The 53,260-nt window shown below is 61.4% G+C and overlaps 1 protein-coding gene across 1 annotated transcript; it reads left to right on the top strand.

The window, feature by feature from the left end:
* The first annotated feature begins 3,493 nt into the window (after positions 1-3,493).
* On the top strand, positions 3,494-29,022 carry Cplx1 (complexin 1). Its single transcript, XM_047565788.1, has 4 exons — positions 3,494-3,620; positions 4,760-4,856; positions 23,476-23,651; positions 27,338-29,022. The coding sequence occupies exons 2-4, from the start codon at positions 4,826-4,828 to the stop codon at positions 27,533-27,535; spliced, it is 405 nt and encodes a 134-aa protein (XP_047421744.1). The 5' UTR covers positions 3,494-3,620; positions 4,760-4,825; the 3' UTR covers positions 27,536-29,022.
* The last annotated feature ends 24,238 nt before the right edge of the window (positions 29,023-53,260 follow it).

A 53,260-nucleotide genomic window follows, 5' to 3' on the forward strand; every position in this document is an offset into this window, starting at 1 on the left:
CCAACCCCTGTGGCCCAGGACAGTCCAACCACTGTGTCAACCACTCAGCCTGGAGCTCCCCGTCCACAGTGGACATGAGACCCTGGCTGCTCGCCGGGGCCCTGAGTATATCTCAGGCCCTGGTACCCCCTGGGGGTCCCCCTGGAAGCCCACATGTCGAGGGCTCACTCCTGTGTCTATTTCAGTCCAGGGTCTGCCTGGGGTCAGTGTCCAGGGTCTCAGGGACCAGAGAGGAACAGGGGTGGGCTGGGGGCCATGCTGAACCATATGGCCATGCTCCAACCACCTGGGCAACAGAAAGGAGGGGCTGTACAGGCTCAGCTGACCTCAGACCACCTCAGTGAGGTCCTCGCAGCCACTTGGCCAAACCCCTGACCTCTGTCGCCTGGGTCAGCCTGGAAGCAACTCTTGTGTGGAATGAATGTGTTTGTGGTGGGGGTCGTGATCAGGGCATCCCTGTGCTCCCGCCTGGCCCAGCCTCTGAGACAGTGGCGGGGAAGCACGGGGGACAGGGGTCAGGGCTGGCCTCTGGGATTGGTAGGAAGCGGAGTTGGGGGCCTGGGGCAGCCCTGACTCTGGCCCGTTCCTGGGGCAGGGCCCTCTGCTCTGCAGCCCAGGGGGCTTTTCACCAGGAGCCTGGAGGAAGGACCGCTGGTATTGAAAGCCAGCCTGACCAAGCCCCTGGGGGCACCCACGCTGCCCGGGCCACAGCCTGGCAGATGCCTTGCTGTTTTCTGGGACGAGCCTCACCCCTGTCAGCCGTGGGGAGCAGGCCTTTCTGACCAGGTTCTGGGTCTGGAGTGAGGCAGGCCAAGGCCTTGATGGTGGTCACTGCACTGCCCACCAGCGGATACCTTGGAGCCCCAGACCCAGAACAGGGTCCAAGGCACAAGGGGCCACTGCAGGCAGGGCAGCACCTCTAGCACTGGTGTGGGGCCACAGGAGGCGGCCTGGCCCGCGCTCAGGACCGCGCACTCCTGCCTCCAGCTTCACGCGCCCTTCTTCCCGGAGGGCAGCGAGTTGCAGAGGCAGCATGGTGAACGTGACCAAGCCGGGCTGAAGTCTCCGTGCGTCCTAAGGCTGTGTCTGAAGTCCTGGGAATGCCTTGGATCAGGTGATGAAGACCCAGCCCTGCCACCCTTCCTAGCCAGACGCCCTGCCAGGGCTGTAGGTGGACGCCAGAGGCCTGGAGGTGCTGCCAGGGGCCTTCCGGCACACGGGGGCTGCCACAGCAGGCCTGTGGTGCAGCCTTTCTTGGGGGCTCTGAAGGACCTCCAGAGGGGCTGGGGTCAGGTGGGCAGGGTGGCCCTCTGCTGCCCTCTGGAGGGACCCTGGGTGGAGGGCTCTGGTCAGCCCCAGGCATCCTCAGAGAGCCCTCTGTGTTTGTGTGGCCTTGCTTGGCCATTCTCTGGAGGGTGGAGTCTTTGAAGCCATTTGAGGGCCAGTGGAGGAAGGACCCTGCAGGGCCCACACCAGGTGTGCCTGGCTCCAGCTCCTGGGCTGTGCTGTGCCGCTCCTCCCAGTCTCCTGGCCTCCCCCATCTTCCATGTGTGTGGAGTGGCCTCTGCTTTGTGGACAGCTGGAAGCTTGGGGTTTCATCAGTACCCATATCCAGCTCTCAGGTCCAGTGCCACCTCCCTGGCCCCAGGAGCAGATGTGGGGGGCTCTTTCCACCCATCTGTGGCCCCTGCTTCACTGGGCAGCCAGGGTGGGCAGCTCAGCCCCAGCAGCTTTCTTGCCCAGGCCCAGGGCTGGCACCTGGATCTCACCATGCTCTTCTGTCCCCAGGACCCTCCTGGCTGGGACCTCTCCCCGAGATCAGGACCTGGATGAGCAAGAGCAGGAAAAGGTGGCTGTGTGTGGACAGACGTCAAAGGAGATGGAAGAGACAGAGAGGCGAGGACGGACAGACAGACGGAGGGAGGCGGGGAGAGAGAGACAGACACGGGGGAGGGGAGAGAAACAGAGAGAGACGGAGATGGGGACAGAGAAAACAGGAGATAGAGACAGGACAAGAGGGACCCTGAGGGAGGATTCAGAGCCTAGCGGAGATGGTTCGGGTGTGTGTGGAGCTCCCTCAGGCCTGGGCCGTGCAGCGGATGCAGTTGATCCTGAAGTCCAGCACGGACACCCCGGCCTTCTCACTAGAGAAGCCTGTCCTCCCTAACCCTGAGTGGACCGCCCTCAGATGCTAGGTCAGCTCCCTGCAGGTGTCTTATAAAGGTTGCTGAGGTCAGCTGTGGGACCTACTCTGGGCTCAGGAGGTCACCCTGGAGTCCTCTGTGGGGTGGGATCCACCTGATGGAGGGTGGACAGAAGAGGTGCCTGCAGAGAGAAGTGACCCTCTCCGACTGGACTAATCCTTCTCCTACACCAGTCCTCCACCCCCAGATTCTGAGTACCCTGGATGACCAGGCCAGCACACTGGAACAGGGGCCTCCATTCCACAGAGCACTAACCTGGAGTAGATGGGGTCTGTGCACCCACCCCCTAATGTGCAGGGTGAGGTGAGACTGAGGTAAGAGGGACAGTGCCTTTACGGTCCTGGGGTCAGCCAGGATGCAGGGGTGGGGTCGCTGTGAGACCGTGCCCCCTGGAGTGCTGAGTCCTGTGGATGCCCCCTCCCCTTGGTCCAGGCCCAGTGCAGGAGACTTAGCAGAGTTTCCACAGTGCAGAGGGGCTTCTGGGGTCCTGGGTATGGGGCCCCTGGGAGCTGTCTCTCCCCTGGATCAGACGGTGCTCTGGGATGACTCAGGCAGGAGGGACAAGTTAATGCAGTGTTCACCACCACCTGCTGGCCTGGAGCCAGGCTTGCCAGGACCCTGAGCAGCGCTGGGCCCCTCTGAGCCATGCCAGGGGGCGGGGTGTGTGTGTGTGTGCAGGGATTGCAGGTCCTGGGGTCGCTGCCAGCGACCTTGCAGCGACCCACCAGCCTGCAGTGCAGTGTTTGGGAGGAATCAGGGCAGGGGAAGGGGCTGCCAGCAGGCGGGGCTGTGGCGACTGTCCCGCGGCGTGTGCGCCCAGTGCTGCCGCTGTGACCTTCAGGTGTCCCCAGCCGCGGTCCCCACGCCCCTCTCGGCGCCCAGTCGCGGCTTCCAGAGGCTTGGGAGTGGGGCAGCTGGGTCTCTCTGCCGCTGTCCCACCGAAGCCAACCTCCGCAGCTGCGCTTCGCAGGTCACAGCTCCCGGGTGAGCCCCTCCCGGAAGGGTCTCCGCGGGTCTGGGGTCTGAGGCACCCTCCACCCACCCTGCCTCCGCGAGGCCGGGCTGCTCGCCCGGAACCCGGTCCTGGGCGGCGAGCTGGGCGGAGGCCGTGACCCCAGCCCCGCCCTTGACCTCCGGGGGTCTCGGCGCCCCGCGCTCGGACAGACCGGGTGGGATCCGGGCCAGGAGCCCGGGCGGGGAGCCCGAGGCCGCGGGGCGCCGCGCAGCCCCCGCCCCGCCGCGGAGCCGCCGCGCCCCGCCCTCCTCGTCATGCGGGACGCGGGCGGGGCGGGGGCGCCTTGGCGTGACGCGCCCTCCTCGCGGTGCCCTTCAGCCGCCGCCGCAGCGCCCGGCGCCACATGGACCCGGCCGGCCCGAGCGCGCGCTGCCGCTGACCGCCGCCGCCCGCCCGGGAAGGTAACCGGCCCGCGCCGCCCGGCCCCGCGCCGCGCCCCGCTCCGCGCCCCGCTCCGCTTTCCCCGCGCCCGGCTGCCCTGCGCCCCGGCCCCGGGCTCCCGAGTCCCTCCGCCCGGCCCCTCGGGGCCGAGCGGGCGCTGTCCGCCACGCGGTGCTGAAGCGGCCCCGGGTCCCTCGCTCCTCCGGCGGGTCTGCGCCCTCTCGGTCCCTGGCCGTGCTCTTCTCTCCCCGCGCCGCCCGAGGCCGCTGCGAAGCCGAGGGTGCGGCGGCCGGAGCCCCGAGCGCCTCTGGGTCTCGCCGCAGCTCCCGCAGCGTCCGCTCCTCTCTGCGGCTGGGCCCGCGGTCCCCTCCCCCAGGAGCAAGGGGAGAAGTTTGGAAGAGACCCCGCTTTGCGGCGGAGGCGCCCCTGTGCGCGGGGCTGGTAGGGTAGATCCCAGCCCTCCACCGCCCAGTCCCCGGCGGGGCTCCCTGGTCTGCAGAGGGAAAACCTCCAAACAATGGAGCCCCAGGGACCCGGGCTCCCGGAGAGGAGAGAGCCCACAAGGGGGGCACCGCAGAGCTGTGGCTTTGCAGGAAGGTCTCCCCGCAGAATCCACCCAGCCGGGCATGCACTCCTGGCCACTGACCCCCTGCGTACACAGGTGGGGGTCATCTGCCCCACTCCTCTTAACCCGTCCCCTGCTGCAGTCCCTCCTCGGGCCAGAACCACACGCACCTTCCTCAAAGGGCACCACTCAAGGGCCTGCCCACCCTCACCCTGTGGATGGACCCCTGCCCCACAGGTCCAGGACCAGCAAGGAGGTTGAGCAGCCCCATCCTGTGCGGGAAGCAGAGCCGTGACCTTCAAACGCCCCTGGGCCCTGCCCCCACACAGTGCAGGCTGGCGCCAGACTCTGAGCAGTGCCCCCAGGCTGGGAGCGGTCTCCTCCCCGCAGGAGCTGCTGAGGCTGGCTTCAGAGCCTGGTCCACTGCAGTCCTGGACCTGCCCATCTTGGTCTGGGTGTGAGGACAGAAGCTCTCTCACACCCACCCTCCCAGGCACCCCCCTGGGTGGGTCAGCCCCACAGGGTACTGGGAAAGGTGACCATGGTCTCAGGAAGGCCTGGCCAGGGCGCCGGTGACCCCGCACTCTCCCCTAGGCAGAGGACGCCTGCCCCACTTGAATGTGAGATCTAGGAGTGGTCGCCAGGAGTCAAGCCAGCGCCATGGAGTTTGTGATGAAGCAGGCCCTGGGAGGTAAGAGGCGGGACAGGTGGGGAGAGGGCCATGGCTGAGCCACAGGGAGGGGCCGGCAGGCAGTGACACCAGAGATGTCTCCCAACTGCAGAGGCAGCAGGGCCACACGCCAGCTCTGACTTTACCCAGCCCAAGGCAGCACCCTGGGTCAGCCCTCTGAGCCTCCTGGGCAGCCTTGGGGACAGGAGGACAGGAGACGGAGGAGGCCCTGGCTTGGGTGGAACAGAGCTTCTCAAGGGCTGAGCTGCTGACCCCCACTTGGGGAGAGGGGCACCAAGGGCAGGCTTGGAGCTGAGCCCTGGAGCCCAGAGAGAGGTGTGGGGCTGCCAGCTGTGGGCTGGGCCAGGGCCCGTGGTTTCATGCGGGTGGGGGAGCAGCGCTGACCCCAGGGATCCATGGTTAACTGGACACAGGGACAGAAGAGGACGGCTGTGTGGCCTCCTTTGCATGTGTTGGGGAGGGCAGGCTCTTGCAGCCTGCTGAGCGCTGTTTGAAGGAGCCCTGTCCTCATTGGCCCAGGGCCATCACTGGCCAGAGACTGCCCAGACTTGATGCCGGTAGAGAAGAGGACCTGAGTCCCCAGCCAGGGTGCCGGGGCACAGATGTTCTTGGGCAGGATTGTCGGGTCAGCTCAGGTCCACAGAGCCTTGGGACTGTCCTAGGTGGGTCTCAGGTCTACCCAGGCTGGGTACCTCCCCTGTGAGGGGAGCCTGTGGCCAGCGCCCAGTCCTCCCGCTGGAGGGGTGCCCTTGGTGGCCAGAGGAGGGGGCTGGGGCAGGCGGTGCCACACAGGGGACTCCTGGAGGCAAGAGACGCCCAGACAGTGGATGACGGTCTGGCCTGAGCCGGGGGTTCACGGCTGAGGCAGGCCGAGGTCGAGCCTGAGTGTAACCATCATGTCACCAGACTGATTCAGGGACAGGCTGGCATCCTGCACTGGGAGGGACCCGGGCTCTACCCAGCGCATCCCGGGCTGTCACAGATAATTAATTAGGTGGCTAATTTAGGCCTGAGGTGGGCTTTTGAGGAAACTGAAATATCTGATTTCGCTGTCTACACGGCTGGAATTAGCTGGGTAATTACCAGCCTGGACCCCTTTGTTCATGTCAGCCAAGTTCCTCCTGCGTGGTGCCAGGGCAGGCTGCGCCAGCACGGTGGGAGCCGGGGTGCCAGCGGTGGGTGCCGGCTGCACAGGTCCCCGCAGAGACTGCAGTGTGGTGCCGGCTTTCTGGCTCCGTGCCCTTCTCTCCCTGGGCATCACTGGGCTCGGGCTGCGTGTGAGCAAGAGTGAGACAGACTGGGACGGGCGGAGGCAGGGGGACGGGTCCACCCTGAAGGTCAGGGTTCGGCAGAGACCCCAAGGGACAGACCAAACCCCAGACATGGAGGAACCACAGGCCGGGGAGCAGGAGGGCCCAGGAAGCCACCAGAGAGCCAGGCGCAGGAAAGAAGAGAGCAGCCCAGAAACAGAGACCCAGGAACAGAGCGAGAAGCGCACCCGGGTGCCCAGGGACAGGCAGGAACAGGCAGCGCTGAGAGGCGGGCTGGGCAGTCAGGCTGGGCACCACGCAGCCTGGTGGGGGCAGGCCTCGCTGCCGCGTGGCTTCCTTAAACCCACTCCTCTTCCTCCAGACTGTGTCCTCTGCGAGGAGGGAGCGGCCAGGGGGACACGTGTCCCAGAGTCTTGTCTGACCTGCCCTGAGTCTCAGGCAAGGCTCTTGTGGGGACAGAAGGTGGGGTGGCAGCTGCAGGTCTCAGACCACAGGCTCCGAGTGTGCGTGGCCCTCTCTGCTGGACCTCCTCTGGGGCTGCAGGTCCAGCATAGCATGTCCCGTTGCCACAGGGCCCTAGCTGGGGGGGAACGATCCTGGACATGGCTGGGCCGTGGATGCAGCGCCTCTGCCTGCCCCTGCTTCTCTGGCCCCCTGTCCAGGGAGACCCAGCCCTTGCACACACACTGCTGGGTGGACCCAGCCCTTGCACACACACTGCTGGGTGGACCCAGCCCTTGCACATGCCGCTGGGTGGGCCCGGCCCTTGCACACACACTGCTGGGTGGACCCAGCCCTTGCACATGCCGCTGGGTGGGCCCGGCCCTTGCACACACACTGCTGGGTGGACCCAGCCCTTGCACATGCCGCTGGGTGGGCCCGGCCCTTGCACACGCCGCTGGGTGGGCGGATGCCCAGGGCAGTTGCGCAGCCACCCCAGCAGTGGGCCTGCAGGGTGGGGAAGCGGCCTGGCCAGCCCTGGCCCCCAGCCCCAGGCCTGGTGGTCTGCTGCTGCTGCCATGCCTCCTGGCTCAGCCCACTGGCCCTCTCCCCCTCCTTCTCTGGCCCTCCCACGTCCTGAGACACTGCCACCAACGTGCCTCCAGCACGGCATCCCATGGCCTGTCACCACCAAGGTGCCTGTTGATGGGGAGCTGGCTCCCTTGCCCCTGGTCTGTGTCCTCAGGGCTCCCTGCTACCCAGCACAGCCTCGGCTCCCAGTGCGACGTGTGGGGGTGACACCTGCCACCTTGAGGCCACAGCTTGGCCGCGGTGCTGCCTGTCCAACCAACCCGGTGTGTGTGTTGAGCCGGCCATCGCGGCCACCCTGGGGTCCTATGCCCACGGTCAGGCAGGGCTGTGGAGGGGAGTTCTCCTGGGGCCACACTGGGGCACTGGGCGTCCAGCTGGTGGCTGCCTCCCCCCAGGAGACCACCCTCACGGCTTTGGCATGTGGGACCCCCTCAGGGTGCGTCATGGCCACTGGAAGAGGAGATGGTGGTTCTGGCCTCTGCCATCCTCTGTGGCCACCTTCCGTGGCCAGGTGCTTCGGCCACATCAGCACGGGCCTGGGACTCGCAAGCCACAGGGCGCACTGTCACCTGGAGGAGGCCCGCGGCCCTGGGCTGTGTAAGGGGTGGGCCGCCCACGGGCGTGAGCTCTTCTCGGGCCGAGGGAGGCGGCAGGGGTGACGTTGGCCCAGACGATTTTGTCCCGCCGTCCGGCCTTGGTGTGACCCTGTGTCCACAGCACGCTTGGGTCCTTGGGAACGTGCGTAGCTTGTGGTTTCCTGAGGACCACAGAGGAGACGGGGCGTGAACCTGGCAGACGTGGGGCCACGGGGTCAGCCCAGGCTGCCCAGCAGCTCCAGGCCCGCAGCGTGGTCAGTGTGGACAGGGTGCTGTGGTGCGTCTGCCCGGGGCCTGTGTCGAGGGCGGGGTGCGTCCCCATCCTTCCCACCCCCAGGGCCTGGGCCAGCTGATCTGTGGCCCCTGCCCTCCCTGCTCTTGCCTGAGTGGGTCTCAGCGGCTGTGTCTGGGCTCCCCCGGGTGGTCCCTGAGCAGGGTGGCCGAGGGATGCTGCCCAGGCCCAGGTTCTGGGCGTCCGGGAGGACAGCAGAGCTGTGTGCTGAGCTGGGCTGCAGGTGAGTAGCCAATCCGGAAGGGTAGCTCCGGATTCACCGGGAGAGGATGCTTTTGGAGTCAGTAACAGAATCGGAGGGAGAGCAGCTTGTGCGGGTGACAGGTGTGCCCTGAGTGTAGCTGTCCTCCGCCTGCTCCTCACGGTCTCAAGGTGACTGCTGCTGCGCCCACATCACATCACCAATCAGGGAGGGCTGAGGTACAGCCCCTTTGCCTGTTCAGCACCGTGTTAGTGGAGGCTCTTGGTTTCCATGAGGCATCCCTGACTAGAAGTGGCGTGGAAGGCGAGGGCTGAGATGGGCGTGTGGCTCTCCAGGCAAAAGGCGCACCTGGCTCACCCAAGAGGGGAAGTCCTGCATTCCGGGACCGCCCACCGTGAGCACCCGCAGGCCGAAGCGTCCTCTCTGCTCATCTGAGGAGCAGGTGACTGGCAAATACTTGAGGTGAAATACCCACACGCCTCGGGGACGCTGTGCACTTGACTGGCAGACGCGGCTCTTGCCCCAGATCCCGGTGGCCTGAAGGACACTCGAGGCAAGAGCCTCCCCCGCAGCCCAGCAGAGCACCCTCCCTCCCCGGCAGCCCAGCAGAGCACCCTCCCTCCCCGGCAGCCCAGCAGAGCAACCTCCCTCCCCGGGCAGCCCAGCAGAGCACCTCTCTCTCCCCGGGCAGCCCAGCAGAGCACCTCTGTCCCCGGGCAGCCCAGCAGAGCACCTCTCTCCCCGGGCAGCCCAGCAGAGCACCCTCCTTCCCTGGGCAGCCCAGCAGAGCACCTCCCTCCCCAGGCAGCCCAGCAGAGCACCTCTCTCCCCGGGCAGCCCAGCAGAGCACCTCTCTCCCCGGGCAGCCCAGCAGAGCACCTCTGTCCCCGGGCAGCCCAGCAGAGCACCTCTGTCCCCGGGCAGCCCAGCAGAGCACCCTCCTTCCCTGGGCAGCCCAGCAGAGCACCCTCCTTCCCTGGGCAGCCCAGCAGAGCACCCTCCTTCCCTGGGCAGCCCAGCAGAGCACCTCTGTCCCCGGGCAGCCCAGCAGAGCACCTCTCTCCCCGGGCAGCCCAGCAGAGCACCTCTCTCCCCGGGCAGCCCAGCAGAGCACCCTCCTTCCCTGGGCAGCCCAGCAGAGCACCCTCCTTCCCTGGGCAGCCCAGCAGAGCACCCTCCTTCCCTGGGCAGCCCAGCAGAGCACCCTCCTTCCCTGGGCAGCCCAGCAGAGCACCCTCCTTCCCTGGGCAGCCCAGCAGAGCACCTCCGTCCCCGGGCAGCCCAGCAGAGCACCTCTCTCCCCGGGCAGCCCAGCAGAGCACCCTCCTTCCCTGGGCAGCCCAGCAGAGCACCTCCCTCCCCAGGCAGCCCAGCAGAGCACCTCTCTCCCCGGGCAGCCCAGCAGAGCACCTCTCTCCCCGGGCAGCCCAGCAGAGCACCTCTGTCCCCAGGCAGCCCAGCAGAGCACCCTCCTTCCCTGGGCAGCCCAGCAGAGCACCTCTGTCCCCGGGCAGCCCAGCAGAGCACCTCTCTCCCCGGGCAGCCCAGCAGAGCACCCTCCTTCCCTGGGCAGCCCAGCAGAGCACCTCCCTCCCCAGGCAGCCCAGCAGAGCACCTCTCTCCCCGGGCAGCCCAGCAGAGCACCTCTGTCCCCGGGCAGCCCAGCAGAGCACCCTCCTTCCCTGGGCAGCCCAGCAGAGCACCCTCCTTCCCCGGGCAGCCCAGCAGAGCACCTCTCTCCCCGGGCAGCCCAGCAGAGCACCTCCCTCCCCGGGCAGCCCAGCAGAGCACCTCCCTCCCCGGGCAGCCCAGCAGAGCACCTCTCTCCCCGGGCAGCCCAGCAGAGCACCTCTGTCCCCGGGCAGCCCAGCAGAGCACCGCTCTCCCCGGGGAGCCCAGCAGAGCACCTCTGTCCCCGGGCAGCCCAGCAGAGCACCTCTCTCTCCCCGGGCAGCCCAGCAGAGCACCTCTCTCCCCGGGCAGCCCAGCAGAGCACCTCTCTCCCCGGGCAGCCCAGCAGAGCACCTCTGTCCCCGGGCAGCCCAGCAGAGCACCTCTCTCCCCGGGGAGCCCAGCAGAGCACCTCTGTCCCCGGGGAGCCCAGCAGAGCACCTCTCTCCCCGGGCAGCCCAGCAGAGCACCTCTCTCCCCGGGGAGCCCAGCAGAGCACCTCTGTCCCCGGGCAGTCCAGCAGAGCACCTCTGTCCCCGGGCAGCCCAGCAGAGCACCTCTCTCCCCGGGCAGCCCAGCAGAGCACCCTCCCTCCCGGGCAGCCCAGCAGAGCACCCTCCTTCCCTGGGCAGCCCAGCAGAGCACCTCTGTCCCCGGGCAGCCCAGCAGAGCACCCTCCTTCCCTGGGCAGCCCAGCAGAGCACCTCTCTCCCCGGGCAGCCCAGCAGAGCACCCTCCCTTCCCGGGCAGCCCAGCAGAGCACCTCTCTCCCCGGGCAGCCCAGCAGAGCACCTCTGTCCCCGGGCAGCCCAGCAGAGCACCCTCCCTTCCCTGGGCAGCCCAGCAGAGCACCCTCCCTTCCTTGGCAGCCCAGCAGAGCACCTCTCTCTCCCCGGGCAGCCCAGCAGAGCACCCTCCCTTCCCGGGCAGCCCAGCAGAGCACCTCCCTCCCCGGGCTGCCCAGCAGAGCACCCTCCCTCCCCGGGCAGCCCAGCAGAGCACCTCTCTCCCCGGGCAGCCCAGCAGAGCACCTCTGTCCCCGGGCAGCCCAGCAGAGCACCTCTCTCCCCGGGGAGCCCAGCAGAGCACCTCTGTCCCCGGGCAGCCCAGCAGAGCACCTCTCTCTCCCCGGGCAGCCCAGCAGAGCACCTCTCTCCCCGGGCAGCCCAGCAGAGCACCTCTCTCCCCGGGCAGCCCAGCAGAGCACCTCTGTCCCCGGGCAGCCCAGCAGAGCACCTCTCTCCCCGGGGAGCCCAGCAGAGCACCTCTGTCCCCGGGGAGCCCAGCAGAGCACCTCTCTCCCCGGGCAGCCCAGCAGAGCACCTCTCTCCCCGGGGAGCCCAGCAGAGCACCTCTCTCCCCGGGCAGTCCAGCAGAGCACCTCTGTCCCCGGGCAGCCCAGCAGAGCACCTCTCTCCCCGGGCAGCCCAGCAGAGCACCCTCCCTCCCGGGCAGCCCAGCAGAGCACCCTCCTTCCCTGGGCAGCCCAGCAGAGCACCTCTGTCCCCGGGCAGCCCAGCAGAGCACCCTCCTTCCCTGGGCAGCCCAGCAGAGCACCTCTCTCCCCGGGCAGCCCAGCAGAGCACCCTCCCTTCCCGGGCAGCCCAGCAGAGCACCTCTCTCCCCGGGCAGCCCAGCAGAGCACCTCTGTCCCCGGGCAGCCCAGCAGAGCACCCTCCCTTCCCTGGGCAGCCCAGCAGAGCACCCTCCCTTCCTTGGCAGCCCAGCAGAGCACCTCTCTCTCCCCGGGCAGCCCAGCAGAGCACCCTCCCTTCCCGGGCAGCCCAGCAGAGCACCTCCCTCCCCGGGCTGCCCAGCAGAGCACCCTCCCTCCCCGGGCAGCCCAGCAGAGCACCCTCCCTTCCCTGGGCAGCCCAGCAGAGCACCTCTCTCTCCCCGGGCAGCCCAGCAGAGCACCTCTCTCTCCCCGGGCAGCCCAGCAGAGCACCTCTCTCTCCCCGGGCAGCCCAGCAGAGCACCCTCCCTCCCCGGGCAGCCCAGCAGAGCACCTCCCTCCCCGGGCCTCGGGAGGCGGCAGCTGGGCACACAGGCTGCGGCCGGGAGGAAGGTGCCCTGCTGCAGCAGGCTGCGTGCTGCTCTGCTGGGCGGAGCTCCTGTGTTGGCAGTGCCCGCGGGGCTCCGGGCAGTGTCTGCCAGCGCCGCCGCTGGGGATCCCTGATGCCTCCGAGCAGCCGGAGCACGGTCCCCACCTGTGGCCCCGCCCAGGGCCAGGAGAGGCCGGCCCGCTCTCGTCCGGGGCCTGCCCCGAGGTGCTGCCTGCAGGGCGGCGGGGAAGGGACGGGAAGACCCCTCAGACCCCGTCCCTCCTGCCCGTCTACGGTCCCCGTTTCCCGGTGTGGCCTGGGGATGTCCAGTGGCACTGCTGAGCCACACTGCCTCACCTCCTCACCGGGCAAACCTGGCATGCAGGGCCAGGCAGGGCCTCTGCAGAGCGGGTGACCTAGCAGGGTATGTTTAGTTGCTCCTGTGTGAGGGTCTGGGTGATGTTCCCATGGAAGGGCTGGGCTCTGAGACCGGGGTGCTGTGTGCAGATGATGGGTGCTTGGCCCTGGTGCTGTGTGCTAGTTCTGGGTGCTGAGCACTGGCACTAGGTAAGGTGCTAGTGTTGGGTGTCAATGCTGAGTGCTGGGTATAGGTCCTGCTACTTGGTGCTGGGCACAGGTGTTGGGTGCTGGGTGCTTATGCTGTGTTCTGGCACTGAGTGCTAAACACTGGTGCTGAGTGCAGATGCTGGTGCTGGGTAGTGCTGAGCCCTGGGTGCAGGTCCTGACACTGGTGCTGGGTGCTAATGCTGGGTACTGGTGCTGGTGCTGGGTGCAGACTGAGGTCCAGGCGGTGGAGGACTGGTGGTCTGCAGCACCTGCTCCTGGCCGCGTCCGTGTTCTGACGTCCCCCGGGGAGGAGAACCTGCGGTCGGTCCTCGTCCCCGTCAGCGGAGGAGGTGTCGGGGTTGCTCTGCCGTTTCTCCCGGGAGGCCGGCGCCCACCCGCGAGCCGTGTGAGTGGAGGGCCGAGGCTGTCCCGCGGCTGGCACTCTGCGTCTGCTGCCACGCCTGGCTGTCTGGGTTCGCTCACAGGCGGCTTCATCTCGCCTCTGTCCCTGCTTGTCCTCGCCCAAAAGCCGAGATCAGACTCGGCCTTGTCCGTGGGCGAGGACGCAGTGCTGGCGGGGCAGGCCTCCTTCCCGGGCCTCCCAGGAGCATGCCGCGGGCAAGAGCTCAGGTTTGCAGACCAGGGAGCCAGAGCGGAGGGAGGAGACTCCCGGTGTGTGGCTGTGAGGTCCAGGGCGGCGGTGTGGAGACCAGGCTCTGGCCTTCCTCCCCACTCCCAGGACAGCCAGGACTGGGCAGCTCCAGGGGCAGACCCTCAGCATCCTGGGCAGTCCTCACAGGGCAAGGCAGGGGAACCAGCAGGGTCAGGGCCCAGCAAGTGACCAGGACGGGCAGCCTCCCCACCTGAGGGTGTCTCGGGAGGGAGCCTGGCCAGCTTCCTCAGTGCCGAACACTGCAGGTTGTCTTCTGGCCTTAACAGGTGGGCCAGGAAGGGGACGGGGAGGGGCTTGCTGGACGGCGGCCCCCTGCCTGCCCAGCGTGCCATCTCCTCGACCTGGGCATCTCTCCCCTGCCCTCCTGGCCACGGGGTTGACTTGTTGGACCTGCACTCAGTGTGGCAGATGGGCATCTGACCAGGGGACGTTCCCAGAGAGAAAAGGCGGCTGGGTCTGTGGGGCTCAGCAGGAGGGGCTCCCACCACGTTCAGGATCCCCCAGAGCCTGGTCCGTGGTCGCTGTGGCCCCCGTGAGCCCAGGAGTGGGGCTGGCCCTGCCTGTAAGCCCAGAGCAGAGCCTCCTAGCTGGCCAGGATCCCCCTGCACGTGGCTCCCGCCCGCACTCTGCGGACCACGGACCCTCAGGCTGACTTCACACGCCCTGGGTGCCCAACTTGGCGTCCGGTTGCCCTGGGCTGGCCTCCTTCAGAGCGGCGGGCCTCGGCCCACCCGGCCCACCAGCCTGCGCTCAGCAACGGTGCTGCAGCCCACTCGGTCCACCCTCGGTCATCGTAACCGGCGGACCTTTTCCTCAGGGCCGGGGCTGCAGCTCAGCGTCAGAGCGCTTGCCTGGCACGTGAGAGGCTCTGGGTTTGAGCCTTAGCACCACATAAAATAAACAAAGCCATACTGTCCATCTACGACCACAAAAAACGTGTTTAAAAAATGCTTCCTTAGAGGCGCGTTTATCTCACCTGACTGTAGGGACGGAACTTTGTTTTAGAGTCTCATGCCACGTTTTGGGACCCATGTGCCCCTGTGAAACACTCTTCAGCTCTAACTGCCAAGTCGAGGAGGGTCCGGGGAGCTGTCCTCACGCACGGCGAGGAGCTCCACGCGCTGTAGAAAGAGTGTTTTCCTTTCTAGTGGCCAGTAGCACTGCACGTGGACCAGGTGCAGGAGACCGGTCCAGACGTGGCCAGTGTGTGGTGTCCCGCCAGCCACTGGGAGGACCACCGGTCTAGACCTGTCACTTTTCTGTGCTGAGACATCGAGTCCTCCCTCCTGGCGTCCCTGCACCTTTACATTATTTTTAAATGTCGTCAGTTGTAGAGGGACACAGAACCCTTATTCTGTGTACTTATTTTTCTGTGGTGCTGAGGATCAAACCCAGTGCCTCACCTGTTAGGCAAGTGCTCCACCACTGAGCCACGACCCAGCCTGTGTTTTTTATTTTATTTGGCTCTTTGGGCCTGGGGGTCGAACTGTGTGCTTTGCTACTGAGCTGCACCCCCACCCGGCCTTTCTGTTTTCTTTGAGGCAGGTCTGGCCAGTTCCCTCCCGGGGGCCGGGTGACGAGGGTGCCCAGCTCCCTGGGCTACTCCTGCTGCTCCCTACCTCTGGGTCTCTGGGACCTAGAAGTAGAGGCTTCACATGACACTCTTTTCTTAATAAGTAGGGGACATCTTGATGGTGCATCTGGTTACACAGTGGTGTTTGCAAATACCTTTAACACGGAAGTACATTCTTTTCTTAAAAAGTAGTAAATCCCACTGTAGAGAGAGCACAGTGCAAAACCACCCGGCCGTGATGTGGGTGAGCTGCGGGGCCTCCCAGGGCCTCTGTGGGGTGGCCTGGGGCCTTGCCTGCACCACCGGGGGACCCCCGGCTGCCCTGGGCAGGAGCACTGAGCACCCGGGCTGGCGGCCTGTGAAGTTCCTGTGCTGTGGAGGCTTCCGGGCAGCTTCGTCCTCAGGGATATTTTCAAGGGCACGAATGAGCAGCAGGGTGAGATCTGTAGGTGCCCAGGCAGGGTCCCCAGCACGGTGCCCTGGCCACTGTGGCCCCTCGGGCCCTCCGGGTTCTCCAGCTCCTCCGGGAGCGCCCTCCGACCCTGGAGGTGCCTGCGCAGAGAACTGCCCGCTGGCAGGTTTAGGTGGAAGCTCTATCCTCTGACGATGAGGTTCAGGGTAAGCGTGGCCTGAGCTCTGGGTACAGCCTGGTGTGGGGACCTGGCAGCCCTGCCTCGGAGGCCTGGGTCTGCAACCACTCGCGGTGCTTCGCCAAGTGCCTCCGCGACTCTGGCCTCTTCGGCCAGGACTCAGGTCAGCTGCTGCACTCAGGCCTCATCCCTCGCCGGGGTCAGGATGGTGTTCAGGGCGTCACAGTCCCACGGGGCCCTGTGTGGGTGAGTCTGGACGGTGACGCTGGTCCTGAGGGTCTGAGCAGGCGCTGTGGTCACATTGCACATGAAGCCCTGGGCTTGTCCTTGGTTAACACAGACTTGGTTTTCCTCCGATCCTCCCTCTCCCGACAGCAGCCCCCAGCACGTTTGCACCCATGTCACCGTGCCGGGCTGAGGGTGCGTCTCCCTCCTGAGACCCCCGCCCTTCCTTCTGACTGGTGACTCTGGAGATGGCCACTCCGTGCCATGCTGCTGGGCTGCTGCCTGTCCTTCCTGAGACAGGTGCATGGGTGGCATGAGGTGTCTTTATCCTCCCTCCAGAGAGGCACTGGGCTGGGTGTAGAACTGCGGGTTGGAAGGTCCCCTGGACTTTGCAGCCTCCTCTCTGCTGTCCCAGTCTGATGTTGCCAGGGAGAGTCAGAGCCAGACCTAGTTCCAGGTCTTGCATGCGGCCCGTGTCCCTCTGCTGGCATTGGGAAATGGCGGGACTCAGGCCTTCCTCATCCAGCGCCCGTGTGGCTCTGGGTCCAGGAGCCCTGTGCACGTGCTTGGCTGTGGGCTCTGTCTCGGCCTCTCCTCGCCTGCCTGGAGGCCCAGGCACAGCTACAGGAGCTGTGCTGCTCTCTTACATTTTGTCTGCAGCTTTCGTTCTACTTTCTGGGATAGTTCCAAAATCCCACCTTCTAACCATTTAATCTAATTTTCATTTTCTGCATTTGTAAATCCAAGTGCTCCTTAGTACAGGGGACTAGGCGGGCCCTGGTCTTGTCTGAAGGCCGGTGCCTGGGTGTTTTGTTAATCGGAAGCATTTGGAAGGGCAGGTCCTGCCCTCTGGCCATTGGCTTGAGCAGTGTGGATGTGGCATTGGACTTAGGAGGCGCTCGCCCCTCTGCTGGCCTGGGTTTTCGGTTTTTCTTCCTGTCGGGGAGGGTCCCCAGTGCTCGCCCCTGTTCCCGTGAGCTTGGCAGCCTGGCTGGCGGTCTGCTGTGCCCGTGTGGGGCTCCTGGCTTTGCTGGGGATGGACACGGTGTGCTGAGGGCCCCACCACGCAGGTGGGGCCTTTGTGGGGCTGGTTCCACTTCTCCAGAAGCAGATCCTGTGCAGCTGGATGAGGGGCCAGAGGGCAGCTATGGACGAGGCTGAGTGAGGACTCTTCTTTCAGGACACAGATCCCCACTGCCCACCTGCAGATCCACGGTCCCCTGCTCTGCAGTGCCGGGGGACTGGTCTGCCTGGGTGAGTCTGGTTCCATTTCCACAAGGAAGTGACCTCTGGATACTCAGGGGTTGCTTGGACGCTGGGGTCACCAGGGAGGGGAGCCCATGGCCTCCCATGTGCCTCAGCCCAGGTCTCGCTAGGTGCTGGGCTCGGCCAGTGGCTCCCACCACTGCAGATGGGGCCCGTGCATCGGCTCCGCTGGGCATGGTGCCTCCGTGGCCCTGTTCTGGCGCTGCGGCCAGCAGTGGTGTGCGAGGGAAGCAGAGCGGCTGTGGTCTGCCGTCCACCGTCTCTCCTCACAGTAGTGGGCCTTCTCATTGCCGTGGTGCAGGGAGTTGGGCAGGTGCTGAGCCCGCCCCTCCCGTCAGCCGATGGCAGTGTGGCCTGGAGGCTGGTCCGTGCAGCCTGTCCTGTTGGCGTGTCCACAGGTGGGCTCTGGCCTGGGGCTTTCAGCGGCACTGTAGCTGCGGCCGCTGGAGGACATGTGACCCGGTCCTCCCGGCTCTGGTGCTCTGTGGGTGAGCGCTGCGTCCCCGCCCTGCGGCTGGTGGTGTGGCGCCGAGAGGGCTCCCCGTGCACGTCTGGGCGCAGCGCCCCTCCTGGGCACACGGCCTGGCGATGCCCGAGGCCCAGACGCCCACCTTGCAGGGTGCAGGGGCTGGTCTCCTGGTGGGGCCTGGCTGTGGACCTGGGCCAGCTGCTGGGACACGGGGGCTCCCGCCGGCCTCCAGGGTGTGGGTGGACAGGGCCGTGGCCAGTGCGCCCCAGTGGGGGCTGGCTGTGCTGCCTGTGCCGAGACTGCGGCTCCCCTTGCCCCCGGGGAACACTCTGGTTCAGAGGCAGAGCTTCTCAGGGTGGGTGACGAGCATCAAGCTCCAGCTCTGGCCAGCGGCAGGAGGCCCTGAAACGAGACGAGCAGAGCCGTCGGGAGCTGTCCAGCCAGCAGGAGCCCTCCAAGGAAGGAGGCCCGCCGGCCGGAGGACACGGTTGCCCTGCCCTGCCCTGCGCTGCCAGGAGCTGAGCTTCCACCACACGAGCAGAGGGGAGACGGGCACACCAGGGTCCTGGGCGAGGGTCAGGTCCACCCTGGAGAGGGCCAAGAGCCAAGAGCCATCAGCGGGTGTGGGCCTGGGCAGCACTTGTACTGTCCAGCCACGGTGGACATGCTGCACGCCCTGTGAGACACCCCTCTGGGCAGTGAGGAAGGGCCCGGGCGGGAGGAGGAGCCGCTGAGCGGGTGGGCGTCCCAGGCTGTGACGAGCGCCCAAGCCCGACTCGAGAAGAGAGGCCCATCTTTACCCACAGTCCAGAGGCTTCCGTCCACCGACATCAGGCTCCACTGGCTGCTCTTGGCCTGTGGCGGCTGGTCCCTCGTGGCAGAGCGCAGCAGAGGACGCCGCGGGCCGGGCCCGGCTGGCGACCCACCTTCAGCACAGCTCCAGATGCAACCCCAGCGAGGAAGGCCTGGCACACTGAGCACCCAGAATCCCAGCAGCAGCCTTCCCGTGAGGTCAGAGGAGAGGCCCAAGGGGAAGCAGACCGCACCAGGAGCGGGGGGACATGAGGAGTTGAGCAGGGTGTTCTGAGGGGACTCTGTTTGAAAGTGTCAGAAAGAAGAAAGGTTCAAACGATTGACAGCAGTTTTCCATCAGCTAGAAGACAAGCAACCAAGGAAGAAAGGGGTGGGGAAGATCGGAGCCAGGACAGCGAATAGGGAGAAAGAAACCACGGGGCTCAGGGCCACAAAGGACACCACGAACAGTTTCATGCCCAGGAATTTGACATCTTAGATGAAAGAGTGGATTTCTGAACACACACACACACACAGACACACAGATGAGCAGGCACAGCGGTGGCACCTGTCAATCCAGCTCCTCTGGCGGCTGAGACAGGAAGATCACTTGAACCCATCTCAAAACAAATAAAAACAGCATGAATTTTAACATAAATTAAAAAAACAATAAACATGCCACAGACTGAGATAAAATACTGGTAAGTCACATATCTGATAAAGGGCTGGTATCCTCAATATGTAAAGAACTCCAAGGATTCAATAGTAATGACACCAGCAGCTGAGCCTGCAATAGACAAAAGCTCACAGAGTGGACTGTGACCAGTACAGGATACGAATAGCCACGTGGACCCTCTGCTTTCAGAGATGGCCCATGCCCTTCAGTGTGCTGCCCACAGAACCCGGCCTGCACAGTCCGGTTGGAGCCTGGACCAGCATCAGCCTGGGCAGGGTGGGGTGGAGAAGCGCTGTGTCTCTGCTCCCTGCAGAGGTCACTCCAGCCTCACTGTCAGGCAAGTCCTCTCTGCGAGACAGCCTGCCAAGCTCTGAGCAGTGCTCCTTGGACTGTCCTGGCCGCCAGGACCCAGGAGGCTAAGTGCCAAGTCGAGGGGTGGGGCAGAGACAAAGGCCCCTGAGCCAGAGCGCAGCACAGCGCCTGTGCCCAGCCCACGGCCGTGCCGATGCGGCACTGGCGTCGGTGCTGGGTGGGGAGCCGGCTCCTGAGCCACCTTTGCAATTCTCCTGGAAGCTCGGCCTCCTCTTCCTGTGGCCCTAGGACTGAACAGGGTGGCTTGACCATGGAGCCACATCCTGGCCTTTTTTTTTTTTTTTCTTTAATTTTTTTGGGTGTCGATGGACCTTTATTTTATTATTTTTCTGTGGTGCTGCGGATCAAACCCAGTGCCTCACACGTGCTAGGCAAGCACCTACCACTGAGCCACAACCCCAGCCCCCGCAGCCCTTTTTATTTTGAGACAGGGCCTTACTAGTTGCTGAGGCTGGCTTTGAACTCACGATTCTCCTGCCTCAGCCTCCGGAGTTGCTGTATTACAGGCCTGAGCCACTGCACCCGACTGTGGCTGTTCTTAAACAGTTTATTCTTGAGAATGCAAACGATGTGGATATATATTCCCTAAAGAGGATGCAGGATGACTAACAGGCTCATAGAAAGAAGCTCAGTCTCATTAGTCACGAGGGAAATACAGATTAAAGCTGTACAGATACAGCCACATCACACCCACTCAGGCTGGCTAGGATCCAGAGACCCACGGTGGGGTTAGGACCAAGAGGCCCACGCGGGGCTGTCAGCTTGTGAGGACGCAGGCTGTGCACACCGCACTTTGGAAAAGCTTGGCAGTTCCTCAATGGGGAAACCTAGACTTCCTGCACAACTGCGCAATCCCTGCTTAAACATATTGGCAGTCTGGCCGTGGAGACCTCCTTGTGCACCAGCAGGGCCACGGGCAGGCAGGGGCGGCCACAGGGCGACCAAGATCAGGGCTGCCACAGGCCGCACAGGCCCAGCGTGGCGCAGCTCCATGTAGGAGGACTTGTGGCCGTGGAGCGGGCCCCCTGCCGTGCACTGTGAGTCCTGGGGACGCTGTGTCGGGTGCTAGGGTGGACGGGCCCCAGGCCACCGTCTTCACCAGGATGGCTGTGAGACGTGTGCACGAGCCAGCCCCCGGCGTGCCACCTGTCACTCACACCTCCACACAGCTTAAAAAGGGAGTCCGGCTGGGTGTGGTGCTGCACACCCTGATCCCAGAGACTTGAGAGGCTCGGGCAGGAGGATGAAGAGTTGGAGGCCAGCCTCAGCAACTTATTAAGATGCTCTCTCAAAATAAAAAAGGATGGAACGTCACTCAGCAGCACAGCAGCCTGGGTTCAACCTCAGGTTCTGAAAAGCAAAGAAATATAAAGGTGGGTCTGTGGTTGTCCCCTCACCAGCCTGTCATGGGCCCTTGGCCACGGGTAGGAGAGGGGGCAGTGGACAGGCAGGGCAGGGGATCCTGCTGGCCCTGGGCCCTTGCAGAGGAGAAGGGGAGGCTTCCTGCCCCATCCGCCCTCCTGTGCCCACCCTGGCTGCAGGGCGTGGGGCAGCCTCGCTTTGGGTCAGCAGGAGCAGAGGGCAGGGAGCTGTGGGGACACAGGTGCCCAGAGTCGCAGGTGGGGCGTGCACTCCTGTGGCTGCTGCGACCCTGGCTGGCGTGGGGTCAGGAGGCTGGAGCCAGCGTGAGCCGCCCTCGGCCTGAGAGCCCGGGCAGCTGCTGTCCTGGAGAGGCCTGGGATCAGCCCGCCCTCCCTTCCCCGTGGCGTCTGCGCCGTGGCGAGGCTGGCTGCCCGTGCCGTCTCTGTCCCACTGTCTCTGGACTGACGCTTAGCACTGCTCTTATGCTAATTTCATAAAAATAACCCGGAGGATTTCCTTCTCTCCTCCCTTCCAAGTATCGTGGGAATCATCTCCCATCGACGTCTGAGAGATCCCATCTGTGAGTTCTTAGAGATCGTTGTTTTCCAAGAGTGTTTGAAGATGTCTCTCACGGGCCTGCGACGCGCTGGGGTGCAGCGCGCCGCGGATGGTCCCTCAGCTCCGTTCTCTGCCTGCCCATCCGTCCTGTCCCTACTCAGGCATCGCTCGCTTCTGCCTGTGCCAAGGGCTCTGGGCCCTGGGCTCTGAGGCCATCGCTGCTGTGGCTCTAGGTCCTCTCCTCTGCAGAGGCCTGGGGAGCCGCAGGCCTGTGACCGCTCTCGGGAACCTGCCTGCTCAGCACCGCACGGCGTGCCCACCCTCAGGTCCTGCTGGGCCAGGGCCTCGCCAGAGATGCTGACAGGCTCCGGCAAGGGCAGGTGGCTGGTGCGTTCCTGTCAGTCCTCGGTTTCCGTGCTGGCCGGGCCAGGCTGCCGACTCGGAGGTGCGTGTTGAGATGGCCTCTGGGGCTGACTGTGGGAGACAGAGCTAGACGCCATCGACGGTTTGAAGTTCTCTTCCTGTTGTGATAAAATATGTCTAACATGAAACCCACCATTTCAATCTGCTGAAATTCAGGGTTTGGTGGCAAGAGCCAGCCACAGTGCCATGCAGCCCGCTCTGCTTCCAGAATGCTCTCCACCCGCCGGCCGCCCCGCTGCTCCCTGCCTGTGGGCTTCCGGCTGCAGCCCTCACACGCAGGGTCGAGTGGACTGCCCTGTGCGGGGCTCCGTCACTGCTGTGCAGATGTCTGTCTGCCGCCCTGCTCCCAGCCTGGCTGTGCACCCAGACAGGGAGCTGCCGGCACGTCCACCACTCTCCCTGTCTCTACCGGCCTTCCTGCTTCCTGCCTGTGGTCTTGGCCATGCCGATAGGTCTGGCGTTGTTCCCTGTGGTGCGGACTGACTCTTGGGCGATGTTCTGAGAGACCCTGCAAAGGCGCCAGGGTGCGTTTCTGGCTTGGTTCTGAGCCGGCCCGGCTGTGCCGGCCCCCCTCAATCACGGACCCGCAGGGCCCACCCAGAGCCCGCCCTCCCCGCCCTCCGGCAGCGAATCTGCGACACTCTGTCTGCAGGCCTCCCCCGGCCCCTGTGGCAAGCCGCACTCCTTCCCAGCCGCCTGGGGTCCCCTGCCCTGGGTGCACAGGGACCCTTGGGCTGTGTCCACTGCCAAAAACAGTGCCCTGTGTCCAGCTGTGTGAGCCCCATGTCCCCCCACAAGGAGCATGTGCTGTCTGGGGGCCCAGAACCCACTGACCCCCAGGAGTGACTGGGTCGTGTTTACTGATCCTTCCCACATTTTTATCTGTGCTGTAGAGTTAGTTGTACTGCCCGCTGCAGGCCCAGCCTGGTCCCTGCCACGATATGGCTTCATTACATAAATGCAGACTTACCCGCAAGGACAGAGACCCGGAGCCCGTGGGCTGCCCTGAGAAGCAGGCACTGGCCCGAGAGGAGCAGACCCACAGCCCGGGGTTCCTGTCCCAGGATACCCACCCTCCAGCCCGCCTGTGAGGAGGTGGAGGCTGGGATGGGGTCCTGGCCTCATCTGGGAGCCACCACACACCTCTGTGTCCTCACTGCAGTGATGTGGCAGTGCCTGGCTCCCAGGGCCAGGGTGGGGGACATGAGTGGACCCCGGGTATGACCTGGCCTCGCCCCCTGCTTCTGGCCTGGGTCGGGAGAGCAGCTCCGCCCGGAACAGGCTTCCCAGCGCCTGGGTGGGCCTGCAGCCGTGTCCCCAGCCTCTGCAGCGGGCCCAGGAAGCCAGGCCCCTCTCTGCAGGTGGCTCTGCCGCCTGCCCTGAGCAGTGGCCACTGGCCTTCTGGTCCCTGGCCAGTCTTCAGGGCCAGCTGATCCTTTTGTACCCTACCCTCAGCCCTTTTTATTTTGAGGTCGGGTCTCGCTAAGTTGCTGAGGCTGGCCTTGAACTTGTGATCCTCTGCCTCGGCCTCCCAAGTTGCTGGGATCACAGGTGTGGCCACCACCCTGGACGGTTCCTTCTTAAGGTGGGCCATTCTCTGGTAGGCCGGCTCGCCTGAGCTGAAAGGGGCCAGCTAGGAAGACCCATCCGGCGGAGTCCTGTAGGCAGGGATTCCAATTGTCCACTCCTTGACTTGGGTTCCCACCAGGAGTTGGCCTCAAATCTCCTTTGCAGAATTCTGCAGAGATGTCCGAGAACTGAGGATGTGGTGCCTGCATATCTCCACACCTCCACGCCCTGGAGGCTGCCTCCACAGGACACCGGGCCCAGGAGGACCAAGGCCCAGGAGGACACAGGCCGGCCCCTCGCGGGCTCAGGGAAACACGCACAGCCACAACACCCCAGGCCAGCAAGAGGGCCAGGAGTTCAGGGTGTGCTGCCCGCCTCTGCCTTTCTGTCCCCAGGGGCCACCAAGGACATGGGGAAGATGCTGGGGGGTGACGAGGAGAAGGACCCCGATGCTGCCAAGAAGGAGGAGGAGCGCCAGGAGGCACTGCGGCAGGAGGAGGAGGAGCGCAAGGCCAAGTACGCCAAGATGGAGGCGGAGCGCGAGGCCATGCGCCAGGGCATCCGCGACAAGGTGGGCACTGGCGCTGGCGGCTGGCAGGAGCCCTGAGAGCAGTGCTGGGGCCTCGCCTGCACGCGGGCTCGCTGGGGGCCTGGACCCCACGCAGGGGAGCCTGCGGGGCCGCGTGGGCAGCCCTAGGCTGCTGGGCAGGACCCACGGCCTCCCTTGGGGTCAGTCCACCCCAGAGGCCCATAGGTGGCTGGGCAGCAAGGCCCAAGGGGATCTGGTGGGCAGCCATAGCTTCTCCCCTTCCCCCTGGGGCAGCCAGAGGGCAACGTGTCCTCGTCATAGGTGGGGAAACGGGAGTAGGGTGGTCCCGAGTGCGAGGCTGTGTGGGCAGTGAGGCCCGTGTGCCTGGCACTCTGACGGCCACTCGGTCCACCCTCCCTGCAGTTGGGGCAGGGGCCTGGACGGGCACCTGCGGTGGCCTGGGGAAGCCAGAGCAGCCTCTGTCCGGGGTCTCTGGGTGGGGCGAGGGCAGTGCTGTGGGTAGACAGGGCTTGAGGCCACCCGTCGCCCAGGCACCCAGTGGGGTCACCTGCTTCCCACATAGGTGGGCTTGGGTGGGCCAGGGCAGAGCCTCGCCTGCCTCCCTCCTGTGGCTGGGCTGGCCTGTGGCCCGGCTTCGAGGGCCACACGCCTGGTGGGCAGGAGTGTGGGGGGCTTGCCCTCGTCCTCAGCTGGGCCTCCCTGCGATGCCGAGGCTGGGGGTGGGACGGCCGAGACACTGGGGTCCCCTTCCTTGCTGGCGGGCCCTGAGCAGGACAGGGCAGCTCTGCTGAGCCTTATGTAGAAACCAGACCTTCCAACTGGGCAGAAGAGGCGGGTGGGGCACAGCCAGGCACAGAGGGCCAGTCCAGGGGTGGCCCCTCCCACCTGCCCCAGGAACCTGCAGAGTGCCGAGTACTGTTGTGGACGCCCAGGGACACCCCACCTGTCACGACACCCACTTAGCCACCAGTCCCTGGATTGTTGGGGTCCTGCCGCTGATTTTCCCTGGATAGCAGCTCGTGTGCTCCCTGGCCCCACAGCCCTGACCTGCTGCAGCCAGCGAGTCAGGCTGGGCCTCAGAGCCAACACTCGGTCAGAGGGAGGTGGGGGCAGACCCCACCTTAGCTGTGCCCCTGCTGGCCGCGTGTCGGGAGGGCACAGGCGGGGGCAAAGGGAGAGGGAGTCAGAGTCAGCATTCAGGGAGAGACAGGAAGACAGGAGGAGACAGGGAACAGAGACGGAGTGGAGAGCCACAGAGGCCCAGGACCTGAGGGCAGGTGGCTGGCGCGGGCTGCTGTGGGAGGGGTGGCCTTGGCGGAGCAGCTCTGGGAGGCTGGGGTAGGGCTCGGTCTGTCTGGGGTGGAGTCCTTCCTGCTACCTGGGCCTTCAGGAGTCAGGCTGGAGGAAGGTGAGTGCTTTCTCCACACTGTTTCCTGGAAACTGTGGAGAAATCCGTCTTCCAGCAGATTCAGCAAGCCTGAGCCAGGCTGGATTTGGGAAGAGAAATGGGAACACGGAAGCTGCAACCTCAAAGTCAGACCTTCTGGCCCAGTGAGGAGGGTGGGCCAGCAGGAGGGTCTGCAGGGGCCCAAGCCCCCGCCCCCCGCGCTCCTGGAGCTGCAGGGAGTCCTGCCTGCTGCCTGGTCCCACCCCGTGGAGAGCTCAGGATGAGGTAGCTCCCATCCTCCCGCCGGGGCCCAGACCCACATCCCGTTGCTGGCCGAGCCCGACCCTGGGCCTTTGCTGCTGGCGCATCCTGCCCTGCTCCTCACGGGTGGAAAACCACCCTGCCCTGTCCATCAGGACTGCCTTCCCAGATGCCCTCGCTGACCAGACCCTGCTGCTCCCTGGCCATGGCCTCCTCAGCCTCCCCTGAGCTGCATGCACCCCGTCTGTCTCAGGAGCTGGGGGTGGGCAAGCTGCTGTTCCAGTCTCCTGAAGGTGTGGGACTGAGGGCTGAGCCCAACTCCCACATCCTCATGAGCCTCCAGTGTCAGGGTTCCAACAGAGGGAGAGGTGGGCATGCCATTTGGGACTGTCTCATGTGGTGGGGACAGTTCCTGGAGCAGTACCCTCAGTCCCCAGTACAAAGCCAGCCGAGCGGCTTGGGGCCAGGAGGGGAGCCTGGCACACCCATGCTTGATCTGCTACCCATAGCCTGATCTGCATGCTCACCACCTGATTTGCATACCCCCACCTGATTTGCATGTCCACCACCTGTTTGTGTGTGAGCTGCTGGATTTGCATATGTACCACCTGATTTGCATGTGCTTCCAGCCACCCACGGTAGGTGGCTGAGCCAGAACCTTCCATCTGGGAAGGAGATGAGACTCTGGTGAGGAGCTAGGGTGTGTGGGTGCCCACTCAGCACCTCCCTCCTTGTGTCCCCCTATGCTGACTAAAGGCTCAGCCTGAGCTTGTGCGGATGCTGACAGGTCCAGAGGGTGGTCAGTCTATCTGGTCATGTTTTGGGCTCCAGCCATGGATTGCCTCTCAACAGAGCTTTCAATGCCCTGGGGCCTTGCTATGGTCTGGTCAGTGGCTGGCCACACAGGTGTGCCTTCTTGAGGCCCTTGAGCTGGCCAGGGGCTCCCAGGCTCCTCCTTTGCTCTGGCCTGACCTACTTTCTGGCTACACCTCTGTCTACCCACGCACTACCCCACAGGATGCCCAGCCACATGCTCCTCCCCATCCTGGCCCCAGGCTGCCCGTGTGGGGTGAGGCTGTCCTGAGAGGCCCAGAGCGGCTGCTCCCGCTGGCTGTGTGGTGCTGTGGCTGTCTCTCCCCCTGACTGGTGCTATCCTGGCTGGCAGGGTGTTGGGGGGCATCCCTGTTGGCATGTTCCTGGGTGGCCCTCTCACCTGTCCTCAAGACCCTGTGCTCCTCCCTCTGTTAAAGGTGAGAGGCCAAGGAAAAGCCCTTTACCTATCCCTGGCTGGCAACCTCTGGTCACAGGTGTCTCTTGCAAAGCCATTGTCCCTGGATTTAGGGCCTTGCAAACCCAGGATGACCTCCTCTCCATCCTCACCTTATTACATCTTCAAAGACCCTGTTTCCATCCCCAGCTTCTTGCCAGCCTGGGCAACTTAGCGAGCTCCTGTCTCAAAAAATGAAAAAGTCTGGAATGTAACTCAGTGGTAGAGTTTTTGCCTAGCATGCTTGAGGCCCTGGGCTTGTTTCCTAGCCTTGGAAAAAGCAAGAGACTTGGGGCTAAGGTCACACATAGGTGGGATTTGAAGGCATTCTGGCAGGGGCCAGGTCACTGCATCCGGGGACCCTTGATCAGGTGTGCAGGTGTGAGCCCAGGTAGAGGACCAAGGGACTCGGGGGGAGGTTCTGGCTCTGCTGCTAGGCTTGGGGAAGCAGGGCTGGAGGAGGGCAGGCTCCGGGCCACGCCTGTGGGGCTGTGCCCCATCGCCAGTGCCTTTTAGATGCCCCTGGTGTTCCCTGGGTCTCCCACCCAGCAGGAACCTGGGTGGGACCACTTGCTGGGATCACTTCCCCTTGTCGGGTCCTTCAGTGTGGGGTGGGTTGGGGCTTCATCTCAGGACTTTCTCAGCCACTGGCACCACATTCTGGGTCCCTCACTTGTCCCCCAGTGCAGGGAGGGTCCAGCTTGCCTGGGTGTTGTGTGAGTCCCACAGAGACAGGCACTGGACCAGGTTGAGCGCAGCCCCTTGCCTGACCTGCTCCTGCCCTCCCCGCAGTACGGCATCAAGAAGAAGGAGGAGCGAGAGGCCGAGGCGCAGGCGGCCATGGAGGCCAACTCCGAGGGCAGCCTTACTCGGCCCAAGAAAGCCATACCGCCGGGCTGTGGGGACGAGCCGGAGGAGGAGGATGAGAGCATCCTGGACACGGTCATCAAGTACCTGCCCGGACCGCTGCAGGACATGTTCAAGAAGTAGCGCCTGGCGGGGACAGCGCCGGGAGCCGGAGCCCCGCCCCGCCCCTGTACAGACCCTCGCGGAGGACGTCGGGAGCAGAAGCAGCCCCCCAATGCCAATATAAGCCATAGTCCTAGGTCCATCCTGCCCACGCCCCTCCCGCCTCAGGAGCCTCACCCCTTTCCCGCACTGCCATCGCCGCTCCCAACCCTGGGCAAGGGCGTGACCCCGGGGACCCCTGCCATCCGTGCCCGCCCCATGCTCCTCACCCGCAGGTGGTCGCCCGCCCCCGCCACCGTCCTTGCCGTTCGCCACCCACCCAGCCAGGTGGAGGTCAGGGACCCTAAGGGTCAGCCCCGGGAGCACCCCTGGGCTTATCGGCTCTGCATGGGTGGCGCTTGTCGGGGCCCAAACTCAGGAGCACAGCCATAGTGGGGGCGGGGCCCGGTTGTGCGGATTGGGCTGGGGTGGGGGGCGGGCATTTGGTGCCTGTGCCCCTCCTGGCGCAGGCGGGTGCAGCCCTCACCCTGCGCACCTCCCGGGTTTCTGGACCTGCTGGGCCTGAGCTTCCGTCTTCCTGTCTGCTGGTTGCCCACGGGCACGCCTCTCCATCGCAGGCCCCGCATCCTCTGTCCCGCCCTTAGGAACGCCATGCCATGGGGAACACAGCAACAGGTCTGGGGATAGTCAGACAATCCTCCAGTCCCTGCGCACACCCCTATAGCGCGTTCCCAGTCCTGCCCCTTCCTGGTGGCCTGTCCTCCACGGGGGGCCCTGTGCCACCCACTCCACGCCCACCTTCCAGAGCTGGGGAGGCCCGAGGAACCCCAGTGCGGCGACAGACTGCCCTGGTGGTCGGAGAGTGCGGGCCCTGGGCTGGGGCCACCAAGGTCCCTCCCGCAACCCAAAAGGCCCGTCCACCCCGTGCCGCCCATCCCTGTGTTTGCCTCCATCCTTGTTTATTTTGCATCACGATCCGTTGAATCTCAGGTAAATGAGGTCTCTGTATTTGAAGAGTTTTATCTCGACCGAAAGGCCGTAGCCTCGGTCCCCCGGCCCTTTCTGTCCACATCAAAACTTCATTAAGTGTCCACGAGTTGCGGGCCAGGGGCGTGGCCTGGGGCCTTCATGACCTTACATAGCTCTTTAGAGAAGCCATAACAATTAGACTGCAATACTTAACTGCGAACGCCCCTCCATCCGCGGCGGCGAGAGCTTGCGGGCGCCTAGGCGCGCCAGGTTCCCCCGTGCCGCCCGGCGCCTCCCGGGTCCGCGACTTTTTAAATGCCTGTCATCATACGTTGAGCAGACTGGGCGCTCTCTCGCGTTAACCCCGCATCCTGTTCCCAGCGCATGGGGCGCCCTGCCGCCACGCTTACTGTAGACTGTGGGCGTTACCTGTCTGTCTGTCCCTGCGCCTCCTCCTGCATGCTGGGGGCCCTCACGTGTGTTCTCTCTGGATGGAATCACAGCCAATAAACAGTGATTTCGCATCGTGTTCTATTTCATCCCGAGTTCCCCCTCCACCCCAGCATCCCCTTCCACCCATGCCCTGCTAGGTGGGCAGTAAAGGCAGGGTGGTCCCGAAGGTCCTTACCGATCTCCCAAGGGCAGACCTGCCCCTTCAGGTCCCAGGAGTCACCTGCAAAGTCTCCTGACAGTAATAGGCTTCCCCCTCCCAGAGTCCAGATCACTCTGTTGCTCAGCAGTGGGGCCCCCAACAATTCCTACCCTGTCCAAAGGTCCTGATCTCTTCCTGTCCTGCAAGTCCTCCCTTCTCCCTGTAGCACTGGGGGGCCTGCCAGCTCTCTGGCCTGGCACAAGCACCTGGATCCCAGCCCAAAGAACCAGCTGGTCCGCTTCCCTTCTGGGAGTCCTGCCCATGACAAATCTGTCTTGATGCTCAGTCCCCCTCAGGTGCTGTGGCCACTCCTGGCCCTAGAAAGGCCTTGTTTGCCTTTCTGGGAGACCCTCTCCAGGGAGGTATCAAATCTGGATGTTCTGTGACCTTCCCCACACAAGGACCTTCCAGGAAACCTTGCCCAGAATTAGAAGGCAGAAAGGCCCCCCCGGAGCCCTGACCCCCGTTGGGGTCCTCCTGGGTGCAGGGTGGGTCTGGGAGGGGACGTGCTCTCAAGCACTTGGAGGTCTCCTACAGCTCCTCTTACTGCCTCCAGGGGGCGTGTGACACCCCTGAGCTGCCCAGGGAACCATTCCACCTGCTGGCAGGAAGCAGTTGTCCCTCCTGGGGTCTGCAGCATGCTCTGGCTGTTCATAGAAGGGCACACCAGGTCCACCCACCACTCCGACTGCCCCCACCTCGCCCTAGTATGGATCCTGCTTCAGCTTGAGCAGAGACCTGAACATGCTCGGTGACCCAGAACTTTAGACAGCTGGGCCTCAAGCTATTGACAGGTCATCACCCTCAGGTGATGGGGTCTGAGGTCTCTGGTGAAGTGCACTGTGGTCCCTAACACAGCTGAACTGTGCTCTAGGCCTGGGGATAACCAAGGTCCCTTCCCTTCAAACTAGTTTTTGTAGTGATGAGAGACATGAGACATGATGAATATGCACTGTGTTCAAAGTGGTGATTCTGTTAAGAGGGCAGAATGATGGCAAGAGCCACCACTTATTTATTTATTTTTATGGCACTGGGGATAGAATCCAGGCCTTGCACATGCTAGGCAAGTGTTCTACTACAAAGCTATACACCCAGCCCTTTACATTGCTAAAAATTTTAATTTTGAGACGATTTTGTTAACTTATGCTGAGGCTGGTCTGGAATGTTCAGTCCTCTGCCTCAGCCTCCAGATTACCTTGGGCACTATCATGTCCAACTACAGCTGCTATTTCATGAGTGGTCTGGGGGACCCTCTGAGGAGTGATGTGCAGAGACCCAAAGGGAGAGAGCGAGGAAGCCCTGTGAGCTCCAAGCAGAGAGTCAGATGCCTGGGGACAGGGAGGCAGAGCAGTGGGACAGGGTGTTGCAGCGCGGCTCGCCTGACACCTTGCCAGGCCTGGAGGACCACTCTGCCCTTAGCAGTCTTTCCCATCTGGACCTTTAGGTGTATCTTCAACATTTCAGCTGCATTTGCAGCACAGACGACCTCCACCCTCCAGGGGCTGTCCTCCAGGTTCTAATGGCGCCATCCCCCTGGCACCTGCAGGCGGCCAGCTCAGAGTGGGCGGCAGGGCTCTGCTGGTACCAGTGCACTAACCTCCTCCATCCAGCCGCTTCCAGTCACAGCCACCGAACAAACCATCAGGGATTCCGGAGAAATTTTAAAAGGTCCAGCAATTAACCATTTTGTCTAGCTCTGTTAATCCTCTGCTAGACTAATCTCTCTGTACACCACGAAGCCAGCGAGGTCAGGGAACCCTGGGCATGGGCCACCTGTCCACACAATTTGCATACAGCTCGGCTCCTGTGGTCAGCGATTCCTAAAAGGGGGGGCCAGGGTGGGTCAGGGTGGAGCCGGGAGGGATGGTGGGGGCCGGGCCGGACGTGGAAGGAGCCTTAGGGGAGGACCCCCGCCCGGTGTTGGGCACTGAGACCCCAACATTCAAACACGCCACAGCCGGGATTTGGGAGCCGCGGACCCCTGGAGAACAGCGGTGGAGTGGGCGGGGCCAGTGTGCGCCCGGACCAACCACCGCGCACCACAGTGGGTCTCGTCGATTGGCTATGGCGGTCACGTGCAACAGTCTGACCAATTAGAGACGCGGTTCTGCCCCGGCCCCTCCTCCCGGCCCTCCCCTGTCTGTTCCGAGGGCTCCCCGGGTCCTCTGGCTGGTGTCCCAACCTCCTGCTGACCCTCCAGCTGCGCCCGCAGGCGGCGTGGCCAACTGGGTCCCTCCCTAGGCACAGAGTCCTCGTCCTAGGAGGGCACGACCAGAATCTGTCCCAGCCACCTGCCCTTCTCAGCATGATCTGTGCGTTTGAACTCCCATCCTTCCCCAGGCTCTGTCCTGGGGGAGAACAGGTCGGGCACTGGCTTGGCCTCAGCCTGAGCTGGACAGACTGAGGGCCCCTCAGCTATGTATGCCCTGAGTGCCACACTAGGTGGGGCCAAAAGGGGCAGCGCAAGCTGGTGCCTGAGACCACTGAAGGGTGGAAGGTGATTCAGAGAGACCCTCACCTGCATGGCCATGACCTGGGCCCCATCCCACCAAGCCCCTTGATGTCTCCACCCTGTGTCCCTATGCACCCAATTGGCCTGGTCCTGGGCAGAGCTGGTGAGCCCACAGTGAGGTCTCTGTATGGGGGACAGAGGAAGAGAGGGACAGCCACTGTTCTCACAGGTCCCCAGTCTGGGGGAGGGTGCAGTAAAGAACGCATCCCTTTCCTTGCCAGGTTGGCTGAAAGGCCACCCCAGGGCCGCCTACAGCAGAGACCCTCTGCTGTATGGACACATACAGCACATGTATGGACCACAGCTCCTGGCAGGGCCTTCCTGCCCTGCTGGTGGAAAGGCTATTCTGACTTCTGCATTCTTCACAGCCCTGGAGACCTACAGGTGGCTACATGGCTATAGGACTGAGTCAGGTGAAAGTACCCACAGGCCTCACAACCTGACCCCCACAGGGCTCCAGTTCATGGGGAGGGGTTGGCTGGGAGTCCTGGGGTCTCTCCCTGTCCATCGTCTAATGGCCTGCCCCTGCTTGCCCAGGGCTGGGGCTGAGGGAGAAAGAACAGGTTGCTTTTCTTCTTTCCGTTTTTCTTCCGTGTGCAGTACTGGGGATCGAATCCGGGGCCTGGTGTATGCTAGGCCAGTGCTCCACTGCTGAGTCCTTCCCAGCTCACCACGTGAGGCCCTGGGTCCAGTACCTGAAGGAAAGCAGCAACTGCAAAGCCTGTCATTCCAGCAACTCGGGAGACTGAGGTAGGATCACGAGTTCCAAGCCAACCTCTGCAACTCAGCAAAAGCCTGTCTCAAAAGTTTTAAAAAATAGTGTCCCTGGATTAAGTCCTGGTTAGCAGTGCCTCACTCTGCAGTCAGCTGGTCAGTCGGGTGCTGAAGCTTGGGGAAGTCCGTGGCCAGTGAGGTGGGCCACAGTGTGAGCTGTCCCTGCACTGTCTGCGAGATGCTTTCCTGTTCCTGGAATCTGCACAGTGGTGCCTGGGATCTGCACACAGATGGTCATCAGATTTGAATTCAGTTTTCTTACAAAAGACTATTTATTTTGCCCTTCAGTAACTGCACTGAGATTTACGCTGCAGAGAGCACAGGACTTTACCTGGATTGAGGGAGGGGCCTGGGCTGGGCTGGAAAAGCCAGGGCCTGGAGAAGTACTGAGGGCAGGAGGCCAGGTGGGGCCTGGGGTGGGGGGCGCCTCCAGCTCTGAGGGGAGTGTGCACAGGCCCCGTGCAGAGCAGCATGTGTAGGCTGCCACCTCAGGGCTCCCCCACAGGAGGTCTGCATGCCAAGACCCTGATTCTCTCAAAGGAGTCCTGACCTCCAGGGACCACTGACCACCAGGCCCTTGCTCGGGGCCCAGGGGGTGAGGATGTATTCCATGGCCCCCTCAATGACGCACCCCCAGCCACCAGGGCAGCAGCCTGGAACAGGGATGGTGTTTGGCAGGACTCCTCACGAGGGGCAGACTGAGGCCCTCTGCAGCTGAGAGAAGAGCAGAAATGCAGCTGAGTGATCTGAGTTCAGCCCTGAGGCCGGGGCAGGAGCTGGGCAGGAAACACTGGAAGGCAAACAGAGCAGCCCGCAGATGGAGCAGGCCAGGGGTCCGAGCTGAGCAGCATCACGACCCAGGTTGGGAGGAGAGTGCTCAGGCCCAAGGACACAGCAGATGCCAGTGGGCGAGGACAGAGTTGCCCTGCAGGGGGCTCCTGCAACCTGTGGGTGTGCTGCCCACCCAGGAGCACAGGCCCGCAGGGGACCCCCATCAAGGAGCGCAGCAGGTGGAGGGGAGAACATGCCGTGGGTGCCAGGCTGCGGTCACCAGTTGCACATCACATGGGCAGTGCGCACCCTCGGGTGCTGAGCTGATGGCCACATGACTCCTGTGGTCTCCCTCCCAAAGCCCGCCATCCAGCCTAGTCACCAGAAGAACGTCAGGCCAACCTCAGGTGAGGAGCATCATCCAGAGTGCCTGGCCAGCACTCACTGGACTGTCAGGGCCGTCAGGCCAAGGACCCGAAGCTGTTGCAGCCCAGGAGAGCCAGGTAGGCCCGATGGCCGAGCGCCATGACAGGAATCCCAGGACAGGAGGACGTGGGCAGAGAGTGTGCTGAGGCCCTTCCGAAATTAGAACCTTCTTAAAAAGATTCACTTTCATATACAAAGTACCAATCTGAGTCAAAGTTATTTATACAGAAAGAAGACTACACAAAAATAAGTGTGTCTTGTACGTTGATATATATTTTGTTTACCCAACATCAGTGCTAAACTTTGTGCCTGGCTTTGAATTATATGTATATTTACACCTAACATTTTTTAAAATAAAAAGGAAAACTTAAAGGTCAAAACAAAAATTCGCCAACCCAACCGAATTGACCCTAACCCAGCAGCGAATGGCACAGAGGGCGGTGTGAGCCCTGGGTACCAGCCAGCAGGCAGCCAGGAGCACAGGTGTGTGACAGGACACAGCCCGAGGACTCAGAACTGCACTCGACCCCAAGGTCACGTTCCGACCTTCAGCATGGGAGGCCTCCGCCAGCCATCCTCCAGGACTGGCCCTGAAGGGCATCAGCGTCCAGAACACAGGAAGGCCTCAAATACTCAGTGCCCCAAAGAGCCCCATCAATAACTGGACAAGATGTAACAAATCCTTCTCAAAAGAAGAAGTGCAAATGGCTACACATGAAAAAATGCTCAACATCATTAGCAATCAGGGACACAATCAAAACCACCCTGCGATCTCATCTCACTCCCGTCCGAGTGGCAGCCGCCAAGAAAACAAGCAACAACAGACCTGAAGAGCGTGTGGGGGGACTGTTGGGGGAACTGTAAATTAGTACGACCACCATGGAGATCAGGGTGGAGGTTCCTCAGAAGACTTGGCATGGAACCGCCCTATGACCCAGCTAGTCCCTCCTCGGTACTGACCCCGAAGAATCACAGTTATCTGACGGCAGTGACACATGCACACACCCATGTTTACAGCAGCAGAAGTCATGGCAGCCAAAGGACGGAACCAGCCTAGGAGTCCCCCAGAGGGTGAGTGGATAAAGAGAACGTGGTGTGCGTACGCAGAGGAGTTTCATTCAGCCACAAGGAAGAGTGAGATTATGTACTTTTCAGGAAAATGGATGGAACTAGAGACCATCATGCTAAGTGAGATGAGACAGACTCAAAGTCAGATGCTTTCTCACAAGGAGAACCAGGGAGGGAAGGGAAGAGGGACTTAGTGAAAGAGAAGGGAGAGCAGAGGAAGAGGACCCTGGGGGCAGGTGAGGCAGAGGACCCAGGGTGCTGCCCACGGGCACAGAGGCGCCAGAGCGATCCAGTCGGGTATAATTGCAAGGTGCAAATAGAAAAGAACAGGATGCAGTAGTCTCCATGGCCTTTGCCTACACCTCCCTTGGCAAAACCCTTGGCAAAACCTGCAGAGGAGCTGCCCGTCCAGAGTGGCGAGTGAGAGACGGCTGGGGTGGGGAGCGGGGGAGCTGTGGGCATGCTGTTCAGGTTCTGGTCTCTCAGCTTGGGTTCCATTTGCATTTCTACACAGCTGATGGGACTGAACACTTGTGTGGACTCAAATCTTTGTCTATTTTAAATTGTGAGCAGTTTAGGTTTATGGGAAGCACATGTGCCCCTCACACCAGCTCCAGTCCTAACACAGCATCAGGACAGCTTGTGCCAACTGGTGACCCTGCTGACTGCTGGGAGCTGAAGTCCAGTCCATGCCAGGACTCAGTGGGGGCAGCGTGCTTGGGACAGCTGTGCAGTGAAGCTCCTGCACCACTGCGGCACCCTCCCAGGGTGGGCCTCCCTCCCCACTCCTCACCAGGCGACCTACAGGCGCCCTTGTGCGTGGCCTGTGCACAGTCTCTCACCCGGTGATGTGCACCAGGCCACCTGTGCTGTGTGGCTGAGCAGCTCGTTTCTCTTCTTCCCTCCCTCCTCCCTCTCCAATCCCTTCTGCTTCCCTACCTACTCCCTACTTCCTTCCTCCCCCTCCCCTCCCCTCCTTCCTTCCTTCTCCCTCTCCCCTCCCTCTTCTCCCTCCTTCCCCTCCCCTCTTCCCCTCCTCCCTCCCTCCCTCCCCTCTCCCCTCCTCCCTCCCTCCTTCCCCTCCCCTCTTCTCCTCCTCCCTCCTTCCCCTTCCCTCTCCCTCCCTCCTTCCCCTCCCCTATTCCCCTCCTCTCTCCCTTGCTCCTCCAGAGCTGGGCAGGGTTCTCACCCCCACTGCACCCCAGTCCTCATCTCTTTCCCTGCCTACCTAGTGTTCCTGGCTTGGATGGGCCACATCACCTGCTGAAGGATGTCTCAGCTGTCCCAGGTCCACCATGTCCCCTCCCCGCCACTCCTGTTTGAAACATGAGTGATGATGCTCTACCAATGGGCTGCATCCTCGCCCCCAGTTTTTTGAGACAGGATCTTTCAGTTGCCCGAGGGCCTCCAACCTGCACCTCCTGTCTCAGCCTCCCAGTTGCTGGGATCGCCTATGGCCGCTGTGCCTGGCGGTGAACTAAGTTGCTGCGGATGCTCACAGAAAGCACAGTGCGCCCTGTGTACAGCAGGCAGGTGATCCTGCCTACAGGGGTCAGGTCCTCTGAGCACTCTGTCTGCAGGCCTGTGGCCTTGCCTCCCCATCCATCCAGCCTGCAATCCCATGACAGGTGACTGAGCACCTGTAACTATGCTTGTCTGATGTCTCATCTCTTGTAAGGAGAGATGTCTGTTGAGAGTCATGTGCATTTTAAAACCTGGGCTGTCTGTTATTGTGGAGATTGTTTCTGGTGCAATTGGACACTAGTTCTTCAGGAGGTGTGATTTAAGACACGTTCTCCTGGTCTTGGCTTGTCTTTTCTTCCAGTTCAGTGTCTTTCAGAGAACAGAGGTTTATAAATCATGAGGAAGTCCACCTCAACGGCCCTTTTTGACCACCCTGGTCCAGTTCTCTCCTGTCCACATTTGGTGCTGAACCTGAGAGGCACTGCCCCCTGGACCAGGTCTCTCCCGTCTATATTTGGTGCTGAATCTGAGAGGCATTCCGACCGGCCCAGGTCACTCCTGTCTACATTTGGTCCTGTCCCTGAGAGGCACTGCCCCCTGGCCCAGGTCTCTCCCGTCTATATTTGGTGTTGTCCCTAGAGGAACTGTCCACTTGGTCCAGATCTCTCCTGTCTTGCTTTGGTGCTGAACCTGAGAGGCACTGTCCCCTGGTCTAGGTCTCTCCTGTCTACATTTGGTGCTGAACCTGAGAGGTACTACCCCCTGGCCCAGTTATCTCCCGTCCACAGGTGGTGTTGAATCTGAGAGGCACTGCCCACTGGCCCATGTCTCTTCCGTCTACATTTGGTACTGTTCCTGAGAGGCACTGCCCCCTGGTCCAGGTCTCTCCCTTCTACATTTAGTGCTGAACCTGAGAGGCACTGCCCGCCTGGTACCGGTCTCTCCTGTCTACATTTGGTGGTGAACCTGAGAGGCACTGACCCAGGCCCAGGTCTCTCCTGTCTACATTTGGTGCTGAACCTGAGAGGAACTGCCCCCTGTTTCAGGTCTCTCCTGTCTACATTTGGTGCTGAACCTGAGAGGAACTGCCCCCTTGCCCAGGTCTCTCCTGTCTACATTTGGTGGTGAACCTGAGAGGCACTTCCCCCTGGCCCAGGTCTCTCCCGTCTTCATTTTGTGCTGAACCTGAGAGGCACTGCCCCCTGGCCCAGGTCTTTTTGTCTACATTTGATGCTGATTCTGAGAGGTACTGACCCCTGGTCCAGTTCTCTCCTGTCTACATTTGATGCTGAACCTTAGAGACACTATCCCCTGGCCCAGGTCTCTCCTGTCTACATTTGGTGCTGAACCTCAGAGGAACTGCCCCTGGTGCAGGTCTCTCCCGTCTACATTTGTTGCTGAACCTGAGAGGAACTGCCCCCTGGTTCAGGTCTCTCCCGTCTACATTTGGTGAAGAACCTGAGAGGCACTGCCCCTGGCCCATGTCACTCCTGTCTACATTTGGTGCTGACCTGAGAGGCACTGCCCCTGGTCCAGGTCTCTCCCGTCTATATTTGGTGCTGAACCTGAGAGGCACTGCCCACCTGGCCCAGGTCTCTCCCGTCTACATTTGGTGGTGAACCTGAGAGGCACTGCTCCCTGTTCCAGTTCTCTCCTGTCTACATTTGGTGCTGAACCTGAGAGGCACTGCCCCCTGGCCCAGGTCACTCCTGTCTACATTTGGTGGTGAACCTGAGAGGCACTGCCCCCTCGCCCAGGTCTCTCCCGTCCACATTTGATGCTGAACCTGAGAGGAACTGCCCCCTCGCCCAGGTCTCTCCCGTCTACATTTGGTGCTGAACCTGAGAGGAAGTGCCCCCTGGTCCAGGTCTCTCCCGTCTACATTTGGTGCTGAACCTGAGAGGCACTGTCCCTGGCCCAGGTCTCTCCTGTCTACATTTGTTGCTGAACCTGCGAGGAACTGCCCTCTGGCCCAGGTCTCTCCCGTCTACATTTGGTGTTGTCCCTAGAGGAACTGTCCACTTGGTCCAGATCTCTCCTGTCTTGCTTTGGTGCTGAACCTGAGAGACACTGCTCCTGGTCCAGGTCACTCCCGTCTACATTTGGTGCTGAAACTTAGAGGCACTGCTCCTGGTCCAGGTCTCTCCCATCTATATTTGGTGCTGAACCTGAGAGGCACTGCCCACCTGGCCCAGGTCTCTCAGTCTACATTTGGTGCTGAACCTGAGAGGCACTGCCCCTTGTCCAGGTCTCTCCCGTCTACATTTGGTGCTGAACCTGAGAGGCACTGCCCACCTGGCCCAGGTCTCTCTCGTCTACATTTGGTGCTGAACCTGAGAGGCACTGCCTACCGGGTCCAGGTCTCTACCATCTACATTTTGTGCTGAACCTGAGAGGCACTGCTCCCTGTTCCAGTTCTCTCCTGTCTACATTTGGTGCTGAACCTGAGAGGCACTGCCCCCTGGCCCAGGTCTCTCCTGTCTACATTTGGTGCTGAAACTGAGAGGCACTGCCCACCTGGCCCAGGTCTCCCCTGTCTACATTTGGTGCTGAACCTGAGAGGCACTGCCCCCTGGTCCAGGTCTCTCCTGTCTACATTTGGTGTTGTCCCTGAGAGGCACTGCCCCCTGGCGCAGGTCTCTCTCGTCTACATTTGGTGCTGAACCTGAGAGGCACTGCCCACCCGGTCCAGGACTCTCCCGTCTACATTTTGTGCTGAACCTGAGAGGCACTGCCCCCTGGCCCAGGTCTCTCCTGTCTATATTTGGTGCTGATCCTGAGAGGCACTGCCCCCTGTACCAGTTCTCTCCTGTCTACATTTGGTGCTGAACCTGAGAGGCACTGCCCCCTGGTTCAGGTCTCTCCCGTCTACATTTGGTGCTGAACCTGAGAGACACTGCCCCCTGGCCCAGGTCTCTCCTGTCTACATTTTGTGGTGAACCTGAGAGGCACTGCCCCTGGCCAAGGTCTCTCCTGTCTACATTTGGTGCTGCACCTGAGAGGAACTGCCCTCTGGCCCAGGTCTCTCCTGTCTACATTTGGTGCTGAACCTGAGAGGAACTGCCCTCTGGCCCAGGTCTCTCCTGTCTACATTTGGTGCTGTCCCTGAGAGGAACTGCCCCCTTGCCCAGGTCTCTCCTGTCTACATTTGGTGGTGAACCTGAGAGGCACTTCCCCCTGGCCCAGGTCTCTCTCCTCTACATTTGGTGCTGAACCTGAGAGGCACTGCCTACCGGGTCCAGGTCTCTACCATCTACATTTTGTGGTGAACCTGAGAGGCACTGCCCCAGGCCCAGGTCTCTCCTGTCTACATTTGGTGGTGAACTTGAGAGGCACTGCCCCAGGCCCAGGTCTCTCTCGTCTACATTTGTTGCTGAACCTGAGAGGAACTGCCCCCTGGTTCAGGTCTCTCCCGTCTACATTTGGTGCTGAAACTGAGAGGCACTGCCCCTGGCCCAGGTCTCTCCTGTCTACATTTGGTGGTGAACCTGAGAGGCACTGCCCCTGGCCCAGGTCTCTCCTGTCTACATTTGGTGGTGAACCTGAGAGGCACTGCCCCTGGCCCATGTCACTCCTGTCTACATTTGGTGCTGACCTGAGAGGCACTGCCCCTTGTCCAGGTCTCTCCCGTCTACATTTGGTGCTGAACCTGAGAGGCACTGCCCACCTGGCCCAGGTCTCTCCTGTCTACATTTGGTGCTGATCCTGAGAGGCACTGCCCCCTGGCCCAGGTCTCTTCCGTCTACATTTGGTGCTGTTCCTGAGAGGCACTGCCCCCTGGCCCAGGTCACTCCTGTCTACATTTGGTCCTGTCCCTGAGAGGCAGTGACCCCTGGCCCAGGTCTCTCCTGTCTACATTTGGTTGTGAACCTGACAGGCACTGCTCCCTCGCCCAGGTCTCTCCCATCCACATTTGGTGCTGAACCTGAGAGGCACTTCCCCCTGGCCCAGGTCTCTCCCATCTACATTTGCTGCTGAACCTGAGAGGAACTGCCCTCTGGCCCAGGTCTCTCCCGTCTACATTTGGTGTTGTCCCTAGAGGAACTGTCCACTTGGTCCAGATCTCTCCTGTCTTGCTTTGGTGCTGAACCTGAGAGACACTGCCCCTGGCCCAGGTCTCTCCTGTCTACATTTGGTGCTGAAACTGAGAGGCACTGCCCCTGGCCCAGGTCTCTCCTGTCTACATTTGGTGCTGAAACTTAGAGGCACTGCCCCTGGTCCAGGTCTCTCCCGACTATATTTGGTGCTGAACCTGAGAGGCACTGCCCACCTGGCCCAGGTTTCTCCCGTCTACATTTGGTGCTGAACCTGAGAGGCACTGCCGCTGGTCCAGGTCTCTCCCGTCTACATTTGGTGCTGAACCTGAGAGGCACTGCCCTTGGTCCAGGTCTCTTCCGTCTACATTTGGTGCTGAAACTGAGAGGCACTGCCCCCTGGCCCAGGTCTCTCCTGTCTACATTTGGTGCTGAACCTGAGAGGCACTGCCCACCTGGCCCAGGTCTCCCCTGTCTACATTTGGTGCTGAACCTGAGAGGCACTGCCCCCTGGTCCAGGTCTCTCCTGTCTACATTTGGTGTTGTCCCTGAGAGGCACTGCCCCCTAGCGCAGGTCTCTCTGGTCTACATTTGGTGCTGAACCTGAGAGGCACTGCCCCCTGGCCCAGGTCTCTCCTGTCTATATTTGGTGCTGATCCTGAGAGGCACTGCCCCCTGTACCAGTTCTCTCCTGTCTACATTTGGTGCTGAACCTGAGAGGCACTGCCCCCTGGTTCAGGTCTCTCCGTCTACATTTGGTGCTGAACCTGAGAGGCACTGCCCCCTGGCCCAGGTCTCTCCTGTCTACATTTTGTGGTGAACCTGAGAGGCACTGCCCCTGGCCGAGGTCTCTCCTGTCTACATTTGGTGCTGAAACTGAGAGGCACTTCACCTGGCCCAGGTCTCTCCTGTCTACATTTGGTGCTGAACCTGAGAGGCACTGCCCCAGGCCCAGGTCTCTCCTGTCTACATTTTGTGGTGAACCTGAGAGGCACTGCCCCTGGTCCAGTTCTCTCCTGTCTACATTTGGTGCTGAACCTGAGAGGCACAGCCCCCTTGCCCAGGTCTCTCCTGTCTACATTTGGTTGTGAACCTGAGACGCACCTCCCCCTGGCCCAGGTCTCTCCTGTCTACATTTGGTGGTGAACCTGAGAGGCACTGCCCCCTGGCCAAGGTCTCTCCCGTCTTCATTTTGTGCTGAACCTGAGAGGCACTGCCCCCTGGCCCAGGTCTTTTTTGTCTACATTTGATGCTGATTCTAAGAGGCACTGCCCCCTGGCCCAGGTCTCTCCTGTCTACATTTGGTGCTGAACCTCAGAGGAACTGCCCCTGGTGCAGGTTCCTTCCGTCTACATTTGTTGCTGAACCTGAGAGGAATTGCCCCCTGGTTCAGGTCTCTCCCGTCTACATTTGGTGCTGAAACTGAGAGGCACTGCCCCCTGGCCCAGGTCTCTCCTGTCTACATTTGGTGCTGAACCTGAGGGGCTCTGCCCCTGTCCCAGGTCTCTCCTGTCTACATTTGTTGCTGAACCTGAGAGGCACTGCCCCTGTCCCAGGTCTCTCCTGTCTACATTTGGTGCTGAACCTGAGAGGCTCTGCCCCTGTCCCAGGTCTCTCCTGTCTACATTTGGTGTTGTCCCTGATAGGAACTGTCCACTTGGTCCAGATCTCTCCTGTCTTGCTTTGGTGCTGAACCTGAGAGGCACTGCCCCCTGGTCCAGGTCTCTCCCGTCTACATTTAGTGGTGAACCTGAGAGGAACTGCTTCCTGGCCCAGTTATCTCCCGTCCACAGGTGGTGTTGAATCTGAGAGGCACTGCCCCCTGTTCCAGGTCTCTCCTGTCTACATTTGGTGTTGTCCCTGATAGGAAGTGTCCACTTGGTCCAGATCTCTCCTGTCTTGCTTTGGTGCTGAACCTGAGAGGTGCTGCACCCTGGTCCAGGTCTCTCCCGTCTACATTTGGTGGTGAACCTGAGAGGCACTGTCCCAGGCCCAGGTCTCTCCTGTCTACTTTTGGTGCTGAACCTGAGAGGCACTGTCCCTGGCCCAGGTCTCTCCTGTCTACATTTGGTGCTGAAACTGAGAGGCACTGACCCCTGGCCCAGGTCTCTCCTGTCTACATTTGGTGCAGAACCTGAGAGGCACTGCCCCAGGCCCAGGTCTCTCCTGTCTACATTTGGTGCTGAACCTGAGAGGCACTGCCCCTGGCCCAGGTCTCTCCTGTCTACATTTGGTGCTGATCCTGAGAGGCACTGACCCCTGGTCCAGTTCTCTCCTGTCTACATTTGGTGCTGTCCCTGAAAGGCACTGCCCCCTTGCCCAGGTCTCTCCTGTCTACATTTGGTGGTGAACCTGAGAGGCACTGCCCCCTGGCCCAGGTCTCTCCCGTCTTCATTTTGTGCTGAACCTGAGAGGCACTGCCCCCTGTTCCAGGTATCTCCTGTGTACATTTGTTGCTGAACCTGAGAGGAACTGCCCCCTGTTTCAGGTCTCTCCTGTCTACATTTGTTGCTGAACCTGAGAGGAGCTGCCCTCTGGCCCAGGTCTCTCCTGTCTACATTTGGTGCTGAACCTGAGAGGAACTGCCCTCTGGCCCAGGTCTCTCCTGTCTACATTTGGTGCTGAAACTGAGAGGCACTGCCCCCTGGCCCAGGTCTCTCCTGTCTACATTTGGTGATGAACGTGAGAGGCACTAACCCCTGGTCCAGGTCTCTCCTGTCTACATTTGGTGGTGAACCTGAGAGGCACTTCCCCCTGGTTCAGGTCTCTCCTGTCTACATTTGGTGCTGAACCTCAGAGGAACTGCCCCTGGTGCAGGTCTCTCCCGTCTACATTTTGTGGTGAACCTGAGAGGCACTGCCCCAGGCCCAGGACTCTCCTGTCTATATTTGTTTCTGAACCTGAGAGGCACTGCACCCTGGCCCAGGTTTTTTCTGTCTACATTTGATGCTGATTCTGAGAGGTACTGACCCCTGGTCCAGTTCTCTCCTGTCTACATTTGGTGCTGAACCTGAGAGGCACTGCCCCCTGGCCCAGGTCTCTCCTGTCTACATTTGGTGCTGAACCTGAGAGACACTGCCCCTGGCCTAGGTCTCTCCTGTCTACATTTGGTGCTGAACCTGAGAGGCACTGCCCCAGGCCCAGGTCTCTCCTGTCTACATTTGGTGCTGAACCTGAGAGACACTGCCCCTGGCCCAGGTCTCTCCTGTCTACATTTGATGCTGAACCTGAGAGGCACTGCCCCTGGCCCATGTCTCTCCTGTCTACATTTGGTGCTGAACCTGAGAGGCACTGCCCCAGGTCCAGGTCTCTCCTGTCTACATTTGGTGCTGTCCCTGAGAGGAACTGACCCCTTGCCCAGGTCTCTCCTGTCTACATTTGGTGGTGAACCTGAGAGGCACTTCCCCTGGCCCAGGTCTCTCCTGTCTACATTTGGTGGTGATCCTGAGAGGCACTGCCCCCTGGCCCAGGTCTCTCCCGTCTTCATTTTGTGCTGAACCTGAGAGGCACTGCCCCCAGGCCCAGGTCTTTTCTGTCTTCATTTGATGCTGATTCTGAGAGGTAGTGACCCCTGGTCCAGTTCTCTCCTGTCTACATTTGGTGCTGAACCTTAGAGACACTATCCGCTGCCCCAGGTCTCTCCTGTCTACATTTGGTGCTGAACCTCAGAGAAACTGCTCCTGGTGCAGATCTCTCCCGTCTACATTTGTTGCTGAACCTGAGAGGAACTGCCCCCTGATTCAGGTCTCTTCCGTCTACATTTGGTGCTGAACCTGAGAGGCACTGCCCCCTGGTCCAGTTCTCTCCTGTCTACATTTGGTGCTGTCCCTGAAAGGCACTGCCCCCTTGCCCAGGTCTCTCCTGTGTACATTTGGTGGTGAACCTGAGAGGCACTGCCCCCTGGCCCAGGTCTCTCCCGTCTTCATTGTGTGCTGAACCTGAGAGGCACTGCCCCCTGGTCCAGGTCTCTCCCTTCTACATTTGGTGCTGAACCTGAGAGGCACTGCTACCTGGCCCAGGTCTCTCCTGTCTACATTTGGTGCTGAACCTGAGAGGCACTGCCCTTGGCCCAGGTCTCTCCTATCTAAATTTGGTGCTGAACCTGAGAGGCACTGCTCCTGGCCGAGGTCTCTCCTGTCTACATTTGGTGCTAAACCTGAGAGGCACTGCACCTGGCCCAGGTCACTCCTGTCTACATTTGGTGCTGAACCTGAGAGGCACTGCCCCTGGTCCAGGTCTCTCCCGTCTATATTTGGTGCTGAACATGAGAGGCACTGCCCACCTGGTCCAGGTCTCTCCCGTCTACATTTCGTGCTGAAGCTGAGAGGCACTGCCCCTGGCCCAGGTCTCTCCTGTCTACATTTGGTGCTGAACCTGAGAGGCACTGCCCACCTGGTACCGGTCTCTCCCGTCTATATTTGGTGCTGAACCTGAGAGGCACTGCCCACCCGGTCCAGGTCTCTCCCGTCTATATTTGGTGCTGAACCTGAGAGGCACTGCCCCCTGGCCCAGGTCTCTCCTGTCTACATTTGGTGCTGAACCTGAGAGGCACTGCCCTATGTCCCAGGTCTCTCCCGTCTACATTTGGTGTTGTCCCTGAGAGACACTGACCCCTGGCGCAGGTCTCTCCCGTCTACATTTGGTGCTGAACTTGAGAGGCACTGCCCCCTGGTCCAGTTCTCTCATGTCTACATTTGGTGCTGTCCCTGAGAGGCACTGCCCCCTGGCCCAGGTCTCTCCCGTCTACATTTGGTGCTGAACTTGAGAGGCACTGCCCCCTGGCCCAGGTCTCTCCTGTCTACATTTGGTGCTGTCCCTGAGAGGCACTGCCCCCTGGCCCAGGACTCTCCCGTCTACATTTGGTGCTGAACCTGAGAGGCACTGCCCCTGGTGCAGTTCTCTCCCGTCTACATTTGGTGCTGAACCTGAGAGGCACTACCCCCTGGTCCAGTTCTCTCCTGTCTACATTTGGTGCTGTCCCTGAGAGGCACTGCCCCCTGGCCCAGGTCTTTCCCGTCTACATTTGGTGTTGTCCCTGAGAAGAACTGTCCACCTGGTCCACATCTGTCCTGTCTTCCTTTGGTGCTGAACCTGAGAGTCGCTGTTTCCTGGTCCAGGTCTCTCCTGTCTACATTTGGTGCTGAACGTGAGAGGCACTGCCCCCTGGCCCAGTTATCTCCCATTCACAGGTGGTGGTGAACCTGAGAGGCACTGCACCCTGGCCCAGGTCTCTTTCGTCTACATTTGGTGCTGTTCCTGAGCGGCACTGCCCCCTGGCCCAGGTCACTCCTGTCTACATTTGGTCCTGTCCCTGAGAGGCAGTGACCCCTGGCCCAGGTCTCTCCTGTCTATATTTGGTGCTGAATCTGAGAGGAACTGCCCCCTCGCCCAGGTCTCTCCCATCCACATTTGGTGCTGAACCTGAGAGGCACTGCCCCCTGGTCCAGGTCTCTCCCGTCCACATTTGGTGCTGAACCTGAGAGGCTCTGCCCCCTGGTCCAGGTCTCTCCCGTCCACATTTGGTGCTGAACCTGAGAGGCACTGCCCCCTGGCCCAGGTCTCTCCCGTCTACATTTGGTGTTGTCCCTGAGAAGAACTCTCCACCTGGTCCACATCTCTCCTGTCTTCCTTTGGTGCTGAACCTGAGAGTCGCTGTTTCCTGGTCCAGGTCTCTCCTGTCTACATTTGGTGCTGAACCTGAGAGGAACTGCCCCCTGGCCCAGGTATCTCCCCTGCACAGGTGGTGTTGAACCTGAGAGGCACTGCCCCCTGGCCCATGTCTCTTCCGTCTACATTTGGTGCTGTTCCTGAGAGGCACTGCCCCCTGGTCCAGGTCTCTCCCTTCTACATTTGGTGCTGAACCTGAGAGGCACTGCCCGCCTGGCACCGGTCTCTCCTGTCTACATTTGGTGCTGAACCTGAGAAGCACTGCCCCCTGGTCCAGGTCTCTCCTGTCTACATTTGGTGCAGAACCTGAGAGGAACTGCCCCCTGGTCCAGGTCTCTCCTGTCTACATTTGTTGCTGAACCTGAGAGGCACTGCCCCCTGGTCCAGGTCTCTTTCGTCTCCATTTGGTTCTGAACCTGAGAGGCACTGCCCCCTGGCCCAGGTCACTGCTGTCCACATTTGGTCCTGTCCCTGAGAGGCAGTGACCCCTGGCCCAGGTCTCTCCTTTCTACATTTGGTGCTGAACCTGAGAGGAACTGCCCCCTGGCCCAGGTCTCTCCTGTCTATATTTGGTGTTGTCCCTGAGAGGAGCTGTCCACCTCGTCCAGGTCTCTCCTGTCTTCCTTTGGTGCTGATCCTGAGAGGCACTGCCCCCTGGTCCAGGTCTCTCCTGTCTACATTTGGTGCTGAACCTGAGGGGCACTGTCCCCTGGCCCAGGTCTCTCCTGTCTACATTTGGTGGTGAACCTGAGAGGCACTGCCCCCTGGCCCAGGTCTCTCCTATCTACATTTGGTGCTGAACCTGAGAGGCACTGCCCCCTAGCCCAGGTCTCTCCTGTCTACTTTTGGTGCTGAACCTGAGAGGCACTGCCCACCCGGTCCAGGTGTCCCCCGTCTACATTTGGTGCTGAACCTGAGAGGCACTGCCCACTGGCCCAGGTCTCTCCTGTCTACATTTGGTGCTGAACCTGAGAGGCCCTGCTCCCTGGTCCAGGTCTCTCCCGTCTACATTTGGTGTTGTCCCTGAGAGGCACTGCCCACCTGGCCCAGGTCACTTCTGTCTACATTTGGTGCTGAACCTGAGAGGCACTGCCCCCTGGCCCAGGTCACTTCTGTCTACATTTGGTGCTGAACCTGAGAGGCACTGACCCCTGGTCCAGTTCTCTCCTGTCTACATTTGGTGCTGTCCCTGAAAGGCACTGCCCCCTTGCCCAGGTCTCTCCTGTCTACATTTGGTGGTGAACCTGAGAGGCACTGCCCCCTGGCCCAGGTCTCTCCCGTCTACATTGTGTGCTGAACCTGAGAGGCACTGACCCTGGTCCAGGTCTCTCCCGTCCACATTTGGTGCTAAACCTGAGAGGCACTGCCCCCTGGACCAGGTCTTTCCCGTCTATATTTGGTGGTGAATCTGAGAGGCACTGCCCCTGGCCCAGGTCACTCTTGTCTACATTTGGTCCTGTCCCTGAGAGGCACTGCCCCCTGGCCCAGGTCTCTCCCGTCTACATTTGGTGTTGTCCCTGAGAAGAACTGTCCACCTGGTCCACATCTCTCCTGTCTTCCTTTGGTGCTGAACCTGAGAGTCGCTGTTTCCTGGTCCAGGTCTCTCCTGTCTACAATTGGTGCAGAACCTGAGAGGTACTGCCCCCTTGCCCAGGTCTCTCCCTTCTACATTTCGTGCTGAACCTGAGAGGCACTGCCCGCCTGGTACTGGTCTCTCCAGTCTACATTTGGTGGTGAACCTTAGAAGCACTGCCCCTGGACCAGGTCTCTCCTGTCTATATTTGGTGCTGAACCTGAGAGGCACCGCCCCCTGGTCCAGGTCTCTCCCTTCTACATTTGGTGCTGAACCTGAGAGGCACTGCCCACCTGGTACCGGTCTCTCCTGTCTACATTTGGTGGTGAACCTGAGAAGCACTGCCCCCTGGTCCAGGTCTCTCCTGTCTACATTTGGTGCTGAACCTGAGAGGAACTGCCCCCTGGTCCAGGTCTCTCCTGTGCACATTTGGTGCTGAAACTGAGAGGCACTGCCCCCTGGTCCAGGTCTCCTTCGTCTCCATTTGGTGCTGAACCTGAGAGGCACTGCCCCCTGGCCCAGGTCACTGCTGTCTACCTTTGGTCCTGTCCCTGCGAGGCACTGTCCCGTGGCCCAGGTCTCTCCTTTCTACATTTGGTGCTGAACCTGAGAGGAACTGCCCACTGGCCCAGGTCTCTCCTGTGTATATTTGGTGTTGTCCTTGAGAGGAGCTGTCCACCTGGTCCAGGTCTCTGCTGTCTTCCTTTGGTGCTGATCCTGAGAGGAACTGCCCCCTGGCTCAGGTCTCTCCTATCTACATTTGGTGGTGAACTTGAGAGGCACTGCCCCCTGGCCCAGGTCTCTCCTGTCTACATTTGGTGCTGAACCTGAGAGGCATTGCCCACCCGGTCCAGGTCTCCCCCGTCTACATTTGGTGCTGACCCTGAGAGGCACTGCCCACTGGCCCAGGTCTCTCCCGTCTACATTTGGTGTTGTCCCTGAGAGGCACTCCCCACTGGCCCAGGTCACTTCTGTCTACATTTGGTGCTGAACCTGAGAGGCACTGACCCCTGGTCCAGTTCTCTCCTGTCTACATTTGGTGCCGTCCCTGAAAGGCACTGTCCCCTTGCCCAGGTTTCTCCTGTGTACATTTGGTGGTGAACCTGAGAGGCACTGCCCCCTGGCCCAGGTCTCTCATTTCTACATTTGGTGCTGAACCTGAGAGGCACTGCCCCCTGGTCCAGTTCTCTCCTGTCTACATTTGGTGCTGATTCTGAGAGGCACTGCCCACCCGGTCCAGGTCTCCCCCGTCTACTTTTGGTGCTGAACCTGAGAGGCACTGCCCCCTTGTCCAGGTCTCCCCCGTCTACATTTGGTGCTGAACCTGAGAGGCACTGCCCACTGGCCCAGGTCTCTCCCGTCTATATTTGGTGCTGAACATGAGAGGCACTGCCCACCTGGTCCAGGTCTCTCCCGTCTACATTTCGTGCTGAAGCTGAGAGGCACTGCCCCTGTCCCAGGTCTCTCCTGTCTACATTTGGTGCTGAACCTGAGAGGCACTGCCCACCTGGTACCGGTCTCTCCCGTCTATATTTGGTGCTGAACCTGAGAGGCACTGCCCACCCGGTCCAGGTCTCTCCCGTCTATATTTGGTGCTGAACCTGAGAGGCACTGCCCCCTGGCCCAGGTCTCTCCTGTCTACATTTGGTGCTGAACCTGAGAGGCACTGCCCTATGTCCCAGGTCTCTCCCGTCTACATTTGGTGTTGTCCCTGAGAGACACTGACCCCTGGCGCAGGTCTCTCCCGTCTACATTTGGTGCTGAACTTGAGAGGCACTGCCCCCTGGTCCAGTTCTCTCATGTCTACATTTGGTGCTGTCCCTGAGAGGCACTGCCCCCTGGCCCAGGTCTCTCCCGTCTACATTTGGTGCTGAACTTGAGAGGCACTGCCCCCTGGCCCAGGTCTCTCCTGTCTACATTTGGTGCTGTCCCTGAGAGGCACTGCCCCCTGGCCCAGGTCTCTCCCGTCTACATTTGGTGCTGAACTTGAGAGGCACTGCCCCCTGGCCCAGGTCTCTCCTGTCTACATTTGGTGCTGTCCCTGAGAGGCACTGCCCCCTGGCCCAGGACTCTCCCGTCTACATTTGGTGCTGAACCTGAGAGGCACTGCCCCTGGTGCAGTTCTCTCCCGTCTACATTTGGTGCTGAACCTGAGAGGCACTGCCCCCTGGCCCAGGTCTCTCCCGTCTACATTTGGTGTTGTCCCTGAGAAGAACTGTCCACCTGGTCCACATCTCTCCTGTCTTCCTTTGGTGCTGAACCTGAGAGTCGCTGTTTCCTGGTCCAGGTCTCTCCTGTCTACATTTGGTGCTGAACGTGAGAGGCACTGCCCCCTGGCCCAGGTCTCTCCCATCCACAGGTGGTGGTGAACCTGAGAGGCACTGCACCCTGGCCCAGGTCTCTTTCGTCTACATTTGGTGCTGTTCCTGAGCGGCACTGCCCCCTGGCCCAGGTCACTCCTGTCTACATTTGGTCCTGTCCCTGAGAGGCAGTGACCCCTGGCCCAGGTCTCTCCTGTCTATATTTGGTGCTGAATCTGAGAGGAACTGCCCCCTCGCCCAGGTCTCTCCCATCCACATTTGGTGCTGAACCTGAGAGGCACTGCCCCCTGGCCCAGGTCTCTCCCGTCCACATTTGGTGCTGAACCTGAGAGGCACTGCCCCCTGGACCAGGTCTCTCCCGTCTATATTTGGTGGTGAATCTGAGAGGCACTGCCCCCGGCCCAGGTCACTCCTGTCTACATTTGGTCCTGTCCCTGAGAGGCACTGCCCCCTGGCCCAGGTCTCTCCCGTCTACATTTGGTGTTGTCCCTGAGAAGAACTGTCCACCTGGTCCACATCTCTCCTGTCTTCCTTTGGTGCTGAACCTGAGAGTCGCTGTTTCCTGGTCCAGGTCTCTCCTGTCTACATTTGGTGCTGAACCTGAGAGGAACTGCCCCCTGGCCCAGGTATCTCCCCTGCACAGGTGGTGTTGAACCTGAGAGGCACTGCCCCCTGGCCCATGTCTCTTCCGTCTACATTTGGTGCTGTTCCTGAGAGGCACTGCCCCCTGGTCCAGGTCTCTCCCTTCTACATTTGGTGCTGAACCTGAGAGGCACTGCCCGCCTGGTACCGGTCTCTCCTGTCTACATTTGGTGCTGAACCTGAGAAGCACTGCCCCCTGGTCCAGGTCTCTCCTGTCTACATTTGGTGCAGAACCTGAGAGGAACTGCCCCCTGGTCCAGGTCTCTCCTGTCTACATTTGTTGCTGAACCTGAGAGGCACTGCCCCCTGGTCCAGGTCTCTTTCGTCTCCATTTGGTTCTGAACCTGAGAGGCACTGCCCCCTGGCCCAGGTCACTGCTGTCCACATTTGGTCCTGTCCCTGAGAGGCAGTGACCCCTGGCCCAGGTCTCTCCTTTCTACATTTGGTGCTGAACCTGAGAGGAACTGCCCCCTGGCCCAGGTCTCTCCTGTCTATATTTGGTGTTGTCCCTGAGAGGAGCTGTCCACCTCGTCCAGGTCTCTCCTGTCTTCCTTTGGTGCTGATCCTGAGAGGCACTGCCCCCTGGTCCAGGTCTCTCCTGTCTACATTTGGTGCTGAACCTGAGGGGCACTGCCCCCTGGCCCAGGTCTCTCCTGTCTACATTTGGTGGTGAACCTGAGAGGCACTGCCCCCTGGCCCAGGTCTCTCCTGTCTACATTTGGTGCTGAACCTGAGAGGCAATGCCCCCTAGCCCAGGTCTCTCCTGTCTACTTTTGGTGCTGAACCTGAGAGGCACTGCCCACTGGCCCAGGTCTCTCCCGTCTACATTTGGTGTTGTCCCTGAGAGGCACTGCCCACCTGGCCCAGGTCACTTCTGTCTACATTTGGTGCTGAACCTGAGAGGCACTGCCCACTGGCCCAGGTCTCTCCTGTCTACATTTGGTGCTGAACCTGAGAGGCCCTGCCCCCTGGTCCAGGTCTCTCCCGTCTACATTTGGTGTTGTCCCTGAGAGGCACTGCCCCCTGGCCCAGGTCACTTCTGTCTACATTTGGTGCTGAACCTGAGAGGCACTGACCCCTGGTCCAGTTCTCTCCTGTCTACATTTGGTGCTGTCCCTGAAAGGCACTGCCCCCTTGCCCAGGTCTCTCCTGTCTACATTTGGTGGTGAACCTGAGAGGCACTGCCCCCTGGCCCAGGTCTCTCCCGTCTACATTGTGTGCTGAACCTGAGAGGCACTGACCCTGGTCCAGGTCTCTCCCGTCCACATTTGGTGCTGAACCTGAGAGGCACTGCCCCCTGGACCAGGTCTTTCCCGTCTATATTTGGTGGTGAATCTGAGAGGCACTGCCCCCGGCCCAGGTCACTCTTGTCTACATTTGGTCCTGTCCCTGAGAGGCACTGCCCCCTGGCCCAGGTCTCTCCCGTCTACATTTGGTGTTGTCCCTGAGAAGAACTGTCCACCTGGTCCACATCTCTCCTGTCTTCCTTTGGTGCTGAACCTGAGAGTCGCTGTTTCCTGGTCCAGGTCTCTCCTGTCTACAATTGGTGCAGAACCTCAGAGGTACTGCCCCCATGCCCAGGTCTCTCCCTTCTACATTTCGTGCTGAACCTGAGAGGCACTGCCCGCCTGGTACTGGTCTCTCCAGTCTACATTTGGTGGTGAACCTTAGAAGCACTGCCCCTGGACCAGGTCTCTCCTGTCTATATTTGGTGCTGAACCTGAGAGGCACCGCCCCCTGGTCCAGGTCTCTCCCTTCTACATTTGGTGCTGAACCTGAGAGGCACTGCCCACCTGGTACCGGTCTCTCCTGTCTACATTTGGTGGTGAACCTGAGAAGCACTGCCCCCTGGTCCAGGTCTCTCCTGTCTACATTTGGTGCTGAACCTGAGAGGCACTGCCCCCTGGTCCAGGTCTCTCCTGTGCACATTTGGTGCTGAAACTGAGAGGCACTGCCCCCTGGTCCAGGTCTCCTTCGTCTCCATTTGGTGCTGAACCTGAGAGGCACTGCCCCCTGGCCCAGGTCACTGCTGTCTACCTTTGGTCCTGTCCCTGCGAGGCACTGTCCCGTGGCCCAGGTCTCTCCTTCTACTTTGGTGCTGAACCTGAGAGGAACTGCCCACTGGCCCAGGTCTCTCCTGTGTATATTTGGTGTTGTCCTTGAGAGGATCTGTCCACCTGGTCCAGGTCTCTGCTGTCTTCCTTTGGTGCTGATCCTGAGAGGAACTGCCCCCTGGCTCAGGTCTCTCCTATCTACATTTGGTGGTGAACTTGAGAGGCACTGCCCCCTGGCCCAGGTCTCTCCTGTCTACATTTGGTGCTGAACCTGAGAGGCACTGCCCACCCGGTCCAGGTCTCCCCCGTCTACATTTGGTGCTGAACCTGAGAGGCACTGCCCACTGGCCCAGGTCTCTCCCGTCTACATTTGGTGTTGTCCCTGAGAGGCACTCCCCACTGGCCCAGGTCACTTCTGTCTACATTTGGTGCTGAACCTGAGAGGCACTGACCCCTGGTCCAGTTCTCTCCTGTCTACATTTGGTGCCGTCCCTGAAAGGCACTGTCCCCTTGCCCAGGTTTCTCCTGTGTACATTTGGTGGTGAACCTGAGAGGCACTGCCCCCTGGCCCAGGTCTCTCATTTCTACATTTGGTGCTGAACCTGAGAGGCACTGTCCCCTGGTCCAGTTCTCTCCTGTCTACATTTGGTGCTGATTCTGAGAGGCACTGCCCACCCGGTCCAGGTCTCCCACGTCTACTTTTGGTGCTGAACCTGAGAGGCACTGCCCCCTTGTCCAGGTCTCCCCCGTCTACATTTGGTGCTGAACCTGAGAGGCACTGCCCACTGGCCCAGGTCTCTCCCGTCTATATTGGTGCTG

This window comes from Sciurus carolinensis, chromosome 10, assembly GCF_902686445.1.
Source record: "Sciurus carolinensis chromosome 10, mSciCar1.2, whole genome shotgun sequence".
Classification (NCBI taxonomy): domain Eukaryota; kingdom Metazoa; phylum Chordata; class Mammalia; order Rodentia; family Sciuridae; genus Sciurus; species Sciurus carolinensis.

Excerpts from the sequence above, each read along its gene's own strand:
- Cplx1 (XM_047565788.1), top strand. The coding sequence starts at position 4,826 with ATGGAGTTTGTGATGAAGCAGGCCCTGGGAG. Across the intron at positions 4,857-23,475 it reads GATGAAGCAGGCCCTGGGAG|GGGCCACCAAGGACATGGGG; the intron begins GTAAGAGGCGGG and ends TTCTGTCCCCAG. Across the intron at positions 23,652-27,337 it reads GCCAGGGCATCCGCGACAAG|TACGGCATCAAGAAGAAGGA; the intron begins GTGGGCACTGGC and ends CCCTCCCCGCAG.